Source organism: Poecilia latipinna, unplaced genomic scaffold (assembly GCF_001443285.1).
Source record: "Poecilia latipinna isolate Pla-1442-1.1 unplaced genomic scaffold, P_latipinna-1.0 Scaffold1205, whole genome shotgun sequence".
NCBI classification, from domain to species: domain Eukaryota; kingdom Metazoa; phylum Chordata; class Actinopteri; order Cyprinodontiformes; family Poeciliidae; genus Poecilia; species Poecilia latipinna.
In genome coordinates this window covers 202,483-272,212 of record NW_015113821.1, presented here as the reverse complement: position 1 = coordinate 272,212, position 69,730 = coordinate 202,483, and the positions used below count along the sequence as shown (strand labels likewise).

The 69,730-nt window shown below is 38.9% G+C and overlaps 3 protein-coding genes and 1 long non-coding RNA gene across 14 annotated transcripts; 3 read left to right on the top strand and 1 right to left on the bottom strand.

The window, feature by feature from the left end:
* The first annotated feature begins 13,311 nt into the window (after positions 1 to 13,311).
* LOC106960634 (uncharacterized) lies at positions 13,312 to 29,490 on the top strand. The gene is made up of 3 exons (XR_001427612.1): positions 13,312 to 13,513; positions 18,878 to 19,030; positions 27,393 to 29,490. It is a non-coding gene; the product is annotated as an uncharacterized LOC106960634 (long non-coding RNA).
* Positions 29,491 to 36,374: 6,884 nt separating this feature from the next.
* On the top strand, positions 36,375 to 48,475 carry LOC106960641 (RNA binding protein, mRNA processing factor 2). Of its 8 annotated transcripts, none has more exons than XM_015053842.1 (9): positions 36,375 to 36,777; positions 38,953 to 39,030; positions 40,138 to 40,176; positions 40,329 to 40,391; positions 41,312 to 41,462; positions 42,745 to 42,908; positions 44,928 to 45,000; positions 47,440 to 47,471; positions 47,564 to 47,624. In XM_015053842.1, exons 1-7 carry the CDS (start codon positions 36,724 to 36,726, stop codon positions 44,991 to 44,993), a joined length of 615 nt encoding a protein of 204 aa, XP_014909328.1. In that variant the 5' UTR covers positions 36,375 to 36,723; the 3' UTR covers positions 44,994 to 45,000; positions 47,440 to 47,471; positions 47,564 to 47,624. The 8 variants fall into 8 exon arrangements, with proteins under 8 accessions (XP_014909328.1, XP_014909327.1, XP_014909324.1 ...); XM_015053841.1 differs by having other exon boundaries at positions 47,440 to 47,476; positions 47,564 to 47,616; XM_015053838.1 differs by lacking the exon at positions 44,928 to 45,000 and having other exon boundaries at positions 42,745 to 42,893; positions 47,564 to 48,475.
* A 2,852-nt stretch (positions 48,476 to 51,327) lies between these two features.
* cpeb1b (cytoplasmic polyadenylation element binding protein 1b) lies at positions 51,328 to 62,925 on the top strand. Of its 4 annotated transcripts, none has more exons than XM_015053834.1 (12): positions 51,328 to 51,460; positions 51,694 to 51,865; positions 53,999 to 54,220; positions 55,445 to 55,674; positions 56,783 to 56,987; positions 57,084 to 57,197; positions 58,110 to 58,214; positions 59,121 to 59,257; positions 60,709 to 60,907; positions 60,984 to 61,078; positions 61,182 to 61,262; positions 62,413 to 62,925. In XM_015053834.1, exons 1-12 carry the CDS (start codon positions 51,446 to 51,448, stop codon positions 62,521 to 62,523), a joined length of 1,686 nt encoding a protein of 561 aa, XP_014909320.1. In that variant the 5' UTR covers positions 51,328 to 51,445; the 3' UTR covers positions 62,524 to 62,925. The 4 variants fall into 4 exon arrangements, with proteins under 4 accessions (XP_014909320.1, XP_014909319.1, XP_014909318.1 ...); XM_015053833.1 differs by having other exon boundaries at positions 56,732 to 56,987; positions 58,110 to 58,199; XM_015053832.1 differs by having other exon boundaries at positions 51,329 to 51,460; positions 56,732 to 56,987.
* Positions 62,926 to 64,555: 1,630 nt separating this feature from the next.
* rps17 (ribosomal protein S17) lies at positions 64,556 to 67,080 on the bottom strand. Its single transcript, XM_015053836.1, has 5 exons — positions 66,995 to 67,080; positions 65,637 to 65,788; positions 65,027 to 65,132; positions 64,856 to 64,921; positions 64,556 to 64,674 (listed from the first exon to the last, which is right to left on the bottom strand). The coding sequence occupies exons 1-5, from the start codon at positions 66,995 to 66,997 to the stop codon at positions 64,597 to 64,599; spliced, it is 405 nt and encodes a 134-aa protein (XP_014909322.1). The 5' UTR covers positions 66,998 to 67,080; the 3' UTR covers positions 64,556 to 64,596.
* Positions 67,081 to 69,730: the final 2,650 nt, after the last annotated feature.

Genomic DNA, 69,730 nt, shown 5'->3' with positions numbered 1-69,730 from the left:
GTCCATTAAAAATTAAATTTTCAAAAAAAAGAAAAAGTTGCAACTGGGAGCCTGCACCTTAGCATCTTTACATTTCCAAAACATCATTTGTCATATTTGCATACATAAGCTCGAGGAATAATTAAAAATTTTTGGGGTGAAAATTTACACCCATTTCGTCCCTCTTCTCAAGAATCACTGAGGCACTGATCCCCAAACAACAGAACACCGGGCCTGTGGAAACGCATTCACTCCGAACCAGAGCCAAGTAGAGCCAGTGGAAAAGGGGCATTAGTCAGAATTTCCTGGCATTCTTGAGGGTCAGAGGTCAAAGTGCAACAACAGTTAAAGTTGCAAATGACTGCCTAACTAAACTAGATTAAACTAACTACCAACAAAAAAAAAAGTTTAATATTTTATTGTTTGTGTGATGTGTAGTTTAAGAAAACCATGGGTGACTGAGCAGTTCTTGTAGCGTGGGACTCTCCTCTGGGTGTTTCTTCACTTAGTCAGAATATCCTGTCAGGCTGGAGGGTCAGAGGTCAAAGTGCAACAACAGTTAGAGATGCGGGAAGAGGACAGATTTACCTATGCTGTGAGAAGATAAAGTACAAGTGTTTGTCTCACTTTTTAAAAACCTGTTGCTGATCTTCAGCTTGTTTTTGAGAAAGCTGTTGGTCTCAAAACTCTTATCCTAGAAAAGTGTGAGAATTAAGAGAGTCAGAAGGAAGAACAGTAAAAAGAATCTTTGTTTTCTCAGAACTGACAGAAGGAAGCAGGATGTCTGTCGTACCTTGGAAGATGGTAAATTTCCTTCCGTGGTCAAAGCAGCTTAGATTAGACCGAAGTCTATGTGATAGGCTCGTAGGCCTTCTGCGCCGCTCTCAATCAGGACATTTTCCACTTTAATATCTCTGTTTGCATCCTGAAGTTGAATCGTTGCTTCCACCAGCTGTTTTCATATAATCTACAAGTCAAAAATGATTTGAAGCTCAAAATTCTGCACAGATTGATGTTGGACTTTCATGAGAAATGTAAAGGTTTTTATTTTCATGTGGATTTTTTTTTCCTATTGTCACATTACACCCACACACTTCAATGTTTGTAGAGACATAATGTGATGCATAAATGTAAAGTTTTAGAAAATTGTTTTGCGGAGGGACTATTGCTCTATATTTCATCATTCTGATTTCATCTTATTCACTATGAAACAAAATCCCCAAAAGCAAATGAAGCAGTAACTGACAGTATCTCAGAAACCCACCTGAATTTCCATTTAGACAACCTCCATGCTCATCAGGGTAGACAGTGAAGTCCTCTGAAGCCTTGGGCCTCTCCGTCACTAGGAGCAAGCAGCTCCTGCTCCAGTTCATACCAGTCCAGCAGGGACACCACGGCATGATGAACTAGTAGTTAGATTCCTCATTTTCAACATGATGGCCACCTCCAACGCCATCTCTTCTTCTTTTGTCTTCTTCCTCCCACTCCTCAGCTTGTGGTTCCTCAGTGTCCTCGTCCTCTCCCTCTTCAGATTCCTCTTCCGTAAATCGGCTATTTCCTGAGCTGCAAAGTTGGACTCTAAAAATGAGAATACTCTGAAAATATTCACAGAGTAAAATATTTTCCCATTCTTCTGCAAAGACAAGTCTAAGCTAAATCAGATTTGATGGAAAACATCTTTGAATGTGAACTGTAGATCCTCGCGAGATATTTTCAATCTGATGTCTGCTTGGACTGTGACTAGAACTTTGTATTGTTATGTCTCAGAATGATGTGCAGCGTTTTCAGTCACACGCCTGCTCTTTTGCATTTAGCCTAGAATCAAAATTTTGTTTTTGACTTGCGGAAACTTTAGATTGGGTTTCTGGTGGCTTTCTCTAACAGACCTCTGAGCCTTTGGAAAACATCTGGATATATGCTGAGGTTAAGTCACACTCTATTTAACTCTGTTTACAACAATGGGATTTCTGAAGGCAATCGGTGCATTATTTTTACTTAGTGCCTCTTTTCCTTTGATCAATTTTCAGGTTTGACACCATGTCTGCTTTTATATATAATTTTTGGTCCGTCAACATACAGAAATGAAAATTAACATTAGTTTTACTAAAGCAGCCAACCTATGAAGATGTCCACTGAGGAGAAAGACTCTCTGGTTGGCACCTGCTCCTGGATTTCTTCCTTCCTTGGCCGGCGTTGAACTTTCTTCTTTTCCTTCTGTCATTTTCATCTTCAGTATCCTCCTTGTTCTGATCTGGTCCTGGCAGCTTCTTGTGGCTCCGGCCATCTCTGATCCCTTTTCTGTGGATCTCATCTCTAGAATTTATTTCCTTTATTTGGTCTGCAGTCTTCAGCAGACTCTGTACTTGGTAAGCATCGTGCTGCTGCTTATCTCTGAAGTAAGAGAAATTGGGGAAAAGTTTGATTGTTTTTTTTTTTAAAGTTTGGTCTGGCATTTTGGTCTGTCAACATAACATAGAGGAAATTAAGAGTAGCTTCACCAAAGCAGCCAACCTATGCTGATGTCCACTGAGAATGGGGGCTCCTTGGTTACACCCTTCGGCAGGAGTTCCTTATTCTTCCTCTTGGCCAGTGTCTTGGGATGAAGTACCATCCCAAGATGGATGGATGGAGATTCCTCTCCGTCCGTCCGTCCGTCCATCCATCCATCCATCCATCCATCCATCCATCCATACATCCATCCATCCATCCATTTTCTAACACCCTTGTCCCTAATGGTGTCGGGAGATGCTATTGCCTATCTCCAGCTAACGTTCCGGGCTAGAGGCGGGGTACACCCTAGACAGGTCGCCAGTCTGTCGCAGGACGAGATCCCTCTCCTTCTTCTATTATTTTCTTCTTCAGTCTACTCAGAATCCTCGTCTGGTTCTGGTGGCTTATGGACGGTCCGATCATCTTAGGAACCCTGGTCCATTTTCTGCGGTTCTTATTTTTAACCCTTTTCCTTTTCTTTGGTGTGCTGTCCTTAACAGACTCGGCTCTCTGTGGCGTCATGCTGCTGATCTCTAAAGTAAGAGATGTTGGGATTAAATAGTGATTTTTTTTTTTACATTCTGGTCTGTCAATATAAGCAAGTTAACATTAGTTTCACCAAAGCAGCCAACCTATGAGGATGTCTACTGCTGGTCTTAGGAAAGGTAATTTTATAGGACATTTTCAGCAACATGGAAGTTCAAAGTACTTTACATGAATTAAAAGGAAATACAAACAAAACACAAAAGCAAAGAAAGATAAAAAAGTAAAGTACAAAGCTAAATATTGGTTCCCCATGTTTAATAAGAATAAGTAGTCCATAATTTACAAACCAGTAGTGGTTTCTCTTGATCTTACGCTTGTTCTGGATTAGAGAGGGATACATTTTACATTATAATGTGAGATATTTACACAGAAAGATGTTACATTCACAACCCTCACATGGCTGCAGCAAAAATCCATATACTGCATATGGGAATTTTGTCTGGCTGAAACTCCACAAACAAAGAAAATACAGAGAATACTTACTTATACTTATCTAGCAACCCAGAAGAGGGATTAGAACAAACTTAGAATCCAGCAACTCTGAACAGGAATGGAGTACTGCAACCTATCTCGCAACCCTGATCAGGAGTATCTAGTTTATATACTTCAGCTTCTTTTGTTTCTTTTAGTTTGTTTTGTTTGCATTTCCTTAATTCATGTGAAGCACTTTGAATTGCATTGTTGCTGAAAATGTGCTATATAAATAAAATTACCTTATCTCACATCTTCCACAATTTAGCAGATCTTGGTGGTCCAAGGAAAAGTGTAAAATCTTGCATCTGGAGCAATAATGGGACACTGCATAGCTACGTATGATTTCCAAGAGTGTGGCCATCACAAGCGACTGTACACACCAGCCTCTATCTAGCTAAATCTATCTAGGTAGATACACGGGGCTGCAATTATTTTACTCATTCTGTCAAATAATTGCATAAAAACTTGGCAGTATGCAGATTTTTCATTTACCACTCAAGCCCTTTTTATACATTAGAAACACATTAAAAGGTACAAATAAACAATTGAATTCCTCTTTTTAAAATAAGAAAACAAAAAACATGTATTCCCAAAATTTAATAACAGCATTACTTTTGTGAACGCTTGATCATTTGTAAGAAAGGATGCTTCAACAGCCAAAAAAAATACTTATAACAGATCAGAGAAAACGACAGAAATCAACAGAAATAACAAATGAGATAACTAATCTTCAAAACAAAACATCTCAGTTAAATTTCCTTTTTCAAATAAAACTGTTAGTTCACAAAATGCATTTCAGTACATTCCAAATATAATTAACTGATTATCCGAAGGCGGTCATATAATCTGTATGAACTAATTAATTTAATGACAACATTTCTTTTGTGAAGGAAGGATGCTTCAACAGCTAAAAAATACTTCCAACATGTGAAAAACTCAACCCTTTCTGGTTGCATGCAACCCAAGACACAAAAATGATGAATACTTAAGCTGTTGATGAAGCAAAATAAGGAGTAATTTTAAGTTTTCTGACAGATTTTTATTTTAAAATGACTTGGTATTCCAAAGTTGTTGATGCCAGCCACTCCTGATAACGTTCTCTGGGCCCTTGGAAGGGAGACAGGCCTCCAGTATCACAGATAATCCACCATATAATACTATTGTTGTTATTTTATGCGATTACCCACATGCAGTGTTTGTTTCTGGGAAGCCAAGTTTTTATTTTGCAAAAATATACATACATTGATTTTATTATATTACCCCATTGACTACATTCAAACGTTTTTGTTGTTGTTGTTTTTTTCCATTTCAGTTTGAGATATTAAGAGAGTAACAATAAAATTTGTCTGAAGATTTTCTACATGTTTACCAGAGATGCTATTAAGCGTGAAAGATGCTGCATTTCTTTCTAACCCGAAGAGTTAAAAACAACTCTTTCTCTCAAGAAAGAGAAACTGAGCATCATACACCAACAACTTTACGAGTTTTTTAACTGAATATGCAAGTGAATACATTCAAAAGCTAAGAAAGACCGAAACAATAACAAACAAGAAAAGACAGTTTAAAAAAAAGATCCTAAAATCTCTCGCCTTCTCGCCTTTAAAGGTTTTTGGTCAGACCATCGAACGTCATATCCTCGAAAGCTTTCTTTTGTCTTTCACTACAACTACCACTTGGTGGCGATAGTGTTCGCATTATACCGCATTTGTAATTTCACTACCTCGACAAAGTGGTTCTGATATTTTTCTAGATAGCAGCAGATAAGAAATGACAGCAGCATATATACAACATCACATCATTTTGAGCAATAACGAGACCCTGAGAGAGAATAAGACCCACATGTGCTGACAAACCACAGACAGCTGCAGGTAAATCAGAGGTTTGGTTATTCTTAAACCAGTGTTGAATTTGAAAACGTGTTCTGGACTAAAATGTAACTTTGCGAGTCCTTTTGAGTCCAGAGCAGGTGGTAAATGTGACAGCAACCGTCTGTTTTATTGCTGAGCGGTGTAAACACACAGTCACTCTGTAGGTGGCCGCGGCTGGACCGAAACCAGCTGCTGAGAGTGTTGAGTATTGTCACTTCTTAGGTGAAACTGAAATTTTGCCGTTCTTCAGCCTTCCTTTGTATTATTTTTTTTTTTATTCCTAAAGCCACCTGAGCAAATTCTAGGGAGTCCTGTGCAGGATAAAAATGGCTTATGGTATTAGCTATCCGCTTGGTAGTAAACTGAAGGATTTGTTTCACCACTGCTTTAGCAACATGGAGGCACCATTCCAACTTGTAATAAAAATGTTCTTTTTAACAGTTAAAACACTTTTTTAAAACTGTTTTTCCCTGACAATTCTGCATTAAGTAAAATTAATTTTGTTGGCATTACAACCTCAGCTTCATTTTTTCAAAAATAATTTGGACTTGACCTCTGTTCCTGGCATGAGACACATCCCTCCCAAGAGCTTTTTCTTCATTTCTTTATGTGTTCTTCTAACTACGATTTATGCTCATGTTGACTCACAGGAGCATAAATAATAATCCTGACAGAAATTCACGGGGTACATTTTATTATGGCAACATATTATTTTGGTTTAAGTGTAAAGCAACAGAATTTACCATCGACACAATTTGCTAGAACAAAAAGAATGACTCCTATTTTACTGGAAAGAGACTTTTTGATAAGTGAAGGAGAAAGAATGGAGGTCATCTGCTTTGACCAATAGGATGAAGGTATAAAAAAATAGGCAGGCTTTGGACAGCAGCGATAACGTAGTGAGAGGAGAAGTCAGGGAGGTTCAGACATTCAGAAGTAGGAAGAAGCTTCAGAAGAAAACTAAAACATTAACTTTATGGAGAATGAACCTGAGGGAATTTGCCAAACGTTTGTGCTAGGTTTGTGTTGCTTTGTGCAGCAAACATTTTCATTTGTGCCGCTATCATTCTAACGATATTAAGAAATGTTTCTAAAGGTCGTGAAAGGTCAACCAGACCCCCCACCTTCTTCAAATCAGACAAAATTGGAGTCAACCAACTCAGCTATGTTTGTGCTGGTTTGTGCAGCAAAAATATGTGGGGGTAAGTGGGACCTTTAAACTTTCATTAATATCTTCAAAGCCAAAGCAGCACAAGCAAAAATTTTACCTGCACAAACGTAGTCGAGTTGACTGACACCAATTTTGTTTGATTTGCAGGAGGTGGGGGGGCTGGATGACCTTTCATGACCTCTGGGAGCATTCCTTAATATCTTTAAAGTGATATCAGCACAAACGAAGATTTTTGCTGCACAAACGTTTGACACCGTTTTTGTATGATTTGAAGAAGGTGGGGGATGGGGTGCAACTTCACTCAAGTTTAGAATGAAAGTAGAGTAAAGCAGATTAGTGAGCTATTTGATCAGTAGTATAACAAACTCGTCATAAAACCATTTTTATGTAGAGGTTCTGCTAGTTAATTCATATTTAGCTAATGAAATAAATGCTAACAACTACTTGTGGAAGAAATTATGGCTCCAACTGTTCATTCAGCATCGTTTTTACACACATTTTTCAATTCCAAATTGTAGAAACGTGAATGCTTGTTGGCCATTTTCTACGCCGTTTCAGATAAGCTTATCTGAAACTGAGAGGAAGCGGGTGGATAAGAAGGCCAGCTCTGTGCTGGGATGCCTCCTCAATCCCGTTCAAGTAGTGGGAGACAGAAGACCTTGGGCTAAAAATCAAATCACTATTGGACAATGTCTCCCATCCCATACATAAATTGGATAACTCCTTCAGTGACAGATTGCTGCATCCCTATAGGAGCACAAAGGAGTGTTTTCAAGGATCCTTACTCCCTGCAGCTGTGAGCAAGACAGAAGCTAAAATGTCAAGACAGGTCCAAAAAAATATCTTTAGAGAGAGTTTTCAAAGGTTTTATAGACAGGTGTATGGTGGCCCTCAAGCCACTTCATCAATTTGTTAAACACAACTATGAATTTTATGACTAAACAACATATTCAAAAATACACCAATTACTTAGCACAATAATAAATTAAGAAAACACAGTGTCATTAACTAAGCACAAGTACAAATTGCAAAACTCAAAAACATTAACAAAACATAATAATCCTGCACACTAAGGTTTTTTCACACCTCATATTTCATTAAATTTGGTTCAACTGGGGTCCAAAAATGCAACATTTTCAGCTANTGTGTCAACTCCATAACTGACAATTTACAAAACTTTGATGAAATTTTGCGAAATAAAAGCTTAATTTTGGTAAACTGTAAAGATTTCATGGACCTGATGAGCTACAATATGGCCTCCTTCAGAATAACATCATATAAATTGAGGTAGTTTGGCATTTCGTCAACTCCATCAGAGTTTTTGTGATTCTTTCAGTGAAATTGTTGTCAAATCTCACTTAAATGTAAAATTAATTCATTTTAATTTATTTTACATGAATTGCATTACTTCACATGTATCAAGTTTTTATTTTATTCACTAGTTTGTCACCACCTTCAGTTCTGTGTCAACTCCGTCAGATGGACTTTTTTTTGTTTTTTGTTTTAAATAATATTTATTTTGTTTCTTGAGAACAATTTGTCTGTAAAATGAGTAAAAATATCACTAATAGGGTATTTTAAAAATAATTTCATATTTATTTTTGTCAGATGGTGATGACAAAGTTTTGGGTCAGGTCCATTAAAAATTAAATTTTCAAAAATATTTTGCAGCTGGGAGCCTGCACCTTAGCATCTTTACATTTCCAAAACATCATTTGTCATATTTGCATACATAAGCTCGAGGAATAATTAAAAATTTTTGGGGTGAAAATTTACACCCATTTCGTCCCTCTTCTCAAGAATCACTGAGGCACTGATCCCCAAACAACAGAACACCGGGCCTGTGGAAACGCATTCACTCCGAACCAGAGCCAAGTAGAGCCAGTGGAAAAGGGGCATTAGTCAGAATTTCCTGGCATTCTTGAGGGTCAGAGGTCAAAGTGCAACAACAGTTAAAGTTGCAAATGACTGCCTAACTAAACTAGATTAAACTAACTACCAACAAAAAAAAAAGTTTAATATTTTATTGTTTGTGTGATGTGTAGTTTAAGAAAACCATGGGTGACTGAGCAGTTCTTGTAGCGTGGGACTCTCCTCTGGGTGTTTCTTCACTTAGTCAGAATATCCTGTCAGGCTGGAGGGTCAGAGGTCAAAGTGCAACAACAGTTAGAGATGCGGGAAGAGGACAGATTTACCTATGCTGTGAGAAGATAAAGTACAAGTGTTTGTCTCACTTTTTAAAAACCTGTTGCTGATCTTCAGCTTGTTTTTGAGAAAGCTGTTGGTCTCAAAACTCTTATCCTAGAAAAGTGTGAGAATTAAGAGAGTCAGAAGGAAGAACAGTAAAAAGAATCTTTGTTTTCTCAGAACTGACAGAAGGAAGCAGGATGTCTGTCGTACCTTGGAAGATGGTAAATTTCCTTCCGTGGTCAAAGCAGCTTAGATTAGACCGAAGTCTATGTGATAGGCTCGTAGGCCTTCTGCGCCGCTCTCAATCAGGACATTTTCCACTTTAATATCTCTGTTTGCATCCTGAAGTTGAATCGTTGCTTCCACCAGCTGTTTTCATATAATCTACAAGTCAAAAATGATTTGAAGCTCAAAATTCTGCACAGATTGATGTTGGACTTTCATGAGAAATGTAAAGGTTTTTATTTTCATGTGGATTTTTTTTTCCTATTGTCACATTACACCCACACACTTCAATGTTTGTAGAGACATAATGTGATGCATAAATGTAAAGTTTTAGAAAATTGTTTTGCGGAGGGACTATTGCTCTATATTTCATCATTCTGATTTCATCTTATTCACTATGAAACAAAATCCCCAAAAGCAAATGAAGCAGTAACTGACAGTATCTCAGAAACCCACCTGAATTTCCATTTAGACAACCTCCATGCTCATCAGGGTAGACAGTGAAGTCCTCTGAAGCCTTGGGCCTCTCCGTCACTAGGAGCAAGCAGCTCCTGCTCCAGTTCATACCAGTCCAGCAGGGACACCACGGCATGATGAACTAGTAGTTAGATTCCTCATTTTCAACATGATGGCCACCTCCAACGCCATCTCTTCTTCTTTTGTCTTCTTCCTCCCACTCCTCAGCTTGTGGTTCCTCAGTGTCCTCGTCCTCTCCCTCTTCAGATTCCTCTTCCGTAAATCGGCTATTTCCTGAGCTGCAAAGTTGGACTCTAAAAATGAGAATACTCTGAAAATATTCACAGAGTAAAATATTTTCCCATTCTTCTGCAAAGACAAGTCTAAGCTAAATCAGATTTGATGGAAAACATCTTTGAATGTGAACTGTAGATCCTCGCGAGATATTTTCAATCTGATGTCTGCTTGGACTGTGACTAGAACTTTGTATTGTTATGTCTCAGAATGATGTGCAGCGTTTTCAGTCACACGCCTGCTCTTTTGCATTTAGCCTAGAATCAAAATTTTGTTTTTGACTTGCGGAAACTTTAGATTGGGTTTCTGGTGGCTTTCTCTAACAGACCTCTGAGCCTTTGGAAAACATCTGGATATATGCTGAGGTTAAGTCACACTCTATTTAACTCTGTTTACAACAATGGGATTTCTGAAGGCAATCGGTGCATTATTTTTACTTAGTGCCTCTTTTCCTTTGATCAATTTTCAGGTTTGACACCATGTCTGCTTTTATATATAATTTTTGGTCCGTCAACATACAGAAATGAAAATTAACATTAGTTTTACTAAAGCAGCCAACCTATGAAGATGTCCACTGAGGAGAAAGACTCTCTGGTTGGCACCTGCTCCTGGATTTCTTCCTTCCTTGGCCGGCGTTGAACTTTCTTCTTTTCCTTCTGTCATTTTCATCTTCAGTATCCTCCTTGTTCTGATCTGGTCCTGGCAGCTTCTTGTGGCTCCGGCCATCTCTGATCCCTTTTCTGTGGATCTCATCTCTAGAATTTATTTCCTTTATTTGGTCTGCAGTCTTCAGCAGACTCTGTACTTGGTAAGCATCGTGCTGCTGCTTATCTCTGAAGTAAGAGAAATTGGGGAAAAGTTTGATTGTTTTTTTTTTTAAAGTTTGGTCTGGCATTTTGGTCTGTCAACATAACATAGAGGAAATTAAGAGTAGCTTCACCAAAGCAGCCAACCTATGCTGATGTCCACTGAGAATGGGGGCTCCTTGGTTACACCCTTCGGCAGGAGTTCCTTATTCTTCCTCTTGGCCAGTGTCTTGGGATGAAGTACCATCCCAAGATGGATGGATGGAGATTCCTCTCCGTCCGTCCGTCCGTCCATCCATCCATCCATCCATCCATCCATCCATCCATACATCCATCCATCCATCCATTTTCTAACACCCTTGTCCCTAATGGTGTCGGGAGATGCTATTGCCTATCTCCAGCTAACGTTCCGGGCTAGAGGCGGGGTACACCCTAGACAGGTCGCCAGTCTGTCGCAGGACGAGATCCCTCTCCTTCTTCTATTATTTTCTTCTTCAGTCTACTCAGAATCCTCGTCTGGTTCTGGTGGCTTATGGACGGTCCGATCATCTTAGGAACCCTGGTCCATTTTCTGCGGTTCTTATTTTTAACCCTTTTCCTTTTCTTTGGTGTGCTGTCCTTAACAGACTCGGCTCTCTGTGGCGTCATGCTGCTGATCTCTAAAGTAAGAGATGTTGGGATTAAATAGTGATTTTTTTTTTTACATTCTGGTCTGTCAATATAAGCAAGTTAACATTAGTTTCACCAAAGCAGCCAACCTATGAGGATGTCTACTGCTGGTCTTAGGAAAGGTAATTTTATAGGACATTTTCAGCAACATGGAAGTTCAAAGTACTTTACATGAATTAAAAGGAAATACAAACAAAACACAAAAGCAAAGAAAGATAAAAAAGTAAAGTACAAAGCTAAATATTGGTTCCCCATGTTTAATAAGAATAAGTAGTCCATAATTTACAAACCAGTAGTGGTTTCTCTTGATCTTACGCTTGTTCTGGATTAGAGAGGGATACATTTTACATTATAATGTGAGATATTTACACAGAAAGATGTTACATTCACAACCCTCACATGGCTGCAGCAAAAATCCATATACTGCATATGGGAATTTTGTCTGGCTGAAACTCCACAAACAAAGAAAATACAGAGAATACTTACTTATACTTATCTAGCAACCCAGAAGAGGGATTAGAACAAACTTAGAATCCAGCAACTCTGAACAGGAATGGAGTACTGCAACCTATCTCGCAACCCTGATCAGGAGTATCTAGTTTATATACTTCAGCTTCTTTTGTTTCTTTTAGTTTGTTTTGTTTGCATTTCCTTAATTCATGTGAAGCACTTTGAATTGCATTGTTGCTGAAAATGTGCTATATAAATAAAATTACCTTATCTCACATCTTCCACAATTTAGCAGATCTTGGTGGTCCAAGGAAAAGTGTAAAATCTTGCATCTGGAGCAATAATGGGACACTGCATAGCTACGTATGATTTCCAAGAGTGTGGCCATCACAAGCGACTGTACACACCAGCCTCTATCTAGCTAAATCTATCTAGGTAGATACACGGGGCTGCAATTATTTTACTCATTCTGTCAAATAATTGCATAAAAACTTGGCAGTATGCAGATTTTTCATTTACCACTCAAGCCCTTTTTATACATTAGAAACACATTAAAAGGTACAAATAAACAATTGAATTCCTCTTTTTAAAATAAGAAAACAAAAAACATGTATTCCCAAAATTTAATAACAGCATTACTTTTGTGAACGCTTGATCATTTGTAAGAAAGGATGCTTCAACAGCCAAAAAAAATACTTATAACAGATCAGAGAAAACGACAGAAATCAACAGAAATAACAAATGAGATAACTAATCTTCAAAACAAAACATCTCAGTTAAATTTCCTTTTTCAAATAAAACTGTTAGTTCACAAAATGCATTTCAGTACATTCCAAATATAATTAACTGATTATCCGAAGGCGGTCATATAATCTGTATGAACTAATTAATTTAATGACAACATTTCTTTTGTGAAGGAAGGATGCTTCAACAGCTAAAAAATACTTCCAACATGTGAAAAACTCAACCCTTTCTGGTTGCATGCAACCCAAGACACAAAAATGATGAATACTTAAGCTGTTGATGAAGCAAAATAAGGAGTAATTTTAAGTTTTCTGACAGATTTTTATTTTAAAATGACTTGGTATTCCAAAGTTGTTGATGCCAGCCACTCCTGATAACGTTCTCTGGGCCCTTGGAAGGGAGACAGGCCTCCAGTATCACAGATAATCCACCATATAATACTATTGTTGTTATTTTATGCGATTACCCACATGCAGTGTTTGTTTCTGGGAAGCCAAGTTTTTATTTTGCAAAAATATACATACATTGATTTTATTATATTACCCCATTGACTACATTCAAACGTTTTTGTTGTTGTTGTTTTTTTCCATTTCAGTTTGAGATATTAAGAGAGTAACAATAAAATTTGTCTGAAGATTTTCTACATGTTTACCAGAGATGCTATTAAGCGTGAAAGATGCTGCATTTCTTTCTAACCCGAAGAGTTAAAAACAACTCTTTCTCTCAAGAAAGAGAAACTGAGCATCATACACCAACAACTTTACGAGTTTTTTAACTGAATATGCAAGTGAATACATTCAAAAGCTAAGAAAGACCGAAACAATAACAAACAAGAAAAGACAGTTTAAAAAAAAGATCCTAAAATCTCTCGCCTTCTCGCCTTTAAAGGTTTTTGGTCAGACCATCGAACGTCATATCCTCGAAAGCTTTCTTTTGTCTTTCACTACAACTACCACTTGGTGGCGATAGTGTTCGCATTATACCGCATTTGTAATTTCACTACCTCGACAAAGTGGTTCTGATATTTTTCTAGATAGCAGCAGATAAGAAATGACAGCAGCATATATACAACATCACATCATTTTGAGCAATAACGAGACCCTGAGAGAGAATAAGACCCACATGTGCTGACAAACCACAGACAGCTGCAGGTAAATCAGAGGTTTGGTTATTCTTAAACCAGTGTTGAATTTGAAAACGTGTTCTGGACTAAAATGTAACTTTGCGAGTCCTTTTGAGTCCAGAGCAGGTGGTAAATGTGACAGCAACCGTCTGTTTTATTGCTGAGCGGTGTAAACACACAGTCACTCTGTAGGTGGCCGCGGCTGGACCGAAACCAGCTGCTGAGAGTGTTGAGTATTGTCACTTCTTAGGTGAAACTGAAATTTTGCCGTTCTTCAGCCTTCCTTTGTATTATTTTTTTTTTTATTCCTAAAGCCACCTGAGCAAATTCTAGGGAGTCCTGTGCAGGATAAAAATGGCTTATGGTATTAGCTATCCGCTTGGTAGTAAACTGAAGGATTTGTTTCACCACTGCTTTAGCAACATGGAGGCACCATTCCAACTTGTAATAAAAATGTTCTTTTTAACAGTTAAAACACTTTTTTAAAACTGTTTTTCCCTGACAATTCTGCATTAAGTAAAATTAATTTTGTTGGCATTACAACCTCAGCTTCATTTTTTCAAAAATAATTTGGACTTGACCTCTGTTCCTGGCATGAGACACATCCCTCCCAAGAGCTTTTTCTTCATTTCTTTATGTGTTCTTCTAACTACGATTTATGCTCATGTTGACTCACAGGAGCATAAATAATAATCCTGACAGAAATTCACGGGGTACATTTTATTATGGCAACATATTATTTTGGTTTAAGTGTAAAGCAACAGAATTTACCATCGACACAATTTGCTAGAACAAAAAGAATGACTCCTATTTTACTGGAAAGAGACTTTTTGATAAGTGAAGGAGAAAGAATGGAGGTCATCTGCTTTGACCAATAGGATGAAGGTATAAAAAAATAGGCAGGCTTTGGACAGCAGCGATAACGTAGTGAGAGGAGAAGTCAGGGAGGTTCAGACATTCAGAAGTAGGAAGAAGCTTCAGAAGAAAACTAAAACATTAACTTTATGGAGAATGAACCTGAGGGAATTTGCCAAACGTTTGTGCTAGGTTTGTGTTGCTTTGTGCAGCAAACATTTTCATTTGTGCCGCTATCATTCTAACGATATTAAGAAATGTTTCTAAAGGTCGTGAAAGGTCAACCAGACCCCCCACCTTCTTCAAATCAGACAAAATTGGAGTCAACCAACTCAGCTATGTTTGTGCTGGTTTGTGCAGCAAAAATATGTGGGGGTAAGTGGGACCTTTAAACTTTCATTAATATCTTCAAAGCCAAAGCAGCACAAGCAAAAATTTTACCTGCACAAACGTAGTCGAGTTGACTGACACCAATTTTGTTTGATTTGCAGGAGGTGGGGGGGCTGGATGACCTTTCATGACCTCTGGGAGCATTCCTTAATATCTTTAAAGTGATATCAGCACAAACGAAGATTTTTGCTGCACAAACGTTTGACACCGTTTTTGTATGATTTGAAGAAGGTGGGGGATGGGGTGCAACTTCACTCAAGTTTAGAATGAAAGTAGAGTAAAGCAGATTAGTGAGCTATTTGATCAGTAGTATAACAAACTCGTCATAAAACCATTTTTATGTAGAGGTTCTGCTAGTTAATTCATATTTAGCTNATGAAATAAATGCTAACAACTACTTGNGNAAGAAATTATGGCTCCAACTGTTCATTCAGCATCGTTTTTACACACATTTTTCAATTCCAAATTGTAGAAACGTGAATGCTTGTTGGCCATTTTCTACGCCGTTTCAGATAAGCTTATCTGAAACTGAGAGGAAGCGGGTGGATAAGAAGGCCAGCTCTGTGCTGGGATGCCTCCTCAATCCCGTTCAAGTAGTGGGAGACAGAAGACCTTGGGCTAAAAATCAAATCACTATTGGACAATGTCTCCCATCCCATACATAAATTGGATAACTCCTTCAGTGACAGATTGCTGCATCCCTATAGGAGCACAAAGGAGTGTTTTCAAGGATCCTTACTCCCTGCAGCTGTGAGCAAGACAGAAGCTAAAATGTCAAGACAGGTCCAAAAAAATATCTTTAGAGAGAGTTTTCAAAGGTTTTATAGACAGGTGTATGGTGGCCCTCAAGCCACTTCATCAATTTGTTAAACACAACTATGAATTTTATGACTAAACAACATATTCAAAAATACACCAATTACTTAGCACAATAATAAATTAAGAAAACACAGTGTCATTAACTAAGCACAAGTACAAATTGCAAAACTCAAAAACATTAACAAAACATAATAATCCTGCACACTAAGGTTTTTTCACACCTCATATTTCATTAAATTTGGTTCAACTGGGGTCCAAAAATGCAACATTTTCAGCTAATACGGTTCACTTTCACATTGCACTGTGTCAAACGCTCCAAACCCTCTGAAAAGCTTGCTCCCTTCATCGCCTGTAGTGGCGTATACAACATATGAACCTCTGAACAAGACACTGAGCGCAACTTCCTTCTTCACAAATAGTAAACAAAAATGGAGTGGCGTCAGATTTTAATGACTGTAGGATTTTTCTTTTGTTTGGTGAAAGACCATGAGTCATTTTCCTGCTAACACAAGACTTGCGTGTTTCTTTTTGTTGTATTTACCCGGAACACCCTGCGCTATAGTTCGCTTCCTGCTTTTGGAGCGTTCTCCGGTCCGCTTGCATTCACATATGCATTTGAACTGCGTTAGATTTTTAGGCGGACCAGAGTTTGGTCTTTTTGGTTCGCATCAGCATCAATTGGGCATTCACACCTCCCCAAACTAACTGTGCTTTCTAGACAAACTAACTAGACTTTGACACCAGCCCTGTTCGGTTTGTTCCAGAGTTCACAATCAATCTCTGATCATGTCTTCTCTGGAGGTTTTTGTGTAGCTTAATTCAGTGGTTCTTGGTGCAGCACCACAACAGGTGAAGTGGGGAAACAAGCTTTTCAGAGGGTTTAGTCTGTTTGGCACAGTGCAGTTTGAAATTGAACCGCAGCAGCTGAAAATGTAACAAATGTTGCCATTTTGGTCCCCAATCCAAAAGTCTACAGGACTACTAGGTATGAAAACGCCCAAATAGTTGCCCACTAATTGCTAACACTTCAAAATATTCTCCTTAGGAAGTTAACATCTCAGTTTTACTTTATTAAATATTCAGGTCTAAAGTTCTGTTGACATATTTTTATTGACTGAGAGCTCTGAAGAGCTCTAATAATAAAAACAAATGCTGAAGAATACAACTTTCCTTCTAACTGTGTGTAGAGTGAACTAGTAATAAATCTAAAACAGACAGGTTAATCGCTCAGGTTTTGTTGAAACATTTTTTAGGATGAATTAAAAAGGTTTAATTCATCTCTGCACACGAAGACGTCAAATGTGATATTTGCGCTTTAGAGTGTTGCTGTGGAAGATCAAATGGAAACTAGCCCAGCAGGAAACTATTATCCATTAAGATACCTGTAGTTACTTATGAATTACAGCCATTTGATCTTTGATATGAGTAGATAAGTGATCAGAAGGAGAATCGTAAACATCTGCCTGAAAGGAATTTCTAGAAAATTAAGAGGAATAAATCAAACTTTATGAATCTCCACTCTGCTATCTCCATATTTATTGCAGCCCAGGTAAATAAATATATGTGAAAGGAATTTAAAATAATTAAAGCCCTTCCTACAGGCGCATATCACACACAAAAAAATAGTACAAATTTCAACCATACATTTCAGTGGAACATAACGGGATTTTATGTGACAGACCGACACAAAGTGGCACCTAATTGTCAAGTGTCAAAATATATATATATATATATATATATATATATATATATATATATTTATTTTTTTTTAGGTTTATTAAGTAGGACGACAAGCTGTTGAGCTGCAGTAAGGTGATAATTTGACAGATTTCTTAAATATATATTGGCCATATTTCTGGGCAGCTTACAGGCTTTATGAGCAACAAGATGCTGGAGGCACATTTCCGATAAAGACGCTTAAAATGTAAAACTTTCTCCAACTGATGTCAGCCTCTCATTTTGAGCGTCTGCTTGGACCAAAGAGTAAATTATCAGAGCCGACTCATTTAAAGGGCGTACTAAGTGAGGTCAGGCTGTTCACATGAGCTCTGGCAGCGATCAGTGGGAGGATTCTGGCATCTGAATCCTCCCCTCCCTGAGATCCCAAAACACTCCAAACTGTTGTTTTAAAAAATATATATTATTATACATTCATAAAAAATATATATTTCACCCTTCTGGAAGGAGCCCTTCCGAAACCTCATTCCGCTCTCACAAATCTTCCCGAACAAGCGCGGACATTTTTGGGGATGAGTCCGTCCCGCCACGGTGAAGCGGATAGGAAGAGCAGGGGGGCAATCTGTTGCAGTGTAAACACAGCGCCAGAAAAGGCACTGGAATGTCTCTGCAGTGGGAGCTGGAGAACGAGGTCAGCCGGAGGCCAAGGCAGGTGGTATACATCAGAATCAAGGCTGACATCTCAGCATTAACTTATCCAAACAAGAGGCAGCCGGTATGTTATCCCGCGAGCGCTGGAGGAGGAGGAAGAGTGAGAGGAGGAGGAAGGAAGACTGAATATAAAGAAGTAGAGGAGTTTCAAAGAGGGGGAACTGACAGGAACAAGGGAGAACATCACTACAGGTCAGTAATCCCCCCTCCCCTCCACCCATCCAGTCCCCCACTGGGGAAACACACCAGTGTGTGGAGGAGGTGAAGCACAACATGGAGACTTCTTAAAGGCCTTGATCTTCGTCCTGTCACCCATCCTCAAACTTTCAGCTACAAATCTCTGGAAGTCAGTCAGCGATTATGTGTGTTGAGTTATCACATCATCAGCTAATGCCACTGCTGGCTGTTTGGATTTATTTATATCTGTAATAAAGCTTCTGCTGTGCGCTGAGCGCCACAATACCACCCAGATACACTTCTTCCTTCATGTCCACTCACTGGTCCAGATTTTTTTGTCAAAAAACAAAAAGCTCTTAAATGACGTGAACTTCTTATCATTCCTCTTCTTTGTTCAACTATCAGTTTTATAATGCATGAAAAGTATTTCAACCTCAACATAGTTTTGTTTTGTTTTTTTTCCACTTTTGTTTATGTTTCAGACCAGAAAATTACGGTATTGACTGAATATTTTAAAACAATATAAAGACAATGACTGAAAATGAAAGAACTTAGTAAGGCTATGACTGGAGAAAGTGTTGAAGTCTTACCACATAATTCTTCCATTCAGATCCACCTGGTTTTACTGTGGTAAAACCAGCTGGTTTCTTCTGAACCGGTCCATTAAAGCTTTTGGTTATATGTTTTAGGTCACTGTCCTGGTGGAAGGAGAACGCCACATCTTTCCACTTTTAAAGGGTTTTTGTCATTCATTGTGTTTCAGATTCCTCCATCTTGCCAGCCTCTTGGTCTCTGTTGAAGCGAAGCATCCCCCCCACAGCATGATGCTGCCACCACCATTTTTCACAGTGAGGATCTCGTGTTCAGACAAATGTAGCAACGTCCTCCAGAGAGTTACGGAAAAGATATTCACAAGGTTAGTCCGGAGAACTCGTTTTATTGGTGGGGGAATGGTAAAAAGTTTACAAAATTACGGTAAGCAAACGATTACAGAGATGGGATTTAAAAGTTAATTATTCAATATCAGTCCAGCTTATTATTCGCTATGACAACAGTCTCACGTCGGCCAAGTGGAAGTGGGCCGGCATGCTTTGCCATTCAACCAGACTGAATGAGTAAATTCAGTCAAAAATCCTCTCAACTAAAAATTTGGATTGATTCAGTTTTGATTTTAAACATGCATGACTGGAATTGTTTTCAGTATAATAACGCCAATGTTTTCCACGAATTAAAGTGTAATGTGAAAATGCATGCGCAGCGTGTTTAAAAATGTAACGGACGTCCTCATTCTCGAACATGAAGCGTTTCCGTGTCGCTTTAGATAGATTTACACGTCCAGTTGGAGAAACATCACCAGCTCCCAGGATCCCTCTCTGCACTAAACTCAATTTTGTTTATTTTCTTCTGTTCTAATTATGACTGGCTGCCGGAATGGTACAGTCTCAGGATAATGTTTCTTTTAAAAGTAGCTTGGCGCAGAGTTCGAATGAAGTTTTAGTGCCTGAACCGTTTTGATTTTAGTGCAGACAATATCTGAACAGAGAGGAGAGCAGGAACTGGATTTCTACAGGAAGGTGGAAATCAGCTTTTAAAATGTCACTATAGGATGTAGTGAGGTTTCCTGGATTGTTATTATCTGGAATTACGTATTTACATAGTAGAGCCTATAATTTATAGATCTCAAGTCCACACCAGGTTAAAGAAACCTCTACAAAATAATGAGAATTTTAAAGCCTCCAAAGGAACTCTTGTCTAACTTTTACATTTTACTCCTTGTCCGTCTCACAACCAACTCCTATTTTTAGCCAAGGCAGCTCACTGACCGGAGTACAAAATCCCGACCTCATTGAGAATCGCATATTAAATAAACTTCTCATCCATGACACTCATTTTGCGAGCAGCCTGAAATCCCGGAGATTACAGACTCTGTGCACCTCATCAGATCAAAACAGTTCTCCATAAATGGAGCCAAGTCGCAGTAAACAGTAATTACAAGTCATGGTGCTGATATGACCTATTATGGAAGACGGGAAAATGAAGCTGTTGTAGCCGACGGAGCGCGATTGTGATTGTGGGGTTTGGTGGAGCTGAGAGTGGCACTGACGGATTTCTGGCGGACTTAACATCGGACAAAGTCTTGAAACAAACCAGTAGTTGCTTAGAGATTTAAATTTCCATTTAGTTCAGTTCATCACTTCACACCAAATGTGATCTCGATTCACTTTTGATGACAAACTGGTTCAGTGTACATGCAAAAACATACAGTCGGGTGCAAGTTTTGTCTTTTTAATGTAGATATTCAATTAGAAATCTGTCCATTTTCACTGTAATTCACTGTAAAAGTGGTCTTTCTGTGGAAGCCCATCCAGGAGCTTAAAGTCACTGACCTTGTGGCAATCTCTAACTTTTTGCAAGCATGTGGTGACAGTGGAAAGGAGCAACTCCTTTTTTATCAGATTTTAATGGATCTTTGCTTTCTGAGGGCACACCCTGTGTGCTCAGTGACAATACATGCTTAACAACTTCTTTTCACAGTGTGTCTCCACATTATCATTTAACTTCTTCTACTAAATTAAAATAAAGACTTGTGGAAAGGTACTGTAATAAAAAATGCTTTAAACCTGAGTTGGAGCAATCTTCATTGTTATATGCAAAACTGAATTATTTACGTTGCTCCCAACATGTTAGTGAACAGAACTAAAATTATATTTTCTGTACAACTAGACTACCAGTTCTTGCATAAATTTACATAAACAAACCAGCATAAACATTTCTGGTAACATTAAAAGATTGCAAATATGATGCACTATTTTATCTCACTGAAACGTATCACCGGCATATGACATGGAATAAGGCTCAATTAAATTATAAAACCCCACACACACAGGGTTCTTCCATCTGTCCATATTTTTGGACTTTGGCTGCTTCCTCATTAATCTTCTGTCCAGCCTTTGTACCTGAAACTGACCACTAAAATCTAAGCTAACAGTAAAGAGTTAGCTTAGATTTTATTATTTTGAGAAAAATAAGAAAACGTATCAGGCCAAAAAAAAAAAGAAAAAAAATCCCACAGCACATGAAGGAAATCTGCATCTTTAAGAAAAACATAAAAATTCATCAAACGCATCAAATGGAAAAGTGGAAATATGTCGTCTTCAGAATGCCAGTTTATTAGCAAATAGCTTTTTAGAGAAACAATGAAGTCACATTCTTGTGCCATATTTGGTATTTTCCACAAATGGAGCAAAGGAGAGTAAACTAAATGAGCTCTATGAGCCAAGGGACTGGTAACAAAGTTCCTGAACATGTGATTCTTCTACCTTTTCAGTTCGGTTCATGTTTGATCCTTTGAGTTTGAGCATCTTTTCATGACTAAATGATTCATATTCATAGGTTAGAGGAAGGAGGTTCTGTTAAACACTAACAAAATGTATCTGAAGAGCAAAGGAAATCTTTTAAAACCTCCCCAAAGCCCAGAGAATATGAATTAAAAAAGAAATACAGTAAACTCCTGTTTTTCTTTCAGATATGTTGTGCAGGTGTTCTCTGCCTTCTGTTTCTTAGATCTTTAGTAACCTTGATAGTAACCTTGACCTACCTGGCTGCAGATGTCCGAATCCGCTACTCGAGCCACCTACAATAGGCCCTTTTGTTTCCCAGGAACAGTACTCTGACTTATTAAAAATATTACACTTCCCACCTTACCCACATCTGTTGAGATAAGTGTGTTTAAACATTCATGCAATGTAAAGAATATGGATCAACTGGACTTTGACAGAAGTTCTGCGTCAGCAGCTGAAACTAAGGAGCAACAACAGATCCATATATGTGTATTTTTTTTTTATTAAGGGAATTCCAGTAGATAACTCAGTGCAGGCAATGTTTTTTTTCTCTCATTGGTAGTTGAGCTTTAAATATTTCAAATATGTCTCCGTTCCTCACTCCTAGTTTTAGGAAGTGGGTGCATGTCATGCATTTAAGTGACATCACCAGGTTTCTCTAAAGTTGTGCGGTAAAAGTTGGAAAAGTTTCAGCCCATCCCTCCATCCATTGTCTCAACTGGAGCATTGGCCCCTTTAGATAAAACTCCCCCAGAAACTCAGTCTGTTGCATTTTTGATAAGAGATGAGCTCCGAAAACAGCGGGCAGCATCTAAATTATGCAGCCCCTCGCGTCCTCTTAGGGGCAAAAGCAGAGTTGGGTCGAGTTGTCAAATGGAACGAGCCATGACAGGCTTGCGAGCTGGGGGTGGTGACCATGCATTATGAATGGTGCTAAGTACGCCTCAGCTGGAGGGGCTGGGCGGAGGCAATCGAGGTTGATGGGATGGCGCCAACCTATTGGTCGGTCGTGGTTAATGCACTCGATTTTTGCCCTGAAAAATGCAGTTCTGCCATTATAAAACCCCCATCTTGCTATACAGTACACAGTATGTCCTTAAAAAGCCCAACTAAGGTACAGAATTTCCACTGTCTCTAAATAAAATGCATACCGTCTCTTTGCAGCGGGAATAAAGCAGGAGATGACTGTAAAATACGAAACCCCAAAAATCTGGGACTCAAGATTTTTAAAAGAATTTACATCTTTTGGTAATTTTCTTTCACAGTGTGGTCTTCATAAACATTGTTGTTGTATCAGTCTTCCAGACCTCTGAGGTGTTCTGGTTCTGGTCTGCTCTGCATCCCCAGAACCAAAACCAGAACCAAACATGCAGGAAATAGCATTCAGCTTCTATGAACCACAAATCTGGAACAAACTTCCAGAAAACTGCGAAACAGCTGAAACACTGAGTTCCTTTAAGCCAAGGCTAAAACTCCACTTGTTTATATAGTTGCCTTTGATTGGTAGTAAATGGAACATTGATCAACATATTTAATGTCTATTGATGATTTTGATAATGACGTTTGACGAAACGTAATGTATATTGTTTGTTTCATAATTGGCAACTGTATGATGTTTTTAAGATGTAAAGCGCTCTGAAATGCCTTGCTGCTGAAATGTGCTATGTAAATAAACCTGACTTGACTTCAAGAAATCTAGTTGTGTCTAAAAGCTTCTAGGCATCAGAAGCTTTAGGTATTGTTCAGGGAGACATTTTAAATATTGTAATGTGATATGTTCTCATTTACCAGTATCAGAGTCACCATTTACAGCATGTTGTAGAGCTCTTTTGTTTGAAACTAATTTTAGTTTCATTAGTGATAGCAACATTTTCCTTGATAATTTCCTTGTTACTTCTGTAGATCATCGCGATGAGTTTGAGAAACAGAGGATGCCCCTTTGTGACTTTAACTGAGGCGAATAAGGCATGTATTGTTTAGATGCTGTGTTCTTCTGTGACTTCCTGGATGAGTCGTTGATGTGCTCTTGAAATAATTTTGGTTGGCCGGCCACGCTTAATAAGATTCACTGCCGTTTCCTGTTTTCTCCATCCATGGATGAGGTCTTTGTAATCATTTCCAGACTGGCAGATGTTAGTGAGTCTGATTCTCAGCAGCTCTTTTGCTTTTTATATTGGGGGATGCTGTGTTGCTTTTTGATATATATTAGTTTTTTTCATGTGGTCAGATAATCTGTATAAATGATTTCTTAATTTTAAGCCTGGATGTCAACAGTGAAATTAAACCTAGCTTCAGGGGTGAAAAGCGGCAAATATTTAATTTTGAACAATGCTGAGACACTTTTTCTGTAAGGTCCAGGTTAGCTTAGATCCATTTTCCCCATTAATAAAACCAGTTGTATTCAATCAAGTAGCCTTTGCCCTATATAAAAATTTGTGTTGTCTTGAAACAATTAGGTGTGATAAAAACAACAAAACTCTGCCAGCTAGAAAATTCTGGTAGCTAGCATATTTTGCTAGCTAGCAAAGTAGCGCTGATGGTAAAATAGTTAAAGCAGATTAAAAATCAAAGTTATTTCCCAAAACACAGAAACAATGAGAACTAAACTGATATATTTATCCATAATTTAACCCGTATGAACATGTCAGGCTTACTATTCTCTGCTAGATACTTAAACAACAAACAGGAACTGAAACAAGATCTTGAGTTAAATTCTGGTATTTAGGTAGGATTAAAGCCCGTTAACTAAAAACAAACTTATCCTAGAATACAAGTGTTATGGAAAACCTTTACAAGCATATTCTTAAGTAAAATATAAAAAAGGAGAAAGAAAGAAAACATGCTTGTATTTAACAACCCCAGCCCAAAGTTTCTAATTTATACATTTGTCAGAATAAAAGCACAATCCAAATTATAAAAGGTCTGAAATAGATTCATATGTTTGTGAATTGACAACATTTTAAAATGTCCTGACCGTGATGATTAAACGGGCCCGCATGTCATCAGCTCTCATGCTTTGGAGAAATTGTCCTGAAATCTTGAGCTGCTCAGGCGAGTCCCAGAATCTGGTTTAATATTTGATGAAATTAGTTCTGCTCACTGCCTCCGCCTTCTTACGTCTTCTGAATGTCCACAGCTTATCGCTCCAACCTGAGTTTGTATTCTCTTTCTGTAAATGAGTTCATTTATTAGGGATAGATTAAAGCAATTGCCATGGCAAATTCTACTTAGAAAACTATGGAGGAACATTCGTATTGCACCACAGATTTTTCATACACAGCATGTATAATGGTGTAAAATGAACTCAATAGAATAATGTAGCTGGAATTAACTTAAATCTGACACAATATGTTTGTGCAGAACAGGCTATAACATGCATGGTCGGAGGATAACACACAGAAGAAAGGAAGAGAGCTGTTAATAGGGCTCGATTTAGTCCAAATGCAAAAGACAAAGTGTCTGTATCTATTTAATTCTGTTTTAGTCTACAACAACAAGTTGCCAGTCCATCACAGGTCAACACAGAGCGAGGCCAGAATAGGATTTAGAAAGAGACACAGATTTAAGTGCAGTCTAGTCCATGTTTTAGGATGTGGTAGAAATTTCAAACTCCACACAGGAAGTCCCTGGCGGGAATCCAAAACCATGTTCTACTCTTGGGAAATATTGAGAATTGAAGCTAGGGTTTCTAATTAATTATCTTATGCAAATATAAAAATAAATATGACCGTGATGTAAAATTGACATTGTAATTTGGGTGTGTTCAGAGCTTGACAAAGAGGCAAGAGCATTTTCGCTCTAAAACTCTTTAGACCTTAAAGGCTGATGGAAAATATCTGAAAAAGCAACAGGAAATGCTCAATTAGGAGTATTGTTTTGGGTTTATGTATGATTAGTGGAGCTAGATAATTTGATCTTCCTCTTAATCTGCCCATCTAAAGTTATGGTATTCTATAATATTTGAGTGTTATTTCTTTTCAGTAAAATGGCTCAAACAAGTTTTTTTCTGAAAACGAGAGCGTCTAAACAAAGAAATCCTCCAGGAATAAAACGTTAATCTCTTTGTCCTTCCACTATGATAAATCAGAGACCTTCACTCTCTAATCTCGGGCTTCGGGGTGAAAAGTGAGGCTAAAACCTGATGTTTATTCGGTGCTGATGAATTTAGTGTCTCTGAGCAGCACTGAAATAGGCCCGGCTGCTCTTCACTGCTGCGTTATTATCCAGAAGATGAGAGCCATGCCAAGGATCTGCGAAGCAGAACAGGAACAGGAGAATGTGTGTTTATCACGTGTTTGGATTGGTGATCAGAGATTTATGGCGTCTGAGATTCACTCGTTGTCACGATGAGATGTCTCACTGCACCGTCTGCAGAGTCCTGCACAGATTCTAGGCCAGAGGCAGCAAAGCAAAACAAGAACAAGGGAAAATGTTAGAACATGTGCAGGTTCTGGTACTTAAAAATGAGTAGAAACAAATCACACCATTAAGAAAATTGCAATTTCAGGGAGAAGAAAAACTTTTGAAATACTAGGGAGTGTTTACTTGCTAGAAAAGTGCAAAGTACTCCCAATGCCAATATCTACTACTTACTATATGTTTACTTACTTGAGCTCCAGATGACGCAGCGGACTCAAATATTTTGTTAAAGGACATAAACAAATCTATCCAAGATATTTATCACATCTTCATAAAAATTAACAAAACAGAATTTCTTTTTCCAATTTGCTTGCTACAGTCAAATACTGAACCCAAGTAGGTGAGCATTACAGAGTTGACTTTAATTAATAGTAACAAAGATTTTATTAAAAGCAGCAGCTGTCGGTCTGAACCAAATCACCCAACATCTGTCATTTATTCCATCCTTACTGCCCTTTTCGCCTCCTACCTTACATTTAGAAGCATTGTTAAACGACATGAGTCTCATTATAAATCCAAACAGCCAGAAGGATAATTTCCTCGCACTTACATGGAATCAACTATTGTGCTTAAAAGAAGAGGAGAGTTCTAGATTTTTGCATTTTCTAAGGTGAAAAGGTGAAAATATTTTACTGAGTAAAATAGGTAGAATAAAGTCTAAACCGAGAATCAGATCCGTCTTTCTCCTCTCTAATCAATAATCAAAATTAAAGAAATTAAACATAATCCTAATATACAAAGAGCACTGAGACTATAGAAAAAAATACTTTTTAAGAACCAACAGGTTATCAAAGGAGTATTGGATAACCAGGAAAAAAAGAAAAACTGAAGAGACCCAAAATTTCAGAGCCACCAAGATAATCCATTAATTTTCAGTACCAGACCGTCAGCTTCTGGGTATTGAAAGACGTCTTACATGAGTTATGGTATACCTCTTGTTGTTTTGTTTTGTTTTGTTTTGTTTTGTTTTGTTTTGTTTTGTTTTGTTTTGTTTTGGTTTGGTTTGGTTTGGTTTTTTTTTTTAGGAATTAAGTGAGACCGTAATTAACTCATTTGTCAAGTTCTGCAAATCGTCTTAAGACCATAAACTTTGTGTTTCATGACGTGCAGTGGGATCCCGCCTCCCCAACTTTAGAGAATGGCATATCAACAAGGAAGTAGCTTGTAATACTTCCAATTTTTGGGACAAAGTTTCATTCAGTATCCAACTTAACTTTGGATAATGACATTATAAATACAGTTGTATATTTTACCATTAAAAATAAACCATCTACAGTGTACCTGCTGCGGATCTGCACTGAACTTGAGCCACTTATGTTGGAATTCATCACAAGTTTATGAGAAAATTCACAAAGGAAAATGGGTGTGCCTTAATTACAGAGATTATTTCCTCCCACAAGGTTTTGGTCCAGGCCCCTTGGGGTGCCATTATCCTTTCAAGTTTGCTTATCCATCAAATCTGGTCTTTTATGAATTCTGCTTTTTGTAACATTGTCCATTTTGAACTCTTCTTTTCAGGCCAATCAATCATGCCCCAAGACTACGACTCAGATGGTCTGCGGTTTGGTAGCGGCCTGAATGTACGAGACGGGACGCAGCGCCGCAGTTACACGTCTTAATGTGAGACCGGGGCTGAAGTGCAGGGAGCCTCTTTCACAAAAACAGCTCCATAACACTGCTGGAAGCTGAAAATCCCCAGACACAAAGCTCATATTGATCCTCTGATCTCACCCTTCAAAAAGAAAGGAAAGCAAGCAAGTTGAACCCCTTCCGTAAGTTTGTATTTTTCCGAGCAGAAATCCACTCAGTTATCATTTTTGTTAACTTTTTTCTTGGGGTATGGGGGGTAAAAACTTAATTGCTGCACAATCCAAACACCTCAAAGAGACTTCCACTGAGCCGGGCTGTGGAATCGGAGGCAGGTCCTTCAGATAAGAACCGGTGCAAAACTCTGTTGTGTGTTCGCTTGCACGACAACCCATCTCCTGTTGTAATTATCTTCCATTTCTTTTCCCCTTTTTCGAGTGATTATCTTGTTTTTCCCTCCTTTTCCTGCTTTCTGCCTTTTCCCACCCCAGTCCTCGTCCCCCTGAGGAGCTGGCAGATCCCATCAGCGTTCGCTGGCTGGGAATCTGCTGCCCTTTGGTTTAAATAGCATAACCCTCCACGTCCCATATTGCGTACACAAACAGGAAGTTAAGGCCTCACTTCTGAGGGAGGATGCTATGAAAGTGTTTATTCTCTGCTAACTTACTGCGTGTTGTGTATGCACTGCCTCATAGACAATGTGGCTCTGAGAAGTATTTTTAACTTTCGTTTTCTGTCACATATCTCTGCTGCTTGATTTTTTTGGGGGGGTTTATTCAATTTGGGGAGGGGGGTTTATATTCTTTCCCATGTTGAAGAAAATCTCTGCGGACTGGGTTTGCCTTCGTGAGAAAATTGCAATTTAAATGGTCCCAGTAGGTCCTTTTTTCAGTATTTCCTCCTGCTAGGAATGCTTGGACTGGGACATTTTTCTGTGCCTTTGGAAATAAGTCCATTCCGTTTCCACACTCGTCTTGGCTCCTGATAATTCTCCAAATTCTGAAATAAGACTTGCGAGAACGATCGAGTGACTTACAGCGTGGAACAAGGGGGCTGAAGAAAAAAAAAAGAGAAAATGTTGTTTTCGTTTCAGAGCTACAAAGTACACACAGCCTCGGTAGTTGGCAAATCCTTGGGAACATTTTTTCGCTCATAGTTTTTGTTTTCAGCCTTGTGTGAAACAACAAATAACGCAGTCACAGCTGGCACAGATATTGTTGTCATTGTTAAAATGCATAATAGCGCCGAAATCCTGTAGAGATGGAGGCAATGAACTGGGGTTACTGTGTTCAAAAAATAGCCAGGCTATTTTTCTTTATAAATCCTTAATATTAACCCGTCAGTGGCCTGTGAGAACCCCGACTCTGAACTCCTGGACCAGGAGGTGAAAGAGACAGAAAGTCACTCAAAGTAGCTCAGTAAAGAAGTTGGTTTTATTACAAAGTAAAACAAATAGGAAATTATTGTAGGATTTTTTTTTCCTGTTCTATTGTAGCTTACATTTTCATTGCCAGAAAACTTGCAAATGTAAGAAATATCTATAAAAAGTCTCCAAGTAAATCATCCCCCCAAAAGTATGCTGATAGTCAGTTCAGTTCACTTCACATTATGGCTCTAATTCACAAGGCAAGTCATCCTAAAGCACTTATATCAAGATTTTAATGAGATCTGATCACACAGACTGATTCACAGTTAAGTACCAACATTTCAGATTCATCCTGGTTATCAGACAATACAGTCTAGTGCAGTTCATATTTTTATTTATTCCATGGTTAAATAATGTAAAAAATAATTTTACATAAAATGAAGAAAATGATATACAGCCCCCCAACCATCCTCTTCATGAAACGGAGCGTCTTCACTCTGAGGTTTCTTCAGATTCACTGTAATACAGATTATAACACACAATAACTCTTGATGTGTGTTACAACAACTTCTAACTTCCCCTTTGGATCAATAAAGTATTTCTAATAAATTAAAAGGTTTCCTCTCTAAGGAAATCCAGCAGATTGCATTGACTCCTTTCAGTAAAAACTCATTAAAAGCTTTGAGAGAGATGTTGTTAAACCTTGTATAGTAGTATAAAACATTAGCAGTTTTCATTTTTCAAAGATAGCTTTAAAATGTGACGATTGTATGTATGTCTATTCTAAGGCATTTCACTAAATGCATTGGAAACCGAGCAACTCATAAAACTGCAATGGTTAGAGCCGGATCCTGGTGCTTATTGAGTAAAAATGTAATTATGCTGGTTTTATCTGCAGAAGCAATTAATTTGTTCCACAACTTCTTCCTGCTATTTTGTAACACTCTGAATTTTTTAATTTTGTAGGATCCAACCTGTTCCACAGCACAATCACACAATTCATCTGTGTACATTGAATGTAAGTTTTATTTAATTCAGTTTCCCAAAATATTACTATAAATTAGTTAAGAAACGATCCACATTTTTCACTTCCGATAACCGATACAGATATCTGATGCAGAAAAACAGTGCTGAATTGACTTAAAGTGTTGAGTTTCAATATTGGTACCGATACAGATACTAATATTGGATCTGTGCATCTCTACTTTAAACAACCATTTATTTCAGCCCATTAAAGCAGCCAAATTTTAATTTGTATTTGTTGGGGCATCTTGTGAATCAAATTATTATTTTTGGGGCATTTGATTAGTCAATAACCAGACAATATTCATTTTCAGTAACCTTGTCTACAGACTGAACTTAAAAAAACAAAACAAAGATGGTGCATTTCATTTGTAGTTGCAACTCGTAAATTCTGACATCTGAATCTAAAGAATTAACTGGACAATCCCCCCACCCCACCAAAGTCGGAGTTTCCACTTGAAAAGTCTGAGAATTTCTCTAACGCCGACTATGAGATCCAATATGGCCGCTCTTCACATCAACAATACTAGGCTGAGATGGAGACATGTCTATGTTGCAAGATACACTTGTAGCAGTGCGTCAAAAATCAATGTCACATGTAGCGCCTGCAACTCTAAACTGAACAAATTAAAAGTGTTTTTTGCGGGTGGAAAGTATAACTTTAAGCAACGTTTGTAAGAGGTACAACCAATGACTGCATGGACATCACCATATTAGAACTGCGGCGTCTTTGACTATGCTAACTGGAATGCTGCTGACATGGATGTAACGTCATTCCCAGGTCCGAGTTCCAACTTCGGAGGTAAAAGGAACGCAGCATAGTTGACTTCCAGAAACTGCTTCTCCGGCTGCTGCAGTCCTTTCAGACCAAAACAGGAAGTGCTACAATGTTTGACACATGCTAGCAAAGACAACAGACACAATATTGCAACTGAAAGGGCAACTGGTTTTATCACCAGTTAATAAAGTACTACAGGCGATAATATTTCTTTGTAAGATCCCTCACTGAAAGAAAAACAGTTTTCCATGAATTCAGGCCGAGCGCAAGGATGCGCTGGCAGATTCCATGAGCTTTAATGTATTCATGAAGAGGGCTATTTATTGGACAAAGTATTCACGAAACGTCACAAAGGCTGCCCCCCTCCCCCACCTCCACGAGTGGGTGAAAAAGCTTCAAAGTTTCCTAGGACCTCCAAATGGATGTTTGGCTGGACCACAGAGGACACGGAGAACACAAGCTAAGTGCTTTAGCAGCGGGTGACGCTAACGTAGGAAGACAGGCTCAGTGTGGCGTGAAGCAGAAGAGTGCTGTGTGAGGTGACTTATGGGACAATGGGGCCGCTTTCTGCAAATAAAACATGAGGCTTATCCAGAGCCTCTGAACTATACAGTCTCAGCTTCTGTCAGGTGTTTTTGGGTGGAAAGAGAGGGAGGGATGGAGGGACGGGTGTGGCGGGGGTCGGATTTAGAGGCCCTGAAAGAAAAATGAATCGGTCGGATATCAGTGTTCTGCTCTGCTCCAACTATTGGAAGAACGCACTAAAGTCTAAGAATTGTATCCATCTTTTGATACATTTATCACTACTATAATTTCTCCACTTCTCTAAGTAAAGAAAATAGAAAAGAAAAAGAAAAGATCGACAGAGCTACAGTTTATTTTGGGTGAAATCAGGGGGTCATGTAGACCCAAATCTCAGATTTCGTACATTTTAAACACAATTCTTGCATGTTTTATCTGAACAGAGCGGCAGCACTAGATCACCGAATTAAGAACTAAGTGGACTCAGAGGTAAAGTCCAAACACCCCAAAACGTAACATAAATTATCTGCATAATGGAAATGAATTGGCTGTAGTAGGAATTAAGTTCAGGGAAAATCGTGCCTCTTTTCAACTTGAAATGTTTATTTTTCACAGTAAATCATAACAGTGAGTTCATCTTCTGGCCATGCCTATTGGTGTGATCACAAGTCAGAGTTAATGGGCTGATAACATCTGAATAGAGGAAAATGTGGGTGGGTTTAAGATGCACTAAACAGGTGTTTTCAAGGTTATTAGCATTTTTTTAGGGCCTCAGAGTAAAGTGCGGCGAAATCCTAATGCTTTTCACACCTCTGAGTTTTCATTGAAAACAATTTTGAAAACCATGTGTTCTTTTCGTCTTACTTCACAATTATGCGTCGTCTTGTGTTTTTTATTTATTTATTTATTTATTTATTTATTTACTTTTACAATTTCCAAATGCTTTTCAAACATTTGGAAAGCATTCACTTCAGCTACACTAAAACCTGAGTTGCATATATTTGATCCTGTGTGTATAATTTTAATCCTGCACAGATTTGAAAAAATCTTTGAAACATTTTCTCACCTCGTGCATCTAATTCTCGCTTCCCCTCACTCCCTTCAAAATATCTTCATCGTTTAAAGCCTGAAATAACCGCGACGCTCATTACCATGATGAGCATATGTAAACGTCTGACCGTATGGTAGCATGACTGCAACAAAAGAACTTGAATCCCTCTTAAGTATAAGTTTTGGTTAAACAAAAAAACAGTGTTAATCTCAGTGTTTGATTTTAGAGTTATGCAGCTTCTGCAATGTTACAGTTTCACTTTCGCACCATTCCTGCTACTCATAATTATTCTAAAAAGCGATTCTCATGACATTAGAAACAAATGTTTATCCTAAATGTTTGTTTAAGACTTTTATTCCCTTTGTGTTCATTAATCAGGAGGCCTTCGATTTGAGCATCTCTGGATATTTCCATCCAGCAACATCCCAGTTGTCAATTATGCAGAGCCTCTTTGGCAGCACTCAGGAGAAAGAGGCCGATGAGTTTATCTCCAAACAACTTGAAGTGTTCTGTAAAAATCCAACCGAGGAGATGTATAAATAAGAAATATTTTACGGCTCCACAGCCACACAAGGCTATCTTTGGCTGTGAAAAAGCCTCTGACATCTCTGAGCATAAAAGGTTTGGAGCTCCGGTGAGTCATTTCTTTGCTCTCTGCTCTCTTGTAGCTGATTGCGTCTTGCTTTCTCAAGCTGACATCTCTTGTAAGGGGTTTCTGGGCAAGAAGCAGGGAGTCCTGCAGCATTAATGACAAACTCTTGCTTGTTTTTATTAAGTAAAATAACAACAGAGAGACAATCAGGTGAAGAGTCCTGCCTCCAAACAGGAGGTGCGTCAAAAGTCCGGGCATTAGAAACGTTCCGTTCAAGCCGAACAATGAATACATTAACGCTCGCTCACTCACTGGCACGGTCAATATTTCATAGGCGGAGAGTGTCGGTGAAATGGTAAGCAGAGCGTAAAATGATGTTGTTCTTCCGCATCTTTAAGATTCAGCTGCAGACGGAAAGCAGATCTCCGCTTGGCGCTCAAACCCCGGATCTGTTCTTTACTTCCCGATGTTAATACTCTAATCTCACGTCAAACAAGCTCTTCCTATATGCTTTCGACTGAGCAGGAAACCAAAAGTGGTGTCCTCTTAGCCGTCTTAGAATCATACACCAGATGTTTTAGCAAAAGAAAAACATGTAGATTTGAAAGATTGTTTGTGGTGTTTTTTATTTATTTATTTATTTTAAAGAAAATTGTACAACATGTACTTGTAAGTAGTGGTTCAGGAGTTGATAAAGTTATGAGGAATTGACTGAACATGGACATGTTTAATCTTTGCACTTTGGACTAAGACGACAGCAAGACGTACATTTAAGGAAAGGCTGAAGCTACTTCCAGAAATATGTCTTGTAAAGTGTCCCGCTTTGTCTCCATATATGTACGTACATGGCTGAGTCTCTCCAACATGTGAAACGCACAAGACCGTGGCTATTTTTAGACCCAAAATCGAAGGAGAAATACAGTGGGAACACGTCTGTCCACTTCACCTCCTCCTCTTTCTCCTCCTCCTCCAGTCCTGATTGTGTTCCTATACAAAGTCAGGAAACCGTCTGGCCTCTGAGAGCTGCGTTGTTGTGAGGAAACCCGCTGCATGCTGGGCTCGCGTCCAGGGCCGAGCCTTAACTTGCGGCCCCGGCCAGCCTTTCACTCCACCCACACAGCCTCTGACATCGACATGGAGGCAAACAGTCAAAACACTCACAATGTGATTTATTTTTAACGTTATTGTGACACTTTCTATCTCATGCCCATCAGCAGCCGTTTGTCCAAATGGGTCGAAACAAGGCCCGTTCTTTGAAACGACACACAATAAATAAATGACTACTTATTTTATAGCCTTTGGACCAGAACTGTATTAGTGCATAGTTGTGATTGAATTTTACGGTTTTACAGTAAAATTGACTTTAAATGCTGAATTTTCTTACATTTTGAAATCATTTTTGACCTGTTTTCTTTTAATGACATCACAGGAAAGAAGCTAAAGTGTTACTCATAAAATATAATGAATATTTTCCAGGGTGTAATCTCTAGTATTTTTTTTTTATTTCATTAATTATAAAATATATTAGGGGAGAAATGTTGCCAAGTAGATTGTCCATGAAGGTAGGATATTAGCTACATTTTGCTGTGTTGAAATAGATGCATCTAGTAAAACATACTATTCATACTTCCTCTTCATTCACATTTAATAATATGATGGTTTTGATTGCATTTCAAAATCATCATCATTCACCTGCCTTGTTGCTGAAATGTGCTATGCAATCATTGCAAATTAATCCCATACAGTATTTATTGTTAAACATTAAAATTGTTCAAATGTTAATCAAGCATTTTAGTTTATAAATGCGACGTTTAATTAAGGTTAGATTCTGCTTTCCTTTATTAACAGATCCTATTTATCTACCTTGACTAGAACTGAATTGACGATGTTGGATCGTTCACCAGACGTCTGCATGTCTGATATAGTATATGGGTTGAATTATGAGTGAACATATTAATTTACAAGTGGTTAAGAGCTGTCATGAGTTTGTGCTTGTCCAGACTCCAGGTTTAGCTAGCTGGAGTTAAGTCAAACACGACAGCAAGCTGAAGGCCTTCACCCCGAAGCAGCTTTGATCAATAAGCAGCACATCTTAGCTGCGGTTGTCAGGGGAAACCGGTCGTACGCTACGTTTTCAGGACAGATTTTAAGAGTTTGTTAATAATTCATTGGCATTTTGTTATTTGGTCACAAATCCGTCTTTATTTGTTGATTTATTTTAACACGGAGGATCAAACATGTTGTGATGTTGTGATGAATAAAAATGTGTTTGCACTCCATCTTTCATAATTTGGGAGAAATCATTCTGAGTTAGTAGGTTTTAAAAGTTTTTTGATTTTGTAAGCCGAATAATTTATTTGTATTTAAATGAATTAATCGCAGTGAAAGCATTTGCAAATTTGAGAATATAATTATTTGTTTTCGAGTCAGTACATTTTTAATTTGATTTTTACTAATTATTTTAAGTGTCTGTTACTTTTTACATAATTCACACAATTCATGCAAGTAAAATGAACGCAGATTCCTACACCTATATTTATTTATTTACATTATTTAGCAGTTTATTCAGCTAACAATAATAAATAAATTGTAATCTAAAAATGAAATGTAACGTTTCTAATCAAATCTTGTCTAGAAGGAGAAGAAGCAGAACAACAGAGTGTTTAGCTGGTCAAACAAGTCATCACAAGAATAGGATAGAATTTTTATTATTATTATTATTATTATTATTATTGCTAAATTTGCTATTTAAATGGGCAAGAAATAATATCTTTCTTTGTTAAACATAAGCTGACCCGAAGCATAAGAATATGGTGCTTAGGTCACCCAGGCCAGCAGGGGGCACCCAAGACTCCTTGCATTCTCACACAATACATCTCAGTAAATGTTTTGCTGCTGTTGCTTGTTATCAAGTTAATAAAAAATTATGCAAATTTGAAACTGGATCCAGAGTTTTTAATTGTAGACTTAAATAAATAATATTTAAATCATTTTAAAATGTAAAAGAATTCACATGTATACAAATTTTCATAAGTTGAGGCACAATTTTAGAGTGTGAATAATCAATATTATCCCTGTTTGAGTCACACACGCTTTAACTACAAACAACTCTCCACAAGAAATTGTCCTTTATCAACCAGCATTGTCAGTCCTCCCAGATCTATTGAGTCAGTATTGAATTAGTTCACTTTAGATCTTATTGCAAGTACTAATGAGTAAATCAAAGAAATAACACAGCCACGCAAATTTATTCACAGCTTTTAGATAATGGCATTATATGTAGGTGGGCCCCCACGTCAAACCCTGATGAGGGCCCCATTTGACTTTGGGCCGGCCCTGCTGTTGCGTATACCGGCGGAGGGGCCGGCTGCTCCCGCAACAGCTGAGGCGGATCTGCAGCTTGATTACAGCACACAGCAGACTCCAACATAATTGATGACCTAATTGAAAAGCGGGAGGAGAGAGAGAGAGAAAGAGACGCTCCAATGAGAAAAGTTTACTTGTTCTCCGACTGAACAGTTCCCCCCTCCGTCCCCCCTAACACAGCTGAGGGCATTGATGTGAACGCAAGTCGCTTTCAGTTTTTTACGCGCACTTCTTTCCCCCCTCATCTCTCACCCTCACACACGGAGCACCTAATCCACCTTCGCACCTTTAGTTTTTTTTTTTTTTTAAGAGCGCGGTTTGTGTTTTCTTTTTCTTTTCTCCAGCAAATAAAAAAAAAAACCTTCTCTTTAATGAATGACTGTGTGTACTCCCGAACCGAACTCTGATAGCTCGTCCGCGCGACCTCACCTCGGCACATCATCTCCGCTGAAGTTCAGACGCCACCGGGACTTTTCACCGCAGCTTCAGACGCACTTCTTACAGGGGGGGAAATATCACTCGACCTGATTTTTCTGCCTCGCCACAGCCGAAGCGACCTTCAACATGAGTCTGAAAGCTGACTCTGAGCCTAATAACAACGTTTCCATCGAGGAGGAGGTGAGTCTGACTCAAGTTTTTTTTTATTCTGCTTCTTAAGTTTTTCGGTTCTACCTGGTCATATTGTAGCTTCCGGCCGCAAAATTCAGCCTCCTTCTAAAGCTTCAGAGTTTTAGCTCCTCACTGCGGTGCTGAAGCAGACAAGAGAGGGGGGGGGGAAAGAGCCAAATTAAAGGGACGTGACGGATTCATGGCGTCTATAGTGTCGGAATACTGTTTTCATTCTTATAATAATAATTTTGAAAATCTGAGTTGGTGTGTTTAACCTTCATAGCTCTTGTAATTTTGAATCATTTTCTTTTAAAATACTGTCAATTTTTTTCTTCAGGTTTTGGTGAATAAATTAAATTCCTAAATTAGCTCTGTTTTCCAGAATTTTTTTATTTGCTTTACTTCCAGTGTTTAATTGTTTTTTTTTGTTTTTCTTTTATACTATCACATACTTTGCAAATTCAATACTTTTTTATATATATATTTAAGCTTTTTTTTAATCAGACCTGTATTTAATACTCCTATAAATGTATTTAAAAATTTGTCTAAGTCATTTTAAAATATATCTGTCTTTTATTAAAAATAAAATCTGACCTTTGGAGTCTTCAGACCTTTGTTTTTTTTTCCCTAACAGGTGTATCTAATAAATGGCAGTAATCCTATAGTTCTTGGATGATTAAATGATTTTTCTGGCGATGAGCCTTTTAAAGCTGCCATTCTTCTCTCTGTGTGGCCAGCAGCTTTATTTCCTCTTAATGGCTCCTCATGGAGACGCTCTAAAGGAAGCAGCGGGCCTTATGTTGGTCCTCCTTTTGTTCCCATTATCCCATGACAAAGCCTTGTTTGGCCACTTGACTTTTCTCTTTTCTTACTCCTAATTTGCCTTGAAATCCCCTTCCACCCCCGTCGTATTTAGCAACAAATGGACTTGACTAAATCTTGGTGGGAGGGGAACAGATATTAAATGCTGCTGTAATATCCACCCCCTCAAAATATTTTGAGTTTTTAAATCATTTTTAGATTTTATTCCAACTGTTCAGTTTCAGATTTGCAGCTGCTCACTCATTGCTGTGGGATAAATCGAGACATCTTTACTGTGTTTGATCCTTGCAGAGCTGGTGTTAATCTGCTGTATACATTGACATGCACAAAAAAAAGGGCTCAGACTTGCTGCTGTGCAGCACCTGAAAAATGTCGGGAGAGCCGACAGGGCCGGGACCGCTGGTCAGAGGAAGGAAATGGTGTCATGCTGTGCGCTGTTGTCCAACGCTGTTCCTCTGGCTGCTCCATTGTACTTCAGGCCTCCCCGCCGACCGAGAACTAATGGGCCTCCCTGTTTATACGCCGGAATAAAGACACTGAATGTCCAGTCAAGGGGTATCTGTTGTTTCCTTCAGGCAGGATCAAAGATTCCCCTATTTTTAAATGGCTGCCTCTGATCAGCTTAGATTGCTGGAGAAACACAACTTCAGATTTTAAAATTTGTTAGTGAAAAGTATTTTAGATAATTTTCAAATCTGCCCAATTAAGCTAATATGTTCTGACATTCTCCTATGACTTGGTGACAGCCGAGGGGTGTTTGGCTATGAAGGCTTTCTATTGATGAACAAAAAAGATGTCAAGATTCATCTTTCCCAATACTATTATTTTTACCTTCCATATCTTTGGTTAATTTAAGAAATGCTGGAATGTGTCTTCAAGGATTTCTAGGCATTAATGGCTCCATATGCCATTTATACTTCCAGCTGATGCAGACTAATACGCCATTTTTGTTACTTCCTAAAGCATTTTTTTCTTATAAAGCAACATGTCTAATTCCATTTTCGTCTTTAGTGTTTTGTCAAATCTGTCACAGCTTTTGCACTGACTGCAAAGAGCTGAAGCAATGCCACAAAACTCTAAATGGGATCCTCAATTGAATAAATGGAACTGAATGAATCTGAAACTGAGCTGTGAGGATCGATGAAACTTGAGGGGGATTTTTACTTTATTTTTTTCAAAGGGGTTCAGAAAAACCAAAGGAGAAATGTCAATGTGAGGAATGTGGATGGGAAAGGTTGTTTATATTATCGGTACTGTTTGTTAAATTCTGAAAATTACACTGTTCAAAAGACGAACTGCATGCATCTGTTTTTGTGATGTCGAGGATGACTAGATTCTTTTTTTGTTTTTTCCTGTTTGCAGGTACGAACTCTGTTTGTCAGCGGCCTACCGGTTGACATCAAACCACGGGAACTTTACCTCCTTTTCAGACCTTTTAAGGCAAGTTGCAGCCCATATATTTCCAAGGATGGTCTACTGATTTTTTTTTTTAACTCAAGCTTTTCAGTGTGTAAATGGAATAAAGTTGATTTGTCATCCTCTTTAAAAAAAAAAAAAGGAAAAACATCAAGAGTAGCTGCTGTTTGCCTGCTGCTGGAGCAGTCATGGAAAGTGGTTGTGAAGGGATTATCTGTGCTGAGGCAGACTTTTAGTATTTAGGAAGCATTTGTCATCTGAATTGCAGGTTAATTTCTTTTTAAGCCCCTCTTCATTTCACCATAATACATAAACCATCCAGCGCTCTGCTCCTGGAGGAAGATCTCTGTGCAGCTATAGTCCCTCCATTAATAGAGGACCACATATTTGCATATATAAAAATGAGGCCACATCATTGTTAATCTATTAGTTGCTGGGGTTTTTTCCCGTCCTGTTCCATAAACACCCCCCCTCCTCCCACCGTTGTCCTAACGAAGCAAACTGGAAGTGGTGTCCCTCGCACATGGATGGTCCTGTGGAATGTGTAAATGAGTAGCTCTCCCGATTGGCCAAGCTGCTCTCTGTGACCCAGCTCTCACACAAGCAGGGAAATTTAGATATACACTCCAAACATTTGCACATTGTGAAACCACTGGAGTTTTTTCAGTTGGTTGTAGCTTTTCTTTTTGGTTTATCTTTTTATTTCAACACAAGGCAAACGCAGCTCGGCGTTGGCAAGTTGCTTCAATCAGGTCTGGGGAGGGAAACAAAAAAAGCTCGACAGCTTTTCAAGATGGTGTTTTCCTTGTTTATTGGAGGCCATTTTAGTTTTGGATTCTTGCCACAGATTGCGATGGAAAGTTTGGTTGTAAATCTGAATCAGGAGTGAATCATACTTTGTATGATCTTTGCCTTGTCAGCTACTCCTGCTGTTTTTTAAAATTGTAGACTAGTGTATTGAATATATCCTGGCATGTTTTTTGACAAGCATCACTACAGATGTGAAGTGCAGTTTTTTGATGGATCTGATGGCGTCCAGGCAGATTTGGTCTTCATGTAGTGAATCGTTTTATGCCTGACCTCCTTCATGTGACTTCATGGTGGATAATTGGCTATCTTTTTTTCCTGCAGGGTTATGAAGGGTCACTGATTAAGTTAACATCAAAACAGGTGAGGTGGTCTCAATCAGTCCTCTGGATGACTTCCAGACTGATTTATTCTTAATGGCTTTACAATTGACTTAATATTATTACTTTGCCAGATTTTAAAATGCATGTTTGTGGCGAGTCGTTGCATAAGTGGGCGCTTCTTTTGTCTTCCAGCCTGTCGGGTTTGTAACTTTTGACAGTCGCTCTGGAGCCGAAGCTGCAAAAAACGCTCTGAATGTAAGTTTTCATTCACCGATTTCATTTCTTTAAGAGTTTCACAGTTCCCCGTCCCCCTGTTTTTTCCATCTTCTACGTGTGTTGTGCTAACCTTTTTTTTGTTTAAACCCACAAATGTTTGGGACTTGATTGTGAGCAACATCATCTCGCTCTCTGAAATCTCTCAAAGCCAACCCGTTTTGTCTCTTACAATTCAATGGCAGGGCCATTTTTGGAAAGAGGCCAGAATCCCGTAGCCTTACGGTAGTTTACTTTGACCTTGATACACATCCTTCTTAGTCTGATAATAGCTTTCCTCAGTTTTGCATATCACTGCTTTACTGTAATACCTGTCTCATAGCCACATGTAGTTACTTGGACACATCTTTGGTAGTGTAACCTCTTATTTTTTTTGTCACTCGATAGCCCACATTGGCAGTATCTAACACTTCTCTCTCATAGCTTAGCATTCGTTATGAGCATCACCTCTTAGACACACCAGCAGAGGCACACATACACACACAACACATACACCAAAATACTACTCACCTGCATGTGGGCACAATGCTTAGGGCACAAAACACAAAAGCAGGGTTAGACCACCTAAAGGAAATTCCACTCTGTCTCGCTGTCGGCCCCTTCTCCTCGTCTCCTTCTCCTCCTGGCTCGCGCAGAGGCTGCACTCATCCGCCAGTCACCTCTGCTCTCGATTTGTCGTCACGAGGAAAAGGAGATGCAAGTGTGTCGAAATGCCAGAAGTGCATCCTTCAGATGGTGTTTTGACATCCTTTGTCGGAGGCTTGAAAGATGCACCCTGAGCATTGAAACACTGCTTTCAGGAAGGGGTGGGGTCCCGGCGAGACTGCTTAAACTAAGCCCCCCATGAACTCAGCTCGCCTCCCTTACGATCATATGTCCTCCTCCTCCATCTCTCCTCTCAGGGTATCCGTTTTGATCCCGAAAGTCCCCAGACCCTGCGCTTAGAGTTTGCTAAAGCCAACACGAAGATGGCAAAGAGTAAGCTGATGGCCACACCGAACCCCACAAATATCCACCCTGCTCTAGGAGCACACTTCATTGCACGGGACCCATGTAAGTTGTACGGCTTCACTACTCTAGGCCCTCATCCACACTCACCTTGTCAGTGCTCAGTGGCCCTTGTTGTCCTCTTTTTAAGACAAACAGATGTTATGGGATTAACTTCCATGGTTTGGGAGGGGTACGACAGGTTTTCTAACCAATTAAAGGACTAACTCACCTTCACGTGCATGTGTCATCTCGATTCTTCAGCCAGTTCCTTTTTGCTTCTGTACAGCGAGGGAAATTCCACTTGCAGGTTTTAGTCAGCAGTGACGTCTCTGCTCTCTTTGCCCGAACATCTGGTTGATTCATTAGTTTGAGGACTGATGGTAGTTGACAAGTGATGAGCTTCATTAAAGTCAGATCCCTCCTGGATAAATTTACTGTTGTGGTGTGGCAGATTGCCTTAAGTGAGGGTTTGTGGGGAGACTGAAGCTGGCTTATAAAAACAGTAAATCTTAGATACTTTACTCAACAGTTTTGGTACATTTAAAAAATTTACTTCCAAGTTTGTTTAAAAAGAGAGATTTATGTTTTTAGTGCACCAAAGAATAACCACTACTATGTAAATGACATAAAATGGTTAATTTGCCTTAAAGCTGCAGGATGATGCAACTTATTTTTTTTACACATTTGTAAAAATTATTTTGTGACGCATGAGACGGATAATCTGTGGGAAAAAATCCAAAAACATCCAAACAGAGCCAGGAGGAGGTCTTGGCACTGTTAATCATGCTTGTATACACGTTCCACATCCTCAATCCTGATGGTCTGTCATGAATGCTAGATCTAGTTAGCATGGCCGCCAATAACAGAAGATGAGCGGTTTTCCTGGAATGGTAAGTTGTTTTTCTGCCCTCAGCACAGTTAGAAGCACTTGCATGAGTGTGATTGATGGCGCCAGGACCCTCTGCCTGGCTCTGATTGGGTTTTTTTTTTTTTTATCGACAGCTGTGAATTTCTTCAGGTGACAATAGTAGCACTGGGAGCATTTTTCCCCCATAGGTTTGATCTCATACTGCCACAACAAAGTTTTAACAAATATGTGAATGTATATATATTTTTTTTCTCCATAAGTTTCATATTGCTGCAGCTTTAAGAATGCATTTTCAGCAGTACAGATGATGGCATTTCAGTACCAGTGACCAGACCTGTAACAGACACCAGACTTACTAGGTTATACTTTGATGGTGTATTTGGTCATCAGCATCCACTGATTTTTAACAAGCATTCATAGTTTGAGCAAATGCAGCAGCACAGTCAGCTTGTCTACTACCGTCCTGTACTCCCCCAGATGATCTGACAGGGGCAGCACTGATCCCAGCATCACCAGATGCCTGGACTCCATACCCGCTCTACACCACAGAGCTGACTCCAGGCCTCCCACACGCAGCCTTCACCTACCCGGCAGCTGCTGCCGCTGCCGCAGCGCTCCACGCCCAGGTGAGGGAGCAACCGGTGTGTTTCTCTTCTTCTTAAACTAACCTTCTGCACTCTGAAACTACGGTGGGGGTCGTATAGTTGATGTTGAAGTAGAAATTTTAAAGCGATTGGCACTAAATTGTCTATAATCCAAATAGGCTCTGCAAGTTTTTGCCCACTGGGGTGGAGCCCGGTGTAGATATGAGCCAGAAAACTTTGTGGAAGTTCAAACGATGGGTGATACTCACTGGTCACTTTATTAGACATCTACCTAGTGCCAGGTTGGGTCGCCTTTTTCATAGACTGTTTGAAGCACTCCCTTTAAAATTTTGGTCCATAGATTTGTCAATTGGAAATCCACCATCATGTTGTATACCAAATGTTTTATAATAAATTGATATCTGACTGTAAGCGCCGTGAACTTTATGTTCATGAACCTGCTTAAAGTGACTTAAACTGTTTATATTATGGTTTTGGAAATGGCCATCAGAAGACGGGTACACTTTGGACAAAAAGGTATCAGCAGAAATACTTGGGTTGGCTGTGGCATTTAAGCAGTTTTCAGTTAGAGTCAATTGTACAATCTTAATGTTGGGACTTGACTATTGACCAGTTTGAGTCTGAATTGTAGCCGTTTCCTGTTCTTGGCAAACCATCAGATTTACTAAGTTAAATATCTTGGTTGTAATAAGTCTTTGTTTGAGTTGATGTCTATTCTCTGACATCAAGGCATCTGCAAATTTCTGAAACTGCCAGACCATTCTGATACCCTGAGATGGTTCTGTGTTAGACCACCAGCAGATCAACTCTTCCTTCAGTGCTCAGATCAGCTCTTTCTGATGCTTGATTTTAACTTCGTCATCTTTACCACAACTCGGTCTCTAAAAGCATTTAGTCTCTGCGGTGTAATTTGGCAGTTGTGCTGACAAGAAATTAAATGGTGTATCCAGTAAAGTGGTTGTGTAATATCATTTTCTGAAGTGCAGAAAGGTTTCTTGCAATCCAGTTGAATTTGAATTCCTTCATGCTTTTATTTTTTTAAATCTGGAACACTCTGTGGACATACAACTTATTTTCCTTTAGCAGAGCTCTGCACATACCCACCTTATCAACTGAGCAGTTAAAAAAAAGGTGTGCTTCCTGATCTAAAAGTACAGTTTTCTTGGAATACAAAACAAAAATATTTGTACCTAAAAAGTAGTTTTACCTTTAAACTCAAGTGGCATTTCATTTGTTTGGACAAGCCAGCAACTAGGATCTTATTCTTGCAGTAAAATAAGCTCATTACATGTGTGAAAAAAGCTACATAGCATTATGTCATCCTGACACACAACAGCTACCAATAAAGGAATGGGCAGGACTTGCAACAATAGCAATGGAAAATATTTCTCATGTTGGGTCATTCAGAGTTCACTGCCAGCTAGCTTCCTCCAGGGTAGTGCTGCTCTACCCTGGAGTCAAAACCCATTTCGCCTGACTCCAGAGGCAGAGGAATGTCGGGTATTTGACTCGGAGAAATCGTCAGACTTGTTGATCTTCTCTGAAGGTGCCAACTAACTGTCCACCTTCTAGTTGGAGCAGAAGCTGACTGGGTAGCTGCACTTCTAATTGGATTCTGATGAAAGATCCTTAAAGTGCTCTGGTCTCGCCAAACGCTCCTCTACTAACTCCTTCCCATAATACTGTTACTTAAAGATAAAGGTCTGTAAATGGCTTCTAAAGGTGTTATTAAATCTGCCGGGTTGTTTAGTGGTAGTGAAGGAGGAAAGTGAGTCGAGGCCACGCGCTATTGATGGGTTTATTGGAACATAAATATGTCAGACACACAGAGGTTCAGTTCTCCACGTTTCCATGCTGGTAATTGCTTGGACAATTGTCCTTGTTAAGCAGCTACACATTCCCATGGCTTCAGAGAGCTGGGTTTAAAGGGGCAGTCCCCTGTTTTTGTGTCTTTTCAAAGGCTGATTTATTTATTTTTTTTAAGCATTTCTGCAGGAATTGGAACTAAAGCTTGGTTTTGGTCTGGTGTACATGACTTTGTCTGTGTTTCTTTAGATGCGCTGGTACCCTACTCCCTCTGAGACTTCCCAGCCTGGATGGAAGTCCCGGCAGTTTTGTTAGATATTTAGTGAGTAATCTCTTTGTTTTTTTTATTATTATTATTAGGGGGAGTTTTTTTTCAGAGCAGTCCCCTGAGTTCTTTACTAACCAGATGTAAAAAAAAAATAAATAAAATTGGAAATGCAATATTCAACTGACCCAGTGTTAAAACGTTATTTGGTGTAACGACAAAGTAGAACCTGAAGTAATATTTTGAGCTCTGCTCAGAAATCCATATAATTACTGGATCTTGGTCCAAAAAATGTATTAAGGAAAATCTTAAAGCCTATTGCATTTTCCAATAACTTATAACTTTCTTCAAAATAAATAGTGAAGTTAATTTAAAGTATTTCAATCTAAATTGAGTTGCTACATTTACCATGCAGATGTTTCAAGCATTTTCTTAGCAGCACTTGCAGTGAAAACCCACAATTCAGTCTCTCAATTTTCAATACTACAGGAGACCTTAACCATGTTTTATTCAGACCTCAGCCTACTATAGTACTGTGTACAGAATCGCAGTATAGTCCCTGGGCTTGCATTGTGAATTACAATGCATTGTGGCATGGAAGCATTGGTTGCTTTAAATTGGCCTCCAGCTTGTCTCATTGTTGCCTTTGGTGTCTACTTCCATTTATGAATACTCCATCGATTCTCCTTTGGGGTTTAGGTCGGGTGGGCTAGCATGGACAAGCGCCATAGCCTGCATCAAAATGAAACGATCGCCATAAAACTGTAGACAAAGTGTTTTCCTGTCAGATGGCTCCTGCAACTTTGGACTTGATAAAACACAGCAGAGCAGTAATGGACGACATGGCTCCCCAAATCAACTGGGAACGTCGCATTTGGATTCTCTGCTCTTTAGATTTGAAGACCATGTTTGCATACCCTTGTGGAGGGCTTCCATGATTGTGCTATACAGTTGTCTGAGAAACTGAATTTTGAGTTTTTATTTGGCTGTAAGCCATACTTAAAGTTGAAGTAAATGCTTCAAATATCACCAATCTGTTTGCTGAATTGAATTAAACTCTTCAATATATGAAATATGCCTGTATTTCCTAAAACGGATCTGCTGTGCTACTGCTACCTAAACATTACTCTTTATTTTAAATGGTAAAGTAGTAATTGGTGTAGATTTGGTGCACAGGAGTATTTGCAGCAGTAGGAAGGAAACTGGACGTATAAAGTGTAATTTTAGTTACTGTGGGAGAATATAACTCTGGTTTGAACTTTTTTTCCTTTGTCAGATGCTTTATTTAGATAATGCTACTTTGATCAATGTTTATGGAGGACTGTTTTCCTTTTAATCATTTTGAAAGTACTTCAGTGACTAACCCACTGTCATGAATGTTTGGAGCCAATATTAAACACTTCCAGATAATGGAAAAGTGGAGTGACTGGATTTTATTCATTGTTTTGTTACCAAAAAGTGTAATCCCCCCAGCCCTCCAATAATGGCTTGGTGTTTGTTTTTTGTTTTTTTAATGGTTGGAGTTGACTGAGAACACGCAGAAAACCCCAAAAATATATTTTATTGGCTGTTTTGTCTTCTAGACTTGGGGTTTTTTTGCTCCAGGTATTAGACCCATCCCCCAGTCATTTTAAAAAGAATCAGGTCACACATTTTTGAATCTTTTAACCTTTAGGTACTAGCGGAGCTCCAATTGCCACTGTTTAAAATACCAGACCGGTTGATTCTTGACCTGTGAAACATCTGGAACTGCATATAAATATAAATGAAGTTTAGATGTGGTAGGTGGGTCTGTTGGCTGGTCCCCTCACAACAGGGCAAAAGGAGACAGTAGCTGATTTTTTTTTCTTTTTTTCTCCTAGACTTTTGTGGCAGCATGAGATCTGCAGATGGGTTTCACATAAAAATATTGGTCAATCACCCAAAGTTGAGGAAAGTGGGGGGATTTGATTGGTACACCCCTATTAGATTCACAAGTGTTGAAACTGAAAATGGAGCTGGTCAGGGTTCCTAAAAAATGCAGTAACCCTTATGTGTAACTGGAAGCCAATTTCATGAGGTAAAGTTATAAAAGCCCCACAAAATGGACATTGTTTATTGAACTAATGATCTAATTGAACTGTGGAGACTAGCCACCCTGCAATACATTTTCTACCTTCAAGTGTCTTATGATTTTTTTTTCTATCCCTTTCAGATATTTTGGAGCCTTTTTTATTGTCCAAACTTTTGACCACATCCAAATTTTGTTACCCAATCTCAAGAATCGTCAAGCTATCAAAATATTTTTTTCTCTTGTAAATGTTCGGATGCATCAAATATACCCCACCAAACTTGGTTCACAACTTAAGACTGTGGTATTAATCAACTGGCTTCAGTTTTGATGTGTAACTATTTCTTTTTCCTGATTCATTGTAACAAAACACTCTTTGATCTGAGTTTTTTTTTTTTTTTTTTTCCTTCCAGTTCACTAACGTTTGTTTCCCCTGTGCTTTTCAGGCCTCTGGGAACTATACCTTCCTCCACCTGAAGTGAGGTTTGCCATGCTCTTCGTTTAATTTAATCCCATTTATTTAATGGACAAATGTGCGTTATTATAAACAGTATTTATATCTCCTTCCAGTTGTCTCTGGGGGGAGTTGGAGTTAAAACAATCTTGCTGTCGACAATCTGAACTTATCCTTGGCAACTACTTCGGTACCGTTAGCACTTCAGAATAACGTAGAACTCATGCAAAACCCAGTCAGACTCCATGGATCCTACCTGCTGAGGAAAACTGAAGTTACTGTTAAGCTCATCCTTCCATGGGTTGCCACTGCTCCTGGGAGGTTTAGAGGTGTTAAATCATTGCATGTTAGTCTTTTTGGCATGAACTTAGAGCGCAGATTCCTGTGTATCCTAATTTTCTTAGTGTTTGTGTTGCCATTTGGCCTAGACAGCAAAACGTTTTGTTTTTCTTCCTGTAGATCCTTGGTCTCTTACCTCTGTGTAAGCTAGGCTGTTGTGTAAATGGCTTATCTCGCATGGACCCTGTGAATGCATCCCTTCGTTTGAACAATCCTTGGCCTCTTTATCAGTGTGTGTCATTATTTGAGCAAAGGAAAGTGCAAAATTTTTTTTGTACTTTTTTGCGTAATGTATATTTATGCATTTTTGTGCAACTAAATAATGAACTATATAAGTTGGATGTTTAGTCGTCTCTTGTGTTTTTCGATCCTACATCCTGTTGAAGTAGTTAAAGTGCAATTTGTTTAAAGGGGACGTTGGAATTGGCTTGTGCCATTCTGCTAAAATGCGATTGTTTTACGGCAATCTTTCAGAATGTGAAACTGGACTAAAAATGTAAATGGTTGCTTTTTTTGGAAGGGGAGGGTTTGAGGGGGGTGGGGGGATGTTGAAATGTTTAGCAGGATTAGAGTGAAGGAATTTAGTTTGTGGTTTAGATAATGTTTGTCCTTGTATCTGCTGTGCATAAGATGTAAAAAAAAAAAAAAAAAAAAAATCCCATCTTATGAATAAAAAGTGAATGCATTCTTCTGTTTGGCATCTGTCATTTCTTTGCTGCATGTCGCTGACTAATCAAAGCTAAAACAGTCGGTCTACGGCAACTTCAACAACAAAAATAACCAGGAAGTGTCCAGCCATCAGATGTTTGCGTGAATTATTGATGCAAACTTTTCATTTGTAATGCATCACTGCATTGGCGTCTCTTTGCATCATTTGTGGCGCTGACCTCCACACTCTGCCCTCTCCTGTTCTGGGAAGATGCTCTGCTCAACCAACCATGCTGCGTCCTCCAGGGACTCGACTGTACTGTGTAACCAGCTGCCTCGTCCACACCGTGCTGGTGGTTAAACTAAACATGGCTAAGTTTTAATGTGCATACATTTTAGAGTACAATTTAGCATCTGGAATATCAAAGCTGATTTTAACCAGTTGGATCAACCAGCTCATTAAAGCTTTTGGCAAGAATGATTTTAGAAAATGAAGTGATGTGCACATGATGTAACTAAAGTTGTGAGGTGTAAAAGTGAAGTGAAGAGAGCATATGGATTTTCTAAATTAATTCAAAAATCATCTTGGTAAAATAAATTTAAAATGGTCTTAAAACCCCAGTGGCTACCTTCCTAGAAGCAAATGGTCTCTGAAGATTTCGTTATTTGCCCTTTGCTGAAAAATGGCTCATTTAACTTCACTTTCACACAGAAAATTTGAATTGACAGAAAATCAATAAGAAGTGGGTGGGGGGGATGTGAGATTAGATGGACTGAAGTTTGCTTCACCCAAGGACAATAGCTGCATGCCACATCTGTAGAAGGGTATATACATTTTTATTTTTCATTCGTGAACCTGAGAATGCTCTAAATGTTCTCATGGAGGAAATGAACTGGAATTCCAAGCTGCATGCTTCACTTTTTTTTTTTCTTAAAATAATGGGTGATGCAGATCGATCTTTATATGGAGAATATTATTTATTTTTTTCTAAGTGAACTCTAGGGAAAAATATAAGCATTCTAATCATTAAAGGATTCCTGCGGGGAATCGATGCTCTGTGGACTGGCGACCTCTTCAGGATGTGTCCTGCCTCAATGTCAAGAGGAGAAATACACACTGGTCCTCCTGCAAAGATTAAGCAGATGAATGGAAGATGTTTTTTTTTTTAATTAGGTGTTTATGTGCATATCAGTAACTGTTAGAGCTGAGTAAAAACTGATAGCAAAGTTAAAAAATAGATGAAATATGAGCATTATTTCCCCCCTTTTTCTATCTCGGACTCTGCTGCCCTCTGCTGATCAGAAATCAAGACACAAGTGAAGATCAAGCTGGAGTCAAAGCCTTTCATAAACAAGCATGCTGGAGACTGAAGTGAGTTTATTCATTTACTTTTAAAAATTATATTTTAGACTGCCCCCACCCTCTAAAGACATTAATATAAAGTATTTAGGTCAAGAACTAAGAAAGCGTCAGTTCTCAATAATAAAGGACTAAAGGAGGAAATGAAACAATGACGTATCAAATTAGCCAATTTTCAGTATATTAGTGCTTGACAACATGAACTAAGAGGTTAGTAGGCTATAAGAAAGATCAGCAGATCAGATTTTTTTCTCATATTCACAAAATGCATCAAAGCTTGAACATTCTTTGGTCTACGAGTGCACTAACTAATCGTCAGCATATTCTTTACAGCACATTGGTGAGAACCAGATGAACGTCATGAACAAATGACTGAAAATTACATTTAAATAATTGATGCTTGTTTACAGTTAGGTGTAGTCTTAAAACTTTTACTTTTAATGAGGATTATAGCCAGCATCTTAAATTACTTGAGCTTCTTCTATAGTCACGCTGCCATAGGCTGAGGCTGCTGGACGACATACTGAACACTCGTCCTCACTTTTTTCTCCTACTACTCTCCAGTTCTCCATTATTTACCGTTATTTCATCTTTTAACTTTCTGCTCTCTCTTTGTTTTTTCCCTTTGTAGGCACTACATCTGGCCAGGCTTTCTGCTGTTACCGTCCTGGAGGGACATCAGCTGAGTCAGTGCTGTTAATAACTGTTCTCTTCCTATAAATAATACACTTGTACACTTTATAAATAAGCTGAATTAAATCCTGTTATTTACTCTTCTTTTGGATTCATAACTACAACTGCTGTCAATGGACCAGCTGCACAGGTTTTTTTTCTCGTCATGGCCTTTCTGAATATGTTAAAGTCATGATTCAGATTTTGAAAAAAAAAAAAACTAGAAATCTGTAAGAAAAGCCTGATTCTTGTATCTCTTGTTTGGATTTAAAGTATGGACAAAAAGTGACATTTACAACTTTTTGCACTGTGCTGGATTCTGTTTGACTACATTTTGAATATTATTAAGCACTTTGATACTTAGATTATATATTTCTTTGTACAGAGGCTTCAGAAACACAACAGCCACAATCCATGCCTTGTGAACTCTTGAGTTATTACATTTCTTTAATAATAATAAAAAAATCTTTATTGGTATTGTGCAATAATCGAATTTTGTGAAACAGAATTGAAAATCTTGAACTCTAGCCAATTAAATTAACAAAGAAATGAAGAAAATGATAGATAGATAGATAGATAGATAGATAGATAGATAGATAGATAGATAGATAGATAGATAGATAGATAGATAGATAGATGTGATTCTGATTCTGGAGTTAGTTAGGGAAATTGACTAATTAAATATTGTTTTTATAAGTTTAAGTAAATTTAATGTCAAATGAAAATAAAATAGACTATTTTGTCTTCGCTCCCATGTCATCATATTCTATGTGACCGCGTGCTATGTTGTTGTATTTCGCGGTGAGCTCTTTGATGTTGAGCACGTGAACAGACGGAGGCCCTCGAGGCCCACTCATTCGTCCTGCACACGTTCAGCAGATTAAGACTAATTAGCTGCTAGCATACTTCATAAAAATGACCTTTTGCTGCAGGCCGGGGTCGTTATTGTGACATTTCTTTTAGGCTGTCTGTCCACATCATGGCGTTTTCCCTGGTGAGTCAAAAAAACGAAACTGAAGCGGCTTCAAACGAAGGCCACGTTGAAGTTAATAAATTTGACTTTTTGTGCGCCATGTCAACCTGTGGCGGGTCTTCTAATGGAACCAAGCACAACTTCTGAATAGAAACTTAAGTTTTTTCAAACTGAAACACAAATATAGCATTTGGTGCAGATTCGGGGCTAATTTCCCCCATATTCCTCCTTCTTTTTGCTGCTTCTTCACACAGAGAAACGATTCCCGTAGGCCTGAGAGCCCGGACACCGACTCCCCAGCTCTGTCCACCTGCAGCAACGCAGACATCTTCCGCAGGATGAACACCATGCTGGGCAACGCTCTGGACTTCACCGGCGTGTGCACCACACCCAACAGCACCAAGCACAAACCAGACCTGCTCTGTGGTAAAGACACGCTTCACTCAAAAAGTGTTTTTGTGTGTTTGGCTTTTTACGTGTTTTGTCCAAAAACAACCCGGAAATGAAGCATTGCACTCGAGTAGAAATGGCAATCGACTAGAGCTTGGAGTTCACCGATTTTCTGTTGACAGACTTTTATTGGTGATTAGCAAACAAAACGATTCTCCCCTATTCAATATGAGTCCAAACTGAAACCCTCCTCCTCCATTTTGCTTTATAAATGACCAATTAGGATGCCACAAATGGTTTTTTAGGTCTTGATATCAAATGGTGCATTTTTTATGTGCTGTTTAAATAGCATTTAAAACACTTTAGTTGTATTAAGTTCCAGCTCATGCAATTTAATATGAATAATGACGGACTTCTGCAACTAACTTCAAGTTACGCAAGCTGCTGTAAATACAGGAGGTCAAGCAAATGCTAATTGCTTTTAAGTTTATGTTGAATAAAATTGTAAATTTTTGTGGTTTCACACCATGAAAAATCTACTAAAAGAAGTCTGAGTGTCTCAACTCAAACATAATATCAATATTTCTTAATTTCCCAATCTGTCATTTGTGCCATTCTGTTGCATAACTCTAAAATCACTAGAAAGACAGCATAGCTTTTGTAATGTTTTTAAAATGTGACTTTTCTGAAGGCTCTCAAATATGAAATTCTACTTTATTTCATAGTGGGTTCATTTTATCCACAGTTTAACCTTATATGGAGGCAAAATAAAATGTATATCTATATGCCGTAAAGCTGAGTTCATTGTATTTACACATTTTAAAGCGTAAAGGGGAATAATGCAATCCAACAAAATGCATGAGTTTTAGAAACAAAACAGATTTAGGAAGCCTGGATTGGTATTGATCTTTTTTTTTCTTTTTTCTTTTTTTGTAGATTTAAAGAAAAAAGAAGAAACTATGAAACTTGGTGTAAATTGCTAAATTGAAATATTTAAATTTTGGGTTCAGCGAGTGCTGATGGAGTTTCACTTGGACATTTAAGCATAGAAACTTGTTCACCTCATCATTCAGTTGCCAAGAGCTGATTCATGCTGAATCACTGATCTGCAGCAATGCAGCAGTCTTAGCCCTGGGAGTAATATTTTTGCCAAGCAATAAGCTCACTGTAGCATCCATCTTAAATTAAGTTGCTAATTGTGCATCTGCACTCAGTGCATTGTTACTCCCTCTTTTTTTATGATGAAGCTCAAAAGGTCAAATGTTGTAACTTTCAGTTTTGTTTTTTTTTTTTGTTTTTTTTTTTTAAGTAAATTTGATCCTGGTGCAAAACGGAGAGCACAACTCGTGCCTTTGGCTCGGGGCCTGAGCCTCGGAGAGCTCGGCGTTGCTGAATCAGGGGGAGTAAATGGGTAGCTGGAAGCGTTCCGTGAGAGGAGAGGGAGGGAAGGGGTGGGAGTTCGCAGCGCATGTCTGCACAGACCTCATCTGATCAGTCAGCTGCTTCTGATGCAACAAGCCTTTTGCAAATGTGCTTCTGTTTAATTTTTTTTTTTATGGAAAATTCACAAAATGCAGATTGTTTGTTTAATAAAATCCCTGTGCATCTCAGAATGCGAGGTACTTTTGAGCTAAAAGTTTGCTGAGTCATTCCCTTCCTCCCTCCCTCCCCTTCTGCCTCTCAGGAAATCAGACTAGACCAAGTAAGCAGCGGCAGGAACGGTGGCAGCTGTCGCCCTCCTCACTCTGAAGCGGGGGGCGGAAAGGGTGGGGGAGGACTTCCATCTACAAACCGATAGCTTCGACTGGAATTTTGTCATTACACGGTTAAAGCAGGGGCAGCGGAGGAGGGCGAAGCTGATGTCATTAGAAGGGGTGTGCGAGTGCATCAGCAGCCATGTCACATGCTGCTAGGTGGGTCAGTGATGCGGACAGAGATGCATGGCAGTCGCACCAGGCACAGAGGCAGCAGGTTAGCTCCGCCGTCAGCCAGGGTAGGGGGAGACGTGACGACGATGATGATGAGGGAAGTTTTATTTTCTCACTTTCTCTTCACAGGGGAAAAGGACGGACCTCGCTCTGTCCTCATCTGCTGTTTTTATTTTCATTTCTTTGCTAATGCTTCCCTCTCTGTCTGTCTCTTCTCTGGTTTTGCTAACCGGCTGTAAAGAATCGGAGCTGGCTGCTGTGGGCGGCAGGAGGATGCTTTTCCCCAACTGCGGCAGCATACCCAACTCCCAGGACATCCCTTTATCCCGGGGCCCGTCGGATGTCACGGACCTGGGCCTCGGGCTCCAGTCGCTCCGTCTGTCCGGCTGGGACAGACCCTGGAGCAGTCAGGAGGCTGACTTGCATTCTCCCTCTTCCCAGGTTCAGAGCAGCTCTTCCTCCAGTAAGTGGCAAAGTGGAGTGTATCTAGGATTCACAGCCAGAGTCTCCAGAGTTGACTCTCTCTCTCTCGTTTTCATTTTTCAACATTCAGGTTGTTTTCTGTACATTTAATACTTGTGATAGTTCTGTGTGGGAGCAAGCTGTGGCATTGCTAAGGATGATGTGGCAGTTTTGCTTTGCTGCGTCTGTAGCAAGCAAACGGGCTACAAAAACGCGCTTTCGTTTTGATAACCTCACTAATGTTGCTACAGTCGGCTGTTAAATGTTGGCCAAGTTTAAAATGTAGTTTTTGACTTTGATTAGAAGAAGCTGTATTGGACCTGCACAATGCTGGGGAGAATAGCTAGTGATTATCCATAACCTTATTATTGACCATGTCCAATCAAACTCACTTGACCCTGTTTATAGGTGCCTAATCAGGGCCTGCAGCAGTGATTGAAACTCAGTCACTATTACAGCAAACCTTGTTACAGGAAGGAAGTCAGCAAACTGGTTTGGAAGAGGTGGCTGAACCGGCCTGCTGCTGCTGGGAGGGGAAAAAAGTTTAGCATTTTTTGCTTCTGGATTTCAGATCTCAAAATATTTGGAGATGCTTCATCATGCTTTGAGTAAGGCTGGGAATATGGCTTTAAAATAAAAACTTTAAGTTTGTTAAAATTTCTTCTTGCACCAAATTTGATTTTCCTCACTTTTTTCTCCTTAAACTTCAAATGACTGACTTTTATTCCAATAATTCCTCCTGTGAGTTGACTTGAATTCAAAGTGGAAATAAATAGGAAGTTTAAAACTTGTCAAACAAGATGGTAGTTGAGTGGGTTAATATCACTCTGGAATACCAAGCAGTAAATGGGTGAAAAAAGCTTTTAATTTTTATTTTTTCCCCTAAAACAGAGAATTTGATTAATTGTTAAAAATCAGCTTGCTGCCCAGCTGTAGGTAGAAGCCAGCTGGCTTATCTGATACTTTGTAGGCACATTGGTGCTGCCTCTGTTTCACTGCAGGCTTTCTGTTCTTCTAAATCGACATCGAACTGTGAATTCAGCACAACTGCCTTTCTTTTCTTTATTCAGTTGCAAAATGCAGGGAAGAAAGATGCATCTTCTAGAAACTTTATGCAGCCCGCTTGCTGACGAATCAATACAGCTCTGTAGAGTCAGCACGCTTGTCCCGTTTTCTTCTGCTTGTGCTGCTTTGTTGGTAACACACCGAACGTCTCATCCACCAGTGCTGGGCATGCTGAACAACCCTTTCAGTAGCATCCTGGGGAAGCCGCCGGGCTATCTGCCCCATGAGTCCATGAATGTGACCGCTGACTTCCTGGAGAAGTTCCCTGGCATGGCGCGGATGGCGAACCGACTGGACTCCAGCTCCTTCCTGGACTCCCGCTCCAGCAGCCCTGAAGACTCTGAGACCAGTGGGTTCAGCTCTGGATCAGATCACCTCTGCGACATGCTGGTAAGGCACATTGTTTCTCTTTACTCAAACTATTGTTTCCATTTTAAATAGTTTCGTTTTCCACCCTAGAATGGAGCTGGGTTTTCCTGAAATGCATGTTCATGAAGGATTTGGCTTAACAAATGACATTAGCTGACGCTGATGAGCAGATTTGTCTGAATGTTGCTGGCAAATCGTTCTCTGTTGCTTCATTTTTTAAAAGAACTCATCCTCCAGCTTAGACCTAATTTTACTTGGTTTTTGCGTCAGAGTACATTAGTATTTTCTTCCACTTTGTGCTCAGCAGAGCGGTTGTCCTTCCTCATTGAAGAGCAGAGGTTTGACTTCAGTCTTTGACATATTGGCAGAATAATTGCAGACGAAGCACAGGAACAATTGCTCTGATTGCACACAGGGGACCTCTTCATTGGAGCTTCTTAAAAAAACACTTGGCAACAATTTGACTTTTGCAGAGTAATCAAAGCCACTACAAATGATTTTTTTTTTCTTAAAATTGCCACATCTATTGGCTTAATGAGATTTTATTTACCTGAACAATTTACTTGTTGGACTCTAGAGATTTTTTGTTAATCTGTGGATCAGTAAAGTTAATGCAATACTTCACCTCACAGCTTTCAGGCTTAAACTGTCCAATACTTGAGGATGTTTTTGTTTTTTTGCTTTGGTAACAGGATAAAACTTGAAATATAATTAAGTGCATAATTGAAAAGTTCTTCAAATGTTCCCAAAGCCTCCACATTCAGGCTTTTATAGGCCAAGGGTCATTGATCAAAGAGTTTGATTATTTTTGTCTTTTGTTTCAGGGTGACTGTACAAGTGAGGGGGTGCACAATTTAATGCCCTTGACTTAAAATAGACATCTGCATTTTTTTTACAGCATGTTTTGCTTTTGCATTTTAACAATGATTCACATTTTGCACATTTACAGCCTGGTTTAAACACCTGAGATGGTTTTGTTTAACCAGAGCCTTCCAGATGGAGTCATAGAAAAAATAATCTAGACTGATACTCTGCTCCATCTCTACCGGAAATAATCTGGCCACGTCTTCCTCTTCAGTCTAATTTGCGGATCTCCCCTCCACTGCCTTACGTGACGTCCAACATGCAGAAGGACCTGCTGCGGCTGGGCTCGCGCCTGGACCCCCAGGACACAAGCTCCCCTTTGACCCCTCCGCCCAGCGCCAGCCCCGCCTCCTCCACCATCTCCCGCCGCTGGCGCTCCGGCTCCCCGTGGCCCGGCTCGGACATGCTCGACCAATCGGACGACGCGTTCAGCATCGAGAGGGAAGCCCGTCTGCACAGGCAGGCTGCAGGTACGCTGCTCGCTTGTCTTAAAGCTCTTTTTAAAGATCGGATAAGACTGTTTAACTTTCTTTTTTTTTTCTTTTTTTTTTTTTTGCATGAATTAGCTGTGAATGAGGCCACATTCACTTGGAGCGGTCAGCTGCCTCCCAGAAACAACAAGGATCCCATTTACTCCTGCAAGGTCTTTCTTGGTGGCGTGCCCTGGGACATCACCGAAGGTTCGTCTCAACATGAACTAGTAACATTTTGTATTTGCAAAATGGAAAATTTCTGTTCAACTCCTTCAGTGGGATAGAACTTGGAGGAAATACTTGGACCAGCTTGACAGAAATATAGATGAAATAAAATGTAATGTGAAATGTTAGAAATTCAGCCACTTTAATTTTTCTTCATACATGTTTCCATATGGAGATTAAACCTGAAGTAATTAAATATTTTATGGGAGCTTGGAGTCACTGAAAAATGCTTAGGTGTTTTCAGTGTTTGGAAAGTGCTTGATTTCTTTAGGTCCTTGAAAATGATTTAAACTGCAGTTTTGTAATGAAGTTCAATTTAATGTTTGAATTATTTACAGTTGCAACCAGATATTTTCACACACCTACAAAACAAATCTGTGCTCTTGGCAAGAGAACGCATTTTAGGAAATGGAAATAATTTTGATGTTTCTAACTGATGTAAAATGAGATAAATTTGCTCCAAGTTCAGACGGTGAGGTAAAAGTCTCGAGTAAAACATCTAGTTTCAACTGTGAATTGTGTTTAAGCATTTAGTTTGAGCAGGAAGGTCATTTATCTTAACGATGCATTTACATTGTTTTAGTGTAGTGAATATTTAACTCCGAGTCAATAGTGTAATTAAAACAATGTATTTTAAAACAATGTTATTGAAATTGGGGATTTGGTTAAATTAGTGTTTTGTTCTCAGACCAGTCAGACATTACCATGTCCCTCCAGTAAGGGCAATAGAAAACATTTAATAGTAAACTGAAACAGTCTTTCTTGGGTAATATGCATTTTTATTTCCAAAGTAAGAAAACTTTAAAGACTTGCCTTTACGATGCTTGAAAAGTGTTCGAACCCTGATATTCAACCAGATTAAAACATGGCTTCTCTGTTGCTGCTTGTGTCCAGCTGGCCTGATCAACACCTTCAGTGGGTATGGCCCTCTGACTGTGGAGTGGCCAGGTAAGGATGGAAAGCATCCCCGCTGCCCTCCTAAAGGTAATGTGGCTAAAGGTAACCGCGAGCTGGTAGGCTAATTTCCATATTCCCTCCTGGTTTTAGGGTGGACACGTGTGGGGAGCACACTGCATGCTGGGAATTTATCTGGTTACAGCACTCCTACATGGTGACTCTAGGCATAGAGATGGGCAGAATGTGGGGATAAGCGGGGAGCTAATTGGTATCTAAAACTATATTGAAATGGAAAAGCAGATGCTTTTTAGCCGGTATAGTGGTAAAGATGGTGGAAATTATTTCAATTGTCTTTGTTTAATTTTGCACATATTGCAATTTTATTTTCTGTTACCTTTTCTTTCTGAGTTAAAGATTGCTATGTGATTCAAAGGTCTGGTTGGAGTGGAAACGACAATGTAGTATTAAGAATTAATAAAAATGTAGAGGATATTAACAAAATGCGACTTAATACATGGCTTTGTTATGATATGACTATTGTGTAAATAGTCATATTATAACTTTCTCGTATTTCATCTATATTCTTGCACAACTTCTCGTGACTTTAATTTTCTTAAAGTGACCCCAATATTCCGATGTAAGAAATTGTTTTCAGGGTTTTAATCTGAATTTTTTTGAAAAATTTGAGATTTGCATGAACTCCAGATTTTAGACATGTTTCAGGGTTTAGATAAAATGATGCTAAATCGCGTTAATGTATTTTGCTCTGATATTGATGGGAGTCGAGGCAAAGAACATGTTTTGCTTTTATAAAAGAATGTCAGAAATGTAGCTTCAAGTCAGAGCTTCAGACCAAAACTACAACTCCTGTCAAAATGTGCAGGGTCACTTTAAACTGAGCAAATTTACAAGTTTTGTAAAATGGGGAAAGTAGTCCTGTGGTTGAATTTCACCAAAGATGCTAGCAAATGTTGGCCATTATTTATTTATTTTTTTTAATGCCACCAGGCTACGTTTACCTGGTGTTTGAAAACGAGAAGTCTGTGAGGGCGCTGCTCCAGGCGTGCTCCCAGGATCCCTTCCACCCAGAGGACAGTCGGGAGTATTACTTCAAGATGTCCAGCCGCAGAATGCGATGCAAAGATGTGAGTAGGAGCTGGCATTGTCACAAAGCTGGACTGTAACGGGTTTACATCTTACAAACCTGTGGAATCTGCTCCAGCATCAAACATTGGCTTTGTAATGTTCTGATTTCACATCGCTGTCTAGTAAAACTGTAAACGACCAGCATTAACTACACAGAAACAAACTGGCATCACGAGTTCCTCTGAAGAAAACCTCCATCTTTGTGCCACTTCAAACTGCATTCATGTTTTAGCTTTTCAAGCAAGGCCATGTCGATTTTTTTCATTTTATTTTTTTCCTTCCTCTGACAGGAAACTGTGGAACTGTTACCAAAACTTCTCAATGCCTTTTTCTTTGGCTCGAAGCTGCTTGTTTTGAAAGTACTCAAGTGATTTGGTTTTCTGAGCCACTGTGAAGATATGAACTGTTGAGAATAAGAAATCAGGAAAATGGATTTATTGCAGCAGTAACACGCGTCAACATTATGATGCTCCCTAAACTTCCAACGCTATGTACAATCAGATGTTGTGTTCAAGAATCTATTGCTGTAAGGCTGAATATATCCTGGTGTGAACACTTGAAATGTATCCAAAAAAGTCTAAACATTACAAAATACACAATTTACAATGGCTAAATAAAAACTCAAAGGCTTATTTAAAGTCAGCAATGCTTGGCCTATGTAGTTGAATTGTGAAAAGTATCATTGAGTGTCTCTGCTCTGTAACAAAAGCTGTGAGTTTCTAATTAGTGTTGTGCAGCAGTTCCCCTCAGGAAAGCTTGGAGGAGTGAGTTAGTCTTTACTTCTGAGCACAACTTCAAAATAATCAGTTCTGTTTTTAAATGACCCAAAGTCTTATTTAGAAACTGAAAGTGTTCAGCAAGGTGAGAACAGCTGGCTTCCTGCAGTTTCCACACAGATTCTACTGTTCAATGAGATTTCAATTGGTAAACGCAAAGATTCCTCATCGATTTACAGCAGATGATGTAACATTGTTACTGATGATTAACCCACATTTTCCTCACTCTTGGGGATTTACATGGCAAACGTTTTATAAAGTACTAGCACCATAGGCAAATGGACTTTTTTTTTTTACTTAGTTTTTCCAAGTGACAATGTGCCACTGCCACTGGAACTATGACTTTTCATCAATGAAGACATTGGACTTAAAATAATCTCTTGCTGAAAGGTTACTTATAATTTAGTTGTCGTCTTTTAGGTATCCGAAGATATTTGCACTAGAAACTAAACCAAAAATACTTAGGTTTTGTTTTCGCAGTGAAAACTCGCTGCATTATTTTAAAATGGGTTGTAATAAACATTGCAATTAAAGATACAACCCTACTGTTATTGAATCAACAAAGAAGTTGTGTTTCTACCAAGCTACTTAATTTTTTTTTTTCATTTTTCACTGGAATGTTTTTATCCCAACTCTCAGTAACTTGACCCCTGACCTGTCCTTTGCTGCTCCAGGTGCAGGTGATCCCCTGGGTGATCTCTGACAGCAACTACGTGCGCTGTCCCGCCCAGCGCCTGGACCCCAGTAAGACGGTGTTTGTCGGCGCTCTGCACGGCATGCTTAACGCCGAGGCGCTGGCCAGCATCATGAACGACCTGTTCGGGGGCGTCATGTATGCCGGCATCGACACGGACAAGCACAAGTATCCCATAGGTAACAGCAGCTGCCATCTAGAATAGTTGCTCTGAAAGGGTTTCTTGAGGATTCATGTCCAGGCCGGTGTGTGCAGGCTCTGGACGTGTCACCTTCAACAACCAGCGCAGCTATCTGAAAGCCGTGTGCGCAGCTTTTGTGGAGATTAAAACACCAAAGTTTACAAAAAAGGTAAGAGTGTCTGTTTAAAAGAATTAAATTCCTCATTAAAATACAAACTTTTGCAGTTTGGTTAATACAGTTTTAGGGTTTTAAGTTGTGAATCTTCCTTCAGGTTCAGATCGACCCCTACCTGGAAGACTCCATGTGTCAAGTTTGCCTTCGTCAACCTGGGCCTTTCTTCTGCAGAGACCAGGTCAGTGGAAAATACCCAGCACAACTTTCTTCATGCATCTCTCCTAACAATGGTTTGAAGAACATGTCAAACTCGAGGCCCGTGGGCCAAATCCAGCCCATCGTAACTGTTTTTGTGGCTCACTAAATAGATGGTCGTTCCCTTAAATATTTTTATAAATCAAAATGGTATTGATGTGAAAAGATGATCAATACTTGGCTTCAAGAAGTTCTTGTTTTAACGACTTAATACCACAACCGGCCCTTTAAACCACATATGTCAAACTCCTTTTCATGTTGGGCCACATCAATACTATCTTCAAAGAGATGGTTCAAGATTTTTGATCTCAGGTTTTAGTAATCCAAACCTTTGTAGGGGTGAAGAGAACATTTTGGTCCAACAAGTTTCCTGTTGCTTACTGGCTTTTGCTCCATTAAAACCAATGAAAGAAATGCAGCCATAGATCTATGGCCACATTAAAGTAGAACAAACATGATCAGATTGTTCTGAGACAGAAAAGTCCTTTATAAAGTGACTTCTGGTTACAGAATGATACCAGGGTGCTTTTGCACAATAAGCTTTACCTGTTCTCATTATGGCTGTGATGTTGATCATAATGAGTCAGTTATTGAAATGATTGTCAACTAATTTGGTAATCGCTTAACTGGTGCATGTAGACTAAAAAAAAAAAATTCTGAAAGTGTTCCCAAATACAAAATGTAAGAATTGTTTTGCCTTAATTGTTGCTCTAAGATTAAAAAAACCCAACTTTTCCTGTGAAGATGTTCTACCCAAAACAGGCAGTTTTAGCTTCACCTGGTTCAAATTATTAAAAAAAACTCATTAAGCACCTTTTCCTGTCCAATTATTCAGTTAATCAAAAAATAATAATCTGATCTTACAATGTTAGTCAAGCCTGAGCTTCTTGCATATTTTTTAAGCTGGAGATGCATCTCTGCTATAAAACTAAAGGAATGCCGTTGCATTTTAGAACATAAAATGTTAAAGTATTAGAAATGCATTAAAAGATGCAAATAAACAATTAGATGCTATTTAAAAAAAGGCATAAATGGGAAAAACGTTGCTTTTATAGTCTTTGGTTATTTGATCAATAACTAAAACGCTAGTTTCAGCCGTAGTTCTCATTTCCTGTTGGCCGTCTCTCCCCCAGGCCTGCTTCAAGTACTACTGCCGCTCCTGCTGGCACTGGCAGCATTCCATGGACATCTTGAGCAACCACCGGCCCCTCATGCGCAACCAGAAGAACCGAGATTCCAGCTAAACCCAGAGTCCCGACACTCTGAGGAAGTCTGAGGAAGAGCACCCCCTCGGCGGGGTGAAAGCCGCCCGCCGAGGAGAGCACGTGTGCCGGACGTCCCTCGGTCAGAGGGCACCAAGGCATTCCACCAGGCACCAGGGGATATCACTGTAGGAAATGTTCACTTTTGCACTTGCTCCATTTTTGCTGTTCACAGTGGCACTATGCACAGTGACCTTGTTGGGAGTAGACAAGGGGCCCGTCACGCTTTCAAGCATTTTCTCCAATGCGTGGCCACAGATGTTAGTCAGCCTAAGGTTAAGAACTGGATGAAAATGGCAATTTTTTTTTTTTTTGTTTTTTCCATTTTTTGTTTTCATGTATTGCATAGTGAAGAGCAATCACGCAAGTCTCATTGCCATTCATTGGCAAATGCCATACAGTGCCTTTAAATTTTTATTTTCCTTCCCTCTTCCCTCCCCTTGGCCCGGTTGGCGTCTGTTTTCCTGTGCAAGCCAGCTGGTGTTTCTTACTTTTTGGGAGTTGAATGTTGGGCTTCATTTAACCAGTCGCATTTCAAGACATTTTTACGCAGTTTTTTACTAATTTGTACACAAACGGTTTTAAGTCATGACATGAAAATTTTTGAACAATTCTACCAGGTGGCTGTTTAAGGGAAAACCCTCCCCTTTTATTTTTTTTTCCACATACAGTTTCAATTTTTTCCCTTTTTTTTTTTTAATTTGCCCTCCCAAATTTCAGCTGAATGGGCACAAAATGTTGGATGTACTACTTTAACTTGCTTTGTTGATCCAGTTATTAAATGTGAATCAGTACTACTGGATACGTCTCAACTTGTGAGCCATCACTTTTAGACCACTTGATGGATCCAGTTGAACTGGAGTGAATAATTTGATTTGTATAAAGTTTTTTTCTTTCCTTTTGCACTTTTTAATTTACACGTGTGGAGAGGTGGCAGTGGTTTTTAATCACTTTTGTACATCAGTGGGGGACATGCTTTATGTTTGAACAGCTGCTTGTTTCCTGTTGAATGTAAGAACTTCCACTAAGCTGATAAACTATCTATCCAGAGCTTGAGTAGACCCCCCCTCCCCTGATAAATGATCCCTAGCTTTCTTATTCCATTTTGCCTTCCTGTTCCAGTTGGACAAAAATGCATAAGCCGTGTGCCAAAGACGATGCGTCTTTCCTTTATCCATTAGGTTTGTCATGCTGAGCTTGTTGTCCTTTAGCCCAGCTGCTTTTTAGAGTTTTGAAAGTCTACCTCATTGTGGTCTGCCAAGTTTGCTGCTACTTAACAGTTGTGGAGTATGTTCAGATTGGGCACAATAAAGGTGTTTAAGCATTGCTGATTTGTCTGGGGTTTTAATACTTGCAGTTTTTCTTGATTTTATCAAATTGTCAGCAAATGTTTTTTTGTTTTGTTTCAGGCAGTTATAATCTAAAAACTAGAGCATATGTTCTAAGTAACTTTACTCCATCTGACTTTGAATAGCTTTACACAAATTCTAAAATGTCATATTGCATTTGAGCCTGCCTCAAATGGAATATGACACTATAACTTTGTAGTTGGTGTTTTTTCAGATTTTGACCCGTTTTCAAGTGAATTCAATGTTTTGCCATTAGCTGTAGGTGGATGTGAAAGATTTTTGTTTATGCATTTCAACTTTGACTTGCAATATTTCTAAATTCTAGAAATTGGAATGTTAAGTTTATTCAGAATTGAAATTGCCTCCGACAACTGCTGATTCAGTCTAAAGCAGTTTCTAGATTTAAGGAAGGACTGGGCTGTCTCAGTGGCTCAAAGTTCAGATGAAGGTACACTTTCATTTGGAAATCAAGGACCCAGAATCTGGAAGAAGAGTTGAACAGCCTGAAATCCAGAAGAAGGTAATCCTCACTTGCTGAGTCACAACTTTTCATTTTAGAAGCTGCTGACTAGCCTACAGAAATTTTACTTAAAATGGCATCTGATGCACATGGATTTTGGTGTAGGCATTTTTTTATAATTTTCTAGAGGATAAAACTGAGAAACCAGTTCTAATTCCATCTCTTTATTCAGATGCTGACATGATTTTACAATCCTCGTGGCGTTTTGAAGTTCATTCCCACAGTTGGCTGAGTGACCTGAAGCTTGGACAGGCCACCAAAGTCCTAGGAAGAAAAACATATGGACTTCAACAAAGTAATGAATCACCTTAAGATGTTCCACTCTGAAACTTTTTAATTCTAGTTGTATGAGCAGCACATGTCTGCCAAGACTGAGGATTGAGTTGAAGTACTTCCCAAACATCTATATTTGGAATATCAATATGGTTTTAGATTTCAGGCTTACCAGCATCTTGAGCATTTCTTTTGTATCCGGATCCACCTCGATGATCTCCTGGTCCAGAGCTGAAATCTGCAACACGCCACAAGCTCTGGTCAGAACACTGGGCCCAATAGACTAACTTTTGACACCACTAGTCCACTGTGACCTAAGCTTATGACAAGATGGCTTCTGTACCTCGGGGACATAGTTGTCCCTCCTCTCCCTCTCCTCCTCTTGCAGCTTGATGGAGATTCCTCTGACAGGACCACGCTGGATGCGTTTCATCAGGTGCGTCACATAGCTGAGACACAACAGAGCGCATGATTACAAGAATAAGCTTGGAAAAAAAACACTTTGGACTTTGATACTTCCTAAAATTTATCATACAGCATATTAAGCCTCAACTGCCCAACTGGATACAGTGGGAAAAAACTAAGACCAACATGCTCCAGTGCTCCCTCTGCTGGTCCAAGTCAGACCCATCTCCTCTTCTGTGATCATAAAGCATGTGTGCTCTTCCAATTTCCTGATCCAGTTTGGAGAAACGCCATAATAAGGATGCCTTTCTTGAGTTAGGCCACTCCTGACCCATTGCCTAAGGTGAAAAAGGGCTGGTCTAATGCGCATTGGTTCAACATCGTACATGAGGATGAATGGAAATGTAGCATTTTATTTGGAAGTAAAGGTCCCAGAGTGAGAAGGAAGAGTGGAGAATAGGCTTGTAGACAAAAAGAGGAACAGATCCATACACTAGTAACATTCTGAAACCATCACACGAAACAAAAATAGATCAAATGTTACAAACCCTGCAACTTTGTTTCTCAGAGGTTTGCTGGGGATGATGGCGATCTCCTCACACACTCTCTTGTTGGTGTGGAAGTCGTTGCCCAGGCGTGTGTAGTATTTCTCAATGATGACCCTGGCGGCCTTCTTCACTGTCTTGGTCCTGACTCGTCCCTGAAGAGAGAAAATAAAAGCCTTCGGTGCACGTACAAGGAAGTGATATTTTTAGAATTTAATTTTTAAAAATGAAACATATTACATGGATTTATTGCAACAGAAATTGATTTCTGCCAACTGTTTGTTTCTGTTGATTATAGCTTACAGCTGATGAAGATACATAAAAACATAATTACATAAAAACTGATTCTGTTTACAGACAGCATACTGAAAATAATACCAGTATATGAACTTTATTTTTTTTTTTACTGCATCCTTTCAATGTGGCATGAGTTTCTGCTGAGGTGTTCAAGAAAATCTGGATTTAATTACAGCTTGTAGACAATATTATTGCCTCTGGTGTAATATTTTCCCCCACAGATTCTTTTAGAGTTTATGTCAGGTTAGTTTGATAATGTAACAGTTTTTTCTTCCACTCCACTTTCTACAGTTCTCTCCACTGTCAGCTTTTACAGCAATGACCTTTTGTGGTTTATCCTCTTCGCAGAGGGCGTTGGTGTCTTCCCCATTATTGTGCGATTTCTGCATAAAGTAGCCTTGCTATGCAGTGTTTAAAACATATTTTAGAGAACTGAAGTTTGTTTTACTAGATGTTAAAAAATGTATTACTGTGTACAATTCATTATTTTTAATTTTTTTTTAAATCACAATATTGTACTCCAATTTACTAAAATGCACATAGAAAATAGTCAAACATTTTTATCGCCTGTATCTTTAACTTTATATCTAATCTTTAAATTAAACTCTAATCCAGATGGAAGTGGACAGGCAACAATCATCAAGGTACAGTAAAATAATGTTTATTTACAAGTGAAAATAGGTTGACCTTGGTATATGCCGCTATATATACAAAATTTCTTAAGCAATTTTTCTTTTTCTTATTTTTATACCAACTGAACACATCGAAAACGTTTGACGCAATCGCTTTGTGACTATGTAATTTTTTGTGTGTTTATAAGTAAAATGACTAAATAGGAGCAAAAAGTGCAACTGCTCCTCCGGGTCGCTAATAAGAACAGGGACATAGTTTACGTGTTTAATGTGTATTCCCCTCTACTAACGTTGTCAAAATTCAGTCGTAGATGGTCTTTTAAATAGATAAATACGGAGTGGGGGTCGTCAGTTTTCGGTGAGTGGACATTTAAGGAGGATTGGGAAGGATTGTGCCCGAAGTCGAACTGAAAAGTTCTCTGTGGTACCCACCATGTTGGCTCTGACCGGTGGAAAAGAAACGCCGCAACGTGACACCGGATGTTTATAGTTAGAGGTTGCAAATAGGTGCTGCAAAGCTGAAACCTTCACCGCCACCTGGTGGTGGGAGGAGAGAAACGACCTGATAAACCTTTCATTTCAGTGAACATTGGAATTAAAGGTTTGTTTCACTCTTAAAAACGAAAAGAAAACCTCTCCATGTCAGACCGAGAAAGGACCGAATTAGTTATGCAAGAAATTAGTAAAATGTTTACAAATGACATTTTCTTGGGGATTGTTTAGACTTTTAAAGCTCCTAAGCAGGCTTTTCTGTACATCACTTTATTTAGTCATCTATGGAAAAACGACGGTGGCTTTTTCTCATTACTATTTAGTTACTATTTGTATTTAATCAACATAAACTCCAACTTCCCCTCCAAAAAAATGTATTGCACACGTCCTTCTAGTGAGTTTTTTTCCTTATTTCTTCCAGTGTTTTTAATCCAATTTCTCCTGTTGATTGCAGCAAAAGTATATGAGCCACATTAAACATGATTTTCAGAAATTTTATAAAACGTAGAAGCATATTGTGTGACGGCAACCTAGGCAGAATCAGTGAAAAGTTGTTGGGGTTTATTAATGCTCGTTCTATAGAACTGACTGGGATTTAACTAAAAACTAAGACTATTAATAGAAAAACTGTTGACAGCAGTGACACCAATGTGCATTTGAAAAGATGAGCTCTTTCCTACTCAATAAATGTGGTCACATTAATGGTTTGATTTCTCTAAAATGTGTGAAAGATTGTGCAACAAATGTAATAAATTATAAGTGCACTGATTGCACTTTTCATGCCGATCATCGATCTTTAAAAAGCCTGATCAGCACATTCAGATTTTGTCTGATACTGCACTTTTTTTTTTGAGAAGTTGGCAACAGTGACCTTGTAGACAGTTCTGTCACGAGGTCAGTTTCTCTCATAGCAGACTCTGCTATGACACTCTCTCATATCAGAGAGAGTCTCATAGTAGACTCTCTCTCTCTCTCTCTTTCTTAAGGAAATCGAGACCGATTTATAATAAATTATATGCAGGCTGAAATCCATTTACAAAACTTTGCCATAAATTTCTAAAAAATAATCATCACAAGTAGACTGAAAAAGGTGGACAGATCTTTTATTTTACATAAAAAGGGTGCAAATTGGAGATTCCCTTTAGGTGTGGAGGGAATAAAAAGTGATTTTTAGAAGGTTCATGTGTGAGACACCATTTCATATGAATCTGAGAAAAACAAAGAGAGAGAAAAAAAACAGTCATCTCAGATAAAAAGGCCATTTACCTTTCTGCAACTTAAATATATGAAATCAATAAAAAAGAAGAAATGGTGGGTCCTTCATATTTGAAGCCCTTGACTAACTCATTCAAATACATTTTTTTGAAGTGACATTCATATTTCAACACAATATTATTTATTTACAGATTAAGGATTTCTCTTAATCACAGCTCTATTTAAAAAAACAAACAAAAAAAACAGAAAAAATGCAGAAGGACAGATAGGTTCTTGGAGCTGTACAATTTGATTTTCCACAGTCTGAGAAAAAAAAACAAATCAGAAATCACTTTTTTTTTAATAGAAATTCCCAACAAAGACTACAATTGTGAGGCTCTGTACAATTTACAGTTCAAATAATCAGCACAATATTGCAGTAAATATCACCTTTCCCTCAAAGAAACAGTAAATCAAACAACCCTACAGTACAGCAAAGAGGGGTGGGGGGAAAAGTGCCAGAGAACAAAAAAAAAGACCATTCATGCGCTCATTTGCTTTGATTTGATTTACACGCGTACACAAATACACACAAACGAAAGCCATAAACCCTGACTGACATGAACAGTCGGAACAAAACTGGAATGTGTAGCAAATAAAATAAAATACAAAAATAGACAGAAAAGGTCGCGAGGAGCGGAAGCTGCTTCGTGTCGCGGATCCAACATTAAGATAGAGAGACCGCTCGCCATGCAGATAGAGCTCACGATGAGTGTGTCGCTTTAAGACAAACCCAGAGAGTTCAAATCCAGAATAATATAGCTATATATACCAGCTCAGCCAGAAGCTATAGAACTAGATGCTGCGTCACAAACTCAGCAGGGAAACGTAAGAGTGGGTCCACAAGGCGGTGGGTTTGGCCCCCTTCCCTTTTTGGACTTTTAAGACGGAACGAGTCGTTAAAAACACCGCCTGGTATGGCACCGCTGCTCTGCAGAAGAAAAAAAAAAGAGAAAGAAACGATAGGCGACGTGTTCAAGGACACGGGATGGAGTGAAAAAGGAAAACATTCATCTCGATATTTTCCTGGCACAGGAAAAGGCATGGGCTAGTAGTAAAAGTAGTAGTAGTCTCGGAAATGGCACTCGACGGGGGAATTCAGGGCTGGGAGCGGAGAAGGCTAAATAGTCTGGATTAATCCATCTCGATAAACGGAAATCTTTTTAGCACAGGACGCTGGAGCGACACGGATCCAGCTGTCCACGGACGACCTGACCTCAGATCGAAGAAATGAATAATCGGTCATTCAAATAGCTTCTTCTCCCATCGTTTCCCCGTTAAATCATTTACGTGGAGTTACTGCGAACAAAGGAAGCAACAAAAAAAAAAAAAAAAAAAAAAAAAAAAGGAAAAAAAAAAAAAAAAAAAAAAAAAAAGGTTTTCCTAAAATTTTAAATTTTAAAGTTTTTTAAAAAAAAAAAA

Excerpts from the sequence above, each read along its gene's own strand:
- rps17 (XM_015053836.1), bottom strand. Across the intron at positions 65,133-65,636 it reads CTGAGAAACAAAGTTGCAGG|CTATGTGACGCACCTGATGA; the intron begins GTTTGTAACATT and ends GTTGTGTCTCAG. Across the intron at positions 64,922-65,026 it reads GGGACAACTATGTCCCCGAG|ATTTCAGCTCTGGACCAGGA; the intron begins GTACAGAAGCCA and ends GGCGTGTTGCAG.
- cpeb1b (XM_015053832.1), top strand. Across the intron at positions 57,198-58,109 it reads GCCCTGGGACATCACCGAAG|CTGGCCTGATCAACACCTTC; the intron begins GTTCGTCTCAAC and ends GCTTGTGTCCAG. Across the intron at positions 58,215-59,120 it reads TAAAGGTAATGTGGCTAAAG|GCTACGTTTACCTGGTGTTT; the intron begins GTAACCGCGAGC and ends TAATGCCACCAG.
- LOC106960641 (XM_015053837.1), top strand. The coding sequence starts at position 36,724 with ATGAGTCTGAAAGCTGACTCTGAGCCTAATAACAACGTTTCCATCGAG. Across the intron at positions 36,778-38,952 it reads ACGTTTCCATCGAGGAGGAG|GTACGAACTCTGTTTGTCAG; the intron begins GTGAGTCTGACT and ends TCCTGTTTGCAG. Across the intron at positions 42,909-47,439 it reads CCCAGGTGAGGGAGCAACCG|GCCTCTGGGAACTATACCTT; the intron begins GTGTGTTTCTCT and ends TGTGCTTTTCAG.